At 37.4% G+C, this 66,588-nt stretch overlaps 4 protein-coding genes and 2 pseudogenes across 8 annotated transcripts in view; 1 reads left to right on the forward strand and 5 right to left on the reverse strand.

Annotated features, from left to right (window-relative positions):
* LOC148690425 (TMV resistance protein N-like) overlaps positions 1–305 on the reverse strand; it is a 6,040-nt gene extending 5,735 nt beyond the window's left edge. For both annotated transcript variants that reach the window (XM_088686022.1, XM_088686021.1), the window contains exon 1: positions 1–305. This exon is cut by the window's left edge and continues 149 nt beyond it. The gene's annotated coding sequence lies outside the window, so the exon portion shown is untranslated.
* A 1,856-nt stretch (positions 306–2,161) lies between these two features.
* On the reverse strand, positions 2,162–4,488 carry LOC148690426 (replication protein A 70 kDa DNA-binding subunit E-like; annotated as a pseudogene).
* A 13,291-nt stretch (positions 4,489–17,779) lies between these two features.
* On the reverse strand, positions 17,780–18,313 carry LOC148690427 (uncharacterized). Its single transcript, XM_088684908.1, has one exon. The coding sequence runs from the start codon at positions 18,311–18,313 to the stop codon at positions 17,780–17,782; it is 534 nt and encodes a 177-aa protein (XP_088541034.1).
* Positions 18,314–32,921: 14,608 nt separating this feature from the next.
* LOC148690428 (uncharacterized) lies at positions 32,922–34,186 on the reverse strand (the record flags this gene model as incomplete). Its single annotated transcript, XM_088684909.1, has 1 exon — positions 32,922–34,186. A coding segment is annotated over exon 1 (1,062 nt), but the record flags the coding sequence as incomplete, so codon positions are not given.
* A 3,412-nt stretch (positions 34,187–37,598) lies between these two features.
* On the forward strand, positions 37,599–44,042 carry LOC148690429 (28 kDa ribonucleoprotein, chloroplastic-like; annotated as a pseudogene). The gene is made up of 8 exons (XR_015956115.1): positions 37,599–37,611; positions 38,289–38,679; positions 38,820–38,882; positions 40,340–40,628; positions 40,788–40,983; positions 42,891–43,053; positions 43,207–43,936; positions 44,021–44,042. The product of XR_015956115.1 is annotated as a 28 kDa ribonucleoprotein, chloroplastic-like (transcript).
* Positions 44,043–44,452: 410 nt separating this feature from the next.
* Positions 44,453–49,586, reverse strand: LOC148690430 (disease resistance protein RUN1-like). Of its 3 annotated transcripts, XM_088686019.1 has the most exons (5): positions 49,239–49,586; positions 48,002–48,631; positions 46,755–47,843; positions 46,360–46,623; positions 44,453–46,275 (listed from the first exon to the last, which is right to left on the reverse strand). In XM_088686019.1, exons 3-5 carry the CDS (start codon positions 47,802–47,804, stop codon positions 44,830–44,832), a joined length of 2,760 nt encoding a protein of 919 aa, XP_088542145.1. In that variant the 5' UTR covers positions 47,805–47,843; positions 48,002–48,631; positions 49,239–49,586; the 3' UTR covers positions 44,453–44,829. The 3 variants fall into 3 exon arrangements, with proteins under 3 accessions (XP_088542145.1, XP_088542144.1, XP_088542146.1); XM_088686020.1 differs by lacking the exons at positions 48,002–48,631; positions 49,239–49,586 and having other exon boundaries at positions 45,443–45,586; positions 45,817–46,275; positions 46,755–47,734; XM_088686018.1 differs by lacking the exons at positions 48,002–48,631; positions 49,239–49,586 and having other exon boundaries at positions 46,755–47,730.
* Positions 49,587–66,588: the final 17,002 nt, after the last annotated feature.

Raw genomic sequence — 66,588 nt, forward strand, 5'->3', positions numbered from 1 at the left:
TCTCCAGGAAGGAATTGAAATCATCATAAACCACGTTGGAATACTTTAATCAAATAGAGTCGAGAGCTTCGCCAGCAACCTACTGCGTTCTGACTTTAATGCTAACTATTCACTTGGAACTCCCCCCCGCACATAATGTCATTTTGTAATCCTCCTTATAAACGCATTTTAAAAGCCTGTGGTGGAAGAAAGACTTGCAATATTAATCAATATCTCCAGGAAGGAATTGAAATCATCATAAACCACGTTGGAGTACTTTAATCAAATAGAGTCGAGAGCTTCGCCAGCAACCTACTGCGTTCTGACTTCAATGCTAACTATTCACTTGGAACTCCCCCCCGCACATAATGTCATTTTGTAATCCTCCTTATAAACGCATTTTAAAAGCCTGTGGTGGAAGCTTCCTCTCACGCTGTAGGTATCTTCCTGGCGAAACTTGAAATAGTAATTAACTAGAAAATTTGCCCGCGCGATGCTGCGGGACTTGAATACATGATGTTGAGCTGTATGATGAAGATATATTTTATCTGAATAAATTTAACACAATGAAGAATGAAGAGAGGGATAGATGAGTGAATGGGGTTGATAAGATATTTAGTTTTGTTTTTATATACATTCAACTTAACTGATGGTGAAAAGACATTGATCAATTAACAGAACGAAACTGAACGTTTTGGTTCCTTAATAAACAGAAGTAACATGTAGTTTACACAAATGTCGGCCCTGTAGTAAAGGTGGCAAAATAGATGTCATGTAGGTTAGGCACATGTTTGAGCAGTTGACAAAACATATAAAAACTGTTTTGTTCTTATTCTAGCATCATAGTTTTGAAGCACAAACGCGCAAAGTAAAATCTATGCAAGATGTTTGTTTCCTTAAGAAACAGGATTAACATGTTGTCCACACATATTTTGCCATTACATTTAAGATGGCAAAATATTAAGATGGCAAAATATGTCTTGTAGGTTGGTTATCTGTTTCAGTAGTTACCAAAAAAAAAAAATAAAGTGTTTCGTTGTTGTTGAAGCAGCCAAGTCCTTCAGCTAAACTGTTGAAAGGCAAAAAGATGTAGAAAGCGCTGCTGCAGTCGATCACGGAGATTGTGGTGTTAACTTTTTCTGAGAGTGGACATCTTCCGCACTATAACAAAGAATATAAATCATAGTTTAACAAACGCTACCATGATGTTTGTTATGTAGGTGTTTGCTGGAAAAACAAATTGTAATTTACCTATCTTTTGTTTTTTTGGTTTGAGATTTTGTTCTGAGTGTGGCTATCGGCACTTTGTCTGCTGGTTCAATTTTGGGGACAACCAGATTGTGGAATTCTTTAGCAATTCTAGCAGAATTGGTTGTGTCTGTTTGGTTGCCGCGAGGTTTTTTGCTGTGAATGAAGGTACAAATTTATAAGGTTAGAGAACATCTAGGGAAGGGAGAATGGGACCAGTGAAAGCGACAACTTTGGAAACCCAGCCTCGTGTAAATCCCATTTCTCCCTTGCGGCAAGAAGTAAAGAAACATGGAAATTAGTCTCATTCCTGCTGTGTTAGAATTATTGATACAGTGAATGCAGCACGACCTTCCAGTGTTTAAATTATTGATACAGGTACAAAAACAACAAAAAATTATGTGCAATAGAATCAAGTGTTGAAAAAGCAAAGAAGAAGTAGATGTTCATTATGAAACCTATAGTAAGAAAAAACAGAAAGCTCAAATATGTTGGCTTGGTTTGCAATAGTATAGCTGGTAAGAATGCAAGTGGAAGAATTGTTCTGAAGAGAAATATATAATCAAAAGCAACTAAAAGTAAGCTATTGGAAGAAATTTAGAAACTCACAAACACCAGCACTAAGTCAGACGCAAGCTCAACACAATTTAAATAATATAAATTGAAAAATATATATACACATACATATATATATATATATATATGCTCTTGAATTGAGAACTTCATCAAAAGAAGACTGAAATATCGTTGAACATTGTTTTGGCTAATCAAAGTTAAAACATAACAAACCAATAAATAAATAAAAAGAGTTAAATGGAATCCCATGGTCAATGGGGTATCAAATTGTAAACACTATAAGTCTAAAATTATAGTATACCTAAGAGAAGCATGGTTTGGAAGATTTACACATGAGATTTTAAAGCAAGAGAAAACTTTACCTGTCGGATTTGTCCGCTTCATTAGGAAACAACGCTCTTTTTGAAGTCTTTGTGGGTGCAACTAACTGGGGTTGTTGATCTGGTCGGTGAGAAGGCATCAATGGGCTGGGGGTCACTTGAGTCATAATATGTATTCCTACGGTAGGAGTAGGTGTTTTTGGTGTGACTAAGGCAATTGCAGGGCTCGAAAGCGGTTGATCTTGGAGTAGTCCATGAACTATGAAGTCTGTCTTTCCGAAGTCAGTGTTTTGATTTCCAAAAGAGAGCTGAAATTGTTTTGTCACGCCGACCAAATTTTTTAGAGTTGGTGGAAGTATGGAAGGATCCTCATGTCCATCCTCTATCACCAGAGTGTGGCAAGAAACACGAAGTATTTTTTCGGCATGTCTTCCTATCATGAGGAAGTTGTGCTGATTTGTGTTATCTTCCACAATAAGATCTATTTTGAACCTAGGTAAGATGAGGATATTTGGTTGTTAGGCAAACAATACTGCTAATAGCAATCTTGTGGGTAATGTACCAAATGCAATAGAACCACCGTAATGCAGGGTATGCATGTATAAAATGGATAGAAAGACAAATTATTTAGAATTAATTTACCTCACATCAACATATTGTGCGGAATGAGAAGTGTATGTTTGAAAGTTTTGAGTTAACGAATCATGGAACAACATTATAACCTGATTTTAGCTGCTAGCTCTATAAAGTAGAAGCACAAATGGAAATGATGGTTCCCAAAGTTTGTAAGGCATAGTTTAACAATTAATATGATGTTCAAAAGTTGTGCACTGGAAGTTTAATTCCAAACTAATGAACATGTGTAAATATGAATAAGCACGACTAAAACACATAAAATAAGGATGAATGCAACCGAATGACATAGAAAATAGATTGTTGTAGGCTACAATTCTTAAGTGGAACAAATTTAAAAGGATATTTGACGATGGTCCTATTTAGAATCACAGCTGTTAAGCAGAAAGTGATAACCAAAGAAGAATTTTCGAAATGATTGTTGAATGAATTTTTTATAGCAAGGCCTGGGATGCACACCATAGGGGCATCCTTTGTATGGATGAAGGATCATTTATGTATTATGTAATCCTTGGGGAGACGACTTATTTGTCATAATCGCAAGATAATAAAAAAGGATTCAGCAACGTAATATAAGCATCATATGTAAAATAGGTGTAAAAGTATATTACCATGGTTCGAGTAATTTGTTTATGAACCCATGTTCATTGCACTCAAACGATTCAGAGTTTTTCTTGACAACTTTATGGCAAGAGGGGCATGATTTGTACCACCAGCCCTTAGTCAAATCGAATTCAACAATAGTTGCTTGGCATATGAAACTTGCATTCTGTTATGGAAGCATGAGGTTTTGAAATTAACTTTGCAAACATGGAGTATAAACAGATACAGAAGCAAAGCAAGACATGGTCAAGTTAGATGCAGCACGAAAATCTATTAGTAAAAAGAGGTGATTTCGGTGAATAGGTTGGTGATGACAAACTAACCTTGTGCAAGGCAGGATCAAGTAAAAGCAATTCGTCAATTGTTTTTGACTCAGTAGTAGCACTGATTGCACGGCCCGTATACATCTCAGCTGAGGTGGGCAGGATTTGAAGAGGTGATCTGCTATGCTTAAACCTGTTTTGTGCATGTTTAGGGTGAGAAAGATTAATCGAAGAAATATAAACGAAAAAGTTATTAAAGAAGGGTTGTCGATTTACTTGTGTTTGTATTCAGAGAGTTGTGGAATATTGTTTTACTTTCAGGCTTGTGAAAGCACAAAATATGGGTGGCAAAAGTGCTTGTATTCCATTGGTCTCAAAACCTGTTGCAGTCTCTCCCCATAAGGTTATTCTCACTGTTTCGTCTCTGTAAGTAATACAAAAGATGATGGTTTGGTAGATGTCATAATTAGGGTGGAATATAAATAATATATAGAGTTAATGTAAGTAATACAAAAGATGATGGTTTGGTAGATGTCATAATTAGGGTGGAATATAAATAATATATAGAGTTTAACGTAAATAGAAATTACCTAATGTTTTGCAGGTTTAGATTTCTCTTCTTTGCAACTCTTGTGTTCTGGATTGTGATTTCTTCAGTTGGCTGCACAGCCGTTAGGCAACCAAACACATCTACATATAATATTTAATGGGAGGAATGAGTGGATACTGAAAGCAACAAAAACATATAAATGATCAACTTAGATGTTTGAGCGGCACTTGAAACTAAATTTGTTACCTGTAAGCTCAATATCGTTGTCGATTCTCTGATGAAGTTGATTAAGCTCAATTAAATTGAACCAGTGCATTGGAAGTTCTTGACTTGTTTTGTGAATAGGAACAATTGTGGTTTTCCTATTCAATTCAATGATGGCTGCATGAGGGACAACCTTGCTCGATCTCTTGTTGTGAATGACACGAAATTTGTTGATTTCATATGCATTGCCGACACTTAGATGGTCCAAAAAAAATTGGATGTCTCGACCATTGATGGTTCCGTGAACCTCATCTCTCTTTTAGAAGGAGAATTTTAAGATTAGACATAATACTAAATGAGTGGGATAACAGTTAATGCATGTAGTTTAAGAATCACGTAAACAGGCAATATAGTCTAGTTTAGGCTACTTAGATAGCATTTAAGATCATATGCAAGATAACAATGGAGATTATTCAAAGAATCAAATCGGTAGTAGTTGAAGCAACCTTGCAAAATCACATTTAGTTTGATTTGTATAGGTTAAAAAACAATGGAGAAAAATTAAGGAAAAGAAGAATTGATAGTTCATACTTAGTTTTGTTTCTAGAGTCATAAAAGCTTCCTCAAACAGAACAAAATATAATATTTGTAGTGAAATCCAAAGATAGGAAAAGTGTGCATGGTACACTGTGAAATTTTTTTTTTTTTTTTGAACAAAATTTATTGAAAGCCATGCCATCATATGGAGAAAATAGGTTTTTCATTTGTTGTTTATTTGCATGAACTTGTTAACCCAGTATAAATTTAATGTTAAGCCCAAGATTATATCTAGTAAAACAATTAATCAGACAAATGGTAATTATGTAAGCGATGCATAATTGGGTAGCAAAGTGTATAAATTAGTTTCTTCGTGGAATTTAGTCTATGTTTGATTACAAAGTTTGTTGTACTGAGAACATGGCATGCACATTTGGATACGTAAAAATGCTAGCATTCAACGATAAGTAAAAAGGTGTAAAAATCTCACATCCTTATCAACGAAGACGCAATCAAGACTTATAGGTTGAGGATTATCTCCGATGCTTTTCGTGACCCATATTCTGCATACCCTGATGTGGAGTTTGTTTGCTGGCTGGTATGGCGTCAGAAAACGAATTGCTTGCTCCTCCATTAATCTAGATATATAAACAATTTAGGAACAAATTAAATTCAAAATTGAATAACGTGATTTAACAAAGAAGTAGTGAAGTCATGTTTACAAAAATAAACAAACGGACAAAATAATAATACAAAATTATACCTTCTTGTAAATGTTTTAAAACATCTTTATAAACTATGTTTTTTGTATAACCGTAGGGCATGTCGCTATTGTGAGCAATAACGATTTTGAGACCCTTTTTTGAGGTGACTCTGGATAGCGCAACATATAGTTGTCCATGTGAAAAAACAGTTTGCGATAGATATAGGCCAACAATTTTTAAGGATTGTCCTTGGCTTTTGTTGATTGTCATCGCATAACAAATTTTAAGAGGGAATTGTCGCCTTCGTAGAGTAAAGGGATATTTATGCTGAGATGATTCAGTAATTATCCTGGGGATATAAACTTTTTCACCAATGTTGCTTCCTGTTATGATTGTTGCTTGTATAATTATGTCGTTCAATTGCATCACAACCAATCGTGTTCCATTACACAATCCATTGCTTTGGTTTAAATTTCTAACAGAAGCAATGTGACGATGAAACAACTATGTTAACCATATGAAATGAGCGGTGAACCAAAACCCATTCAAGCAAGAGGTCTTCAGAGTCGCTAACACTTTGTTAAAATAATAGTAAAAACATAATCCTAATCTTTTTAGATTAGAATGAAGAATAGAGACAGTTGATTTGTAATTGTTTCCTTAAATAGTGTGGTTTGTCAGTGCAGAGTGGAAAATTAATGATTAAAGTGAACGATGATTGCAAAAAAATGGTGATAAAGGAAAGCAGCATAAATATCGAATAACGACGTTACCATGATCCAAAAAAGCATGCATTGACGATTGAACATGTAAACCGAGAAAAGAGTAAAAATAAAAAATAAAAAGTTAAAGGTTCTTTAAAGGGACAAAAATCTAACCGTTGTAGAGACGAAAGTGTAGCTGTGAATGAATGCCACCAAAGAATAATGCAGGACTCCAACGATAAAAACAAAACCTAGAGAAATACGAAGACAAAATATAAACACATATATATTCAGAGAGAAGCCAAAGACAGAACAAACATCGAACTATAAAAACTAATGCACGGCTCAACGACATTAATATAAGACATGCATCTATAAATTTGACAGAAACAAACAAATTATTTAGGTCTGACTCACTTTAGACCAGTAGATAGTGCAAGATGAAAAGTGTATATTTAAGAGTCTAAGCCCTTAATTTCCAACAATAAATATATTTTAACAGTCGAAGACGGAGTTGCATCTCACGTAGTTAATCAACAACATATATAGAAACATTTGTGATGGATGCTAAAGGACATGCATCATTTGAGAGTTCGAAGATTAAAGCTTGCATTCAGTATATGTTAGATCCTATAAACGTTGGAAAACTTTTTCATTAAATATGTTTAGGGAAACATAGAAATCTATGATGCGATTCCATTGTTCCGTTTCACAAAGTTCGTAGGTTGGACTCTTATTAAACGGTGAGCTTGATACAAATTATTAATGATAGAAATACTCCAGGATGTTTGGAGTTTAAGCACCACCACTTAAACATGTCAACAATATTCCAGGATGTTTTGAGTTTAAGCACCACCACTTAAACATGTCAACACGTCGATAAGTTGACTGGAACAATTTTATTTATAAGAAATAAAAATTGAAAAGAATCATGAAAAATCTGTGATGGTGGAAAAAATGGATTGAAATCACTCCAAGGTAAGTAAACATAAGAAACATTTTATCATGGTCATAATTCAACTTGAAATTCCTGTCTAACGTGATGAACAACTTTGTATCCATAGCTGAAGACCCTAAAAATGTAAACCCCTAATCCATACTTTTAAATTGACACCCTCTAATAAAATCGTATCCAACTTTATGAATCACTCTGAAGTAGTTAAAAACCATTAAGTTGAGAAGTCATTAAAGATCCAAACACTAAAATCATTGTAGAGGAACAGTGAGGCGACCAATGTCGGCTGTTTTCACGGTTATCAACACAACTACGAAACCATGAGCATTAATCTTGCCACCTAGGCAAACCTCACCATCTCTAAACCCACCCTCTGCACACCGCAGGGACCCTTTCTATTTACAATTGTTGCATTGTTTGCATAATACGATGCCTTCCATATTCAAATAGTTGCATACCAACTGAGAATAATAATATAAATTCGTCGCTCACCCCTTTTTCCCCATTTGAAAAACCACCCGAAAAACCACATTAATTACCATAGTTTTTAAGAATTCAGATATGGCTGCAAAGAATGAACTAACACAGCATAAACATCCATAGAAACATATGTTTTGGAGTAACCATTTAAAAATTGTTGAGGGACCAACGAAAATTTTCAAAGTTAAAATGAGAACAGAATCTTCATAAAAACAACTAAAGTTGCAATTTAAAAACAAACAGATAATATCAAAACATTAATAGAAGAACTGTTTTATTAGTGTATAACCAACAAAGAAGCATGAGTCAAATGATCCTATCAAGAAAAAGAGAAATGGAAAAAATATATAAGTAGAGAAACATATTCCCAACATGCCAACACTTCATCCTTAAAACGGTAAAAGGGTTAATTGTTTACATTATTGATGTTATGACCAAACAAAAGAGGTTTACATGGCGTTTATCTTATCTAACACCCGTCTAGTCTCTATACATTGAAAACCCAGAAGGATGTTACGGTGGAGGCAAGAAAGAGCAACAAAATTCCAATTTTGTAGCAACAACCAAACTTGTAGATCCCACCGAAAACACCCCCAAAAAAATGTTAAACTTCTTCATTCAACGGAAGTTGTTCTTTCGGCGAATTACTACGATTTTCAGGTGAATGGATAGTGTGGACGACCAATTTGTTTCGGTTTGCACCCTTACCATAAACATGCAAACCCATCCTTGTTTTTTCTATTTTGACTTCTTCCTTTGTACTGGGTCCTGGGGCAGTTTCTCTATATATCTGTATCGTTCTTCGAATCTTGTTATTGTTTCGAGCCTCAATCAGTTCCTTTAAATTTTTAACCAAAACTCCTCCTAGAATTTGTTGTTCGCTTCGATCAATCTCTTTGACCATTTTATCTACCCTGAATCACAAATTAAATATAGCGTCAATACTTATGTTTTTTAGAAAAATCTGTTTAGCTTGTAGGTCTTAGAATAACACAGTAAAAGAATTTAAAAGTTTAAATATGGAAGTTGTGATTTTTTTTTTTTGGAAATATGTCTGGTTTGTTGAGAGATTGGAATTGTTAACATCACTTATTAAAGCACTTCGGGGAGGATGAGACAGTAGACTACCAGATAAACCTAACGAAAAGACCAACCAACCAAAGTAACTAACCTTCAAAGAACGGTTTGGTAAAGTGAGAACGTAACAAAGAAAGGAAGCAACCAAAAGAAAACATATAAAATGCCTAACAACATTTGATAAACAATTAAAAACACTGGGTTAGATAAGAATCACAGAGACACCAAGAGACTTTCACACAATAACAAAATTGCATAGACAAAATTTAAACCAAAAAAAAAAGAAAGAACTATCGGACCTTTGGAGAAACAAAGGTTACAAAGAACGTTTGATAAACAATTAAAAACACTGGGTTAGATAAGAATCACAGAGACATCAAGAGACTTTCACACAATAACAGAATTGCATAGACAAAATTTAAACGAAAAAAAAGAACTGTCGGACCTTTGGAGTATCAGAGGTTACAAAGATAACGAAGAATGAGAAACAAAGCTTAGAGCAAACGTTTAATATGAGGTGAAAATACCTAACAGTTATGTTAAAGATTATAAAATCGCACTATCTGAAATGGAAAGCATGGGGAAACAATGTATTGAAGTTCAGAGCATACCAAAGGCTTGATTGAAACGTAATGGTTCAGAACCCCTTGATTAAAGGCAGCAGCAAGAGCAGATTATGATTGAACAATGTGAGCACAATCTAAACTGCGAAAAAGCAGTGAGACTGAGATTAAGAATTTGAAGTGCAAACAAACAGTTACAATAAAAGTAACTTAAATTGTGATTGTATAACTACTAAGAATTTTCTCTATGATCTTTCATATTTCCCCTTAGTTGTTTGTAGTAATGCTTTATTTTGTCATAACTCCACACTGAACGTAAAATGCACTATGGTTCCATGAGAAAAAGTATCTAATAGTATCAGAAACTTACCAGTTAACCATATAATAATCTAATGTGATCCTAAAATGATGTAGTCGTGGACAAAAGTAAAATTTCATCACAGAACACATAAACATAGGTCAATGGAGATGCTTCCTATAAATTTGCTTTGTACATGGCTTTAATTACTTGAAACCGATAAAATCTTTAACGGAGACAAAGGCATGTATTTATTGTGCTATAAATAGCTTGTAGTTTGTTATTTGGGAGAGTTTTTTTGGAAAGTTTTTTTGTTCACAACTCCAAGTTCATTTGCTACAGTACCCCCTGTTTCCCCAATTCTAAAAATAACCTTACAAACAATATCAAGCAGCACTATTTAAGAATCTAAAAACAGCCCAAACTAACTATACAGACAGGACAGACACCAAAACATGAAGATATGCAACACAAAAGCTGTAATTAGATCCCAATCACAAAATGCCAAGACAAAATTCCGAATCCAACTATCCGTATACTAACAGCCCATCCAAGCAAATACAGTTCTAATGGGGTTTACAACAAATAAACCAATTATCCAATTCGAACGGCGTTTTGAACAAATACACCAGCCATTCAATTGGAACGGGGTTTGTTACAAATACATGGTCAGTTATCTTAAGCTTTACATAAATAGAGATATACAGATACGTGCACAATGTAGAAAGAAGCCCAGTTCCATTCTACGGTAAAACGACCAAATGGATGCTTAGTTATCTCAACCTTGACATAAATGGACAGATATGCACACTAAATAGAAAGAAACTCAGTTCCAATATAAGCTCAAACGACAAAAATTGAATTATATATTTAAAATATAAGCATGAAAGCTTCACAAATATAAATAAAAAAAGGTAGATAGCTGAATAGGCTTTGAACAAACATCATGGCGTATAATTATTACCTCAAAACGGCATGGAACCAACCTCTTCCTCAAACGATCAAAATTCTTGTAATCTGCAAAGAAAGTAGACCCGTTAGCGACTTAGACACTTTCAAATTGAAAGAGGAAAGGTAAAGAATTTTAGCTAAATGAGCAAAGACAGAAAAAAAAAAAAAAACAAAAAACAAAAAACAAAATTTAGAGATATTTTGAATCGAGCACAACTAATTTGGTTCAACGAAGAATACCATATCTTAAGGCCAAGGTTATATGTAATCTTCCACATCAAGTAGATTTAGCAAGCAAACGATTTGGATGACTAATAACTCCTACTCTCAAGCCTTTGGTACCACTAAAGAACCGTATATTTAATGCAAGTAGCTTCAAAGAGTATAGGTGTGTATTGGTAGTGACCATAAGAAAAGCTGTAATTAAAATGGTGTAATCTAGTTTCATTCCTTCCCACAAAGCTCTCAGGTTGGACCCTCATGAAACGTTGAGTTTGATAAAATTTATTAACAATATAAAAAGTCGAGCATGCTTTCAGTTTAAGCACCACCACTTAAACATGTTAACACATCTATAACTCTAATCAAATTGCAAAACCAACACATGAGTGTTTCTTGGTTCAAACATAGAAGCACCAGAGTGAAAGGTTTTTATATGCATTATGAGACAAAAGTAATTGCAGCAGCAAAACCCAGAGCTTTCAATTTAAGCACCACCCTCCAATGCCAACACAAAACACACACAAACAGGACATGATTAACATGAAAATGAAGCTGAAATGAAAGTAAAGTTGAGCCTAAGCTGAAATGGATTAAAAGGATGATTTTTGCAGGAGAAGAACAACATTGTTACCATTCAAATACAAACATATAAGAGAATGACATATGTTTGAACTCTTCGTCCAGTGTTGAAATAGATTTGGATGACTAAGAACTCCTACTGTCAACCCTTTGGTACCACTAAAGAACTGTATATTTATTTGCAGATGATCAATTGAAACACCCCACAGATCAATTAATTCAAATCATAGTTAAATACTAATAGTGGCTTTAAAGAATGTAGGCTTGGTTTTAAAATAAAATAAATAAATAAATAAAGCCAGGAAATTAGTCTTACTCTTCTCAAATTGATGTTTCACACTTTTAGTTGCATGCCAAAAAACCAGGACATGTGTATGCTGGTGTTCTCAAATCCAAATAATACGAAATGATTCTCTCCAAGGTAGAAAAAGGACACTATATACTGTATCAACAAAAAAATAGAAGGAAAAAGTTTTCAAGAATAAGGAGATGATAACGAAAGGGTTAGGATATACCTGCTGCTATGAATTACAGATTCCAGTGGATGAGGTTCTTTGTTTCTCAAAAACTTGCAGGTGGTTAAGCTGCAAGGATACATGACATGGCAAAAAATTAGAGGGAAAAAGAGTTTGTATCCAAACACAGTAAGGAGAATTATATTAGAAATTAGTTTGTATAAAAGTTAACAAAACTTAACAAAATTTTTAAATGGATTGAGAAATACCTCAGTAATGGTCTCTTTGGTGGCTGTTGTGTGAATGAGGGGTTTGATGTGTATGCTTTTGCTGGATCTACATGCATATGAAAAATAAAATTTATAAGTGCATCCCAAAAATACAGAAGCAACCAAGAAATGGAAAAACAACCTAGGAACATAGAGATATTCGAATGATGTGAAGTGGACAAGGAACCTGAAGGTGATTTGGTGAGAAGAAAATAGTAGGAAAGTATGAAGAAACACACAAATGAGCAGAGTGTAACCCCATTATTTATAAAGACAGAAAGCTAAACAGCCTAAACTCCCTAATTAAAAAACAATAAAGTTAAAAAAGAGACTGAATTATGTTTACACATAAGCAAAGGAAAAAAAATTTATGAAAGACACAAATATCAATATAGTGCAGTCCCCTAATTTAGAAAGACTAAGAGTAAACTGTAATAGTTAACTAAACAATTTAAAAATATCTATGACAGCTATAATGAAGGGAAAATTAGCCATGACAATTTAACAGTGTAGCCCCCTAATTTACAAAGACAAAGAGCAAGCTGTAAACTTAACTAAACAACTTTAAAATATGTATGACAGCTTTAATGAAGGAAAAATGAGCTATCACAATTTTAATAAAGGGAATGGCAAATCAAACAGTCAACAGCAAATTGAAAACAATAAACTGTGTAAACTTAGATATGTTTTACGAAATTTTTTTTATTTATTTGTTAAGCTTTCATGTTGCTGTAAATTCAGGTGTTTTCTCTCTGTGTTGGTGTACTTAAACTTGTCAAATGTTGGTTAATCTTATGGAATATTTGATATACTTCACAGCTTACTGCCTATGTGCAATGGAGCAGCACAAATTTATCTACATTATGGTTGTTAGGACAATGGATTAGGTTGTAGGATAAATTTGGACATATAGCTAATCCTAGAGGTGATCTAAAAAACCTGCTAAAGACTAAGAGCAAGCCCTAATAGTTAAGTAAAGAATATAAAATATCTATGATAGCATTAATGAGAGAAAAAATATCTATGACAATTTTAATAAATGAAATGGCTAATCAAACAGTAAACAACAATTAAAAACAATAAACTGAAAAAGAGTTAAATCCTAAGGTGGGCTAAACAATCTATAAAGATCTATGACAATTTTAATGGAGGAACAAAGTATCCCTAACAATTCTAAAATAGAAAAAGGATCAATCACACAAAAAGTAATCAAGAAAAAAACAAATTAAATCAGTGGAAGATCCTAATTGACAAAAACAGAGACATAATCTAGCACCCAATTGAACAATTTATAGACATCCGTTAGAATTTGAATGAAAGAACAAAATATAAAAGAAAATTTTAACAACTCAAATGGCAATTAGGCACCAAACAACGAAAAGAAAAGCAGTGCAATACCTTTGGAATCAAGGGAGAAAAATGAAAACCCAGACGCTGCCATTCGTCCCTGAGGCATCCCCTCCTCACCGACTTTGTGCGTAACCCGTCAACCCTAAAGAATACACACACCCATGCTTTCCGCTCTGTATCTCTCTCCATGTCCATCTCTCTCTCTAAACTGGGAGAAAATCCCATAGATCCTAGCAGAGGAGCTAGCAAAATCTTTCTCTCACACAGTCCAAATCCGTAGCTCTCATCCGTCTCCAATCTGTCAGGCCCTGTGTCTCCCTCCTCTATAGTCGCTCTGTCCCCTCTCTTTGCTAGCCACAGCGACACCCAATTGTCTCCGAGTCAAAAATGAGAGCCATTGTCTCTCTCAAATTCGTCAACCGTGATGTCCCCTTCCCCTCTCTCCCCGAGTCAAAGGTGAAATGCAGGCCTTGTGTCTCCCTGCTCTGTAGCCGCTCTGTCCCCCTCTCTCTCCGCTCGACACAGCGACACCCAGCTGTCTCCGAGTCAAAAATGGGAGTCATCGTCTCTCTCCAATCTGTCAGCCGTGATATCCCCCTCCCCTCTCTCCTCGAGTCAAAAGCTGTGAACAGTTGAAAATCAATTCTTAAGCCTGAGTGGCAATCCTGTAAATAAACTGAAATGTGGTCCAAAACACTATTCATATGAATAGTGCGATTTCCCCTCCACTTTAGACTAAAGTAATTTAAAAGCATTGATAATTAGGTGTATTGAGGATGGAAGACCGATGACGGACGTGTGGACGTAAAGGGTAAAACGGTCATTTTCCAACCGGGAAGCTTCTTCTCAATAAATTTTTCAGTATGATCGGTTCACGGAATGATACACTACGTGTCACTATACAAATGAGGGAATATGTGTGTTAAAAAGTTAATAACTTAAAAAATAAGATTTCCCACCATTTATATAAAAACACGTAGTGTACTCTCCGTGTTCCGGTTACAATGAAAAATTTCTCCCTCCTTTCACGCTGCAAGAAACACTTGAATACTTAATTCAAAAGCATTGATAATTAGGCGTATTGGAATTGTTGGGTTGAACTAAGAAAGACTTGCAATTCTAAGCTGCAGGCAATAAATGAATACTTAATTCAAGCCAGCGCACTTCAATACGTCGTTAATTTACAAGTCGACCACTCGAGGTCGAACACGTCTTAATCCATGTGAGCCAATTCATTTTCTTACCACATTCATGGTCCAAAGGAGTTTTACAAAGTTAACAAAATTAGTGCTTATGATGAAGCAAGAATAGACTTTTCAAAGTTTAAATCTTGAGTGGAAAATGTGGAGAAGGTCATAGCAAAAGTCAAACGCATATTAATTTCAAATTAATGAGTTTGAATGAAATTATCTCTACTAATTAGTAAAACACTCATTATCAACCAAAATCTTATGAAATTATCAATTTAACTCTCTAATTAAAACAGAACATGAATAAGAAATATAGAGCAGAAATGTAATTTCACACAACCAAATTTTGCTGTTTTTTTTTCAAAGCCTCACCTAATTAAAAATAAAAATTAAAAATTAAAAATAAAAAAAAGTCCCACTCCCACATCCTCTATCACTATCTTCCTCTCTCCTTCTATTTCAAAAACAAAAATAAAAAAATTTCTCACACAATTTTTGTGTGCCCATATGCTAGTAATAGATAAATAAAACCTTTTGGGTCATTTATTAGGCCATCTTCAATGGAGAGGGTTAGAGGTCGATTTACTTAAAAGCTTATATCCAATCGATAGTTGGGCTATAATTCTAAGGAACACACCAAACCATTATTTCACCAAAGGTGTATCAGGCTGACAAAATGTAACTCCATCTTAGCCTTTTTTTAGGATCTAACTATTCAGTTTGAATAATTGATACGGCTAAATTTGAAACCATCCAAAGGTAATTTAATTAAATTAACCATTAAATTTCAAGTATAAACTTAAAATTAATAAATTGTTGAGGGTTGGAGATAGTATATGTGACACTTCCCGACCAAAATCAAGGCATACTGGCCGTCACGTGAGAGTGACGTAGCCATGTACACAGTGTGGAAGCAAAAGATAATAAGAAAAATACGAATAAATAAAAAACCGAACTACTAAATAAACTAGTTAAAGTAACACACTAGTGCGAGACTAAGTGTGATAAACATAATCAGAGCACAGAAAGCCTAAGTGCAGTCCAGAAGAACGAATACTAATTACACAACACCCAAAGATGATCTTACATTTGTGATGTTCTGTCAGAACCACCGTCAACTCCTCGTGAACCACCAAAGCTGCTTCTAACTAGAACCTAGAGGGGCACAAAATAGAAAGTATGAGTGGATAAAAACAAAGCTTTTCAAAATCATTTCATTAGCAAAAGTTCTAACCCCTCGCCGTAAAACCTGTATAGTTTCCCAGACAATAGAATATACACATATATAGAAAACATGTTCAAAAGTATGCCATGTCGAATGCCTCCACATAAATTGTAAGTAACCCAGGTAATGTCAATCAATGCAAGTAACATGTCAGCTGAAGTCATTTAACGTACGGTTGAATCTAGAGCTCAAATCCCCAACTCACTAACTACACCTGCACATGAGTTGGAACCACCTAAACTGGTCTGTATGACAGGACTGGGTGTAAATAAATATGCTCAAGTGCTACAATCACGTGAAGACTGGGTGAATAATCGCAGATCACCTACGAGTCGGAACCACCTATAGTGGTCTATATGATAGGATTGTGCACCTAACTTGGATCCAAGATGAGCATGTGGTACGAGAGGTGAAGATCACGTGAAGGACTGTGCCCCACTCTGGGCGGGAGCACCCGGGGGTGCAGGTTATGAGCTCTCTATGTATCTCACATAACCACTAATTCACAATTATAAACCATAAACTTACCTGGCACTTACCTTTGCATCCGCAACACTAAACATACATATATGCAACTACTAATGCATAAATAAATAGGCAAACGCTATGCATGGCATTTAAAACATATAAACACTCTATTTCATTTTCTGGGAAAAACCACAAGTATATAGGTATATACGGAAAACCAAAAGCCCACTCACTGATATGTGGAAAGGTCATAATCCCCTTGCCTTGAGTGACTGTGCTCGTCCTCAGGATGGGTCTCACCTATATGCGAAATAACTATAAAAACGTCAATTTAAAGCACATAATCAAAACTAGGTAATAACTTATCATACATGCTCAAATGGGATGTTTGGATATACTAACGTGATATACTCAACCTCATAAACAACCCCATATTTTTAAAATAATTTTCTAACCACCCATGCGCCTCCACACACCGGCCAAGGCATAGACAGACGCGCCGGCCACGCGCGGGCACATGCCTGGTACACGTGTGGTAACCCTAACGGCGTTAGGGAATATTCCGTCCAAAAATGGAATATACGGTTATATATACCCAATGTCGTTAGTATATTCCGTCAAAGTTGACGGAATATTCCTTGTCTTCTCCGGTGAGTCTCGCCGGCCGCCGCCGTCTGCAACTCAAATTCTCGCCAGAAACTGGAAAATTTTAAAAACTTCATATCTTCTTTATTTCTCAACCAAATTCCATGAAATTGGTACCAAAATGAAGCTTACAACAAGTAGAACAAAACTTTCAAGCCTGAAATTCACGGAATCTCGCCGGAGAAACCTCGCAAAATCCAGCCAACCTTAGAACTTGCTATCCCTACATCCAAAATCCTTCAAACTTGTTCCCCGAGCTTCGTGAGAGTATTCTAAAGCTCCCTAAGACCTTAAAATCCATTGAAACCTTCGTAATGATTAGTGCATGAAAATTGGGTTCTCGGGTTCTAGGGTTTTCGAGGGTTTCAAGCTCTAAAAATGGTATGGATGAACTCAGGAGCTTGCAAGGAGTTCGAATCTTACCTTTTAGACGTCGATCCATGAGTGAAAGGTTGGTTTTGAAGTTCATCCGTACACTTGCAAAGGAAATGGAAGAAAATCCGAGAGAAAGAAGAGAGAGGGAGTCACGGGAGTGTGTGGTATGGGTGTGTGTGTCCTGTAAAGTCAACCACCAAAAACAACTAAACAACACACCAAAATGGCAAATATCCACCAAGGGAAAAATCATCATTTCACACGTACGGTACAAATAATTCGGGATGGGCTGTCACAACCTACCCTCTTAAAAAAAATTTCGTCCCAAAATTTATAACAACAACTCAAACAAACCACTAGTAATCATAGAACAACCGAGGATACAAATCTCTCATCTGATATTTCGTCTCCCAAGTAGCCTCCTCCGCGGAGTGATTCCTCCATAAAACTTTCACTAATCTTACCGTCTTGTTCCTCAGAACCTTTTCTTTCCAATCCAGAATCGTTACTGGTTCCTCGTCATATGTCAAATCCGAATTTATTTCCAATAGTTGAGGAGGTATCACATGCAACGGATCCGCAACGTAATGACGAAGCATGGACACATGAAAAACATTATGCACTTTAGCCAGCTCAGAAGGCAACTCAATCCTGTAAGCCGCTTCACCAACTCGCTCGGTAATCAAATATGGTCCGATATACCTAGGACTTAACTTACCTTTCTTTCCGAACTGTACTACACCTCTCCACGGTGAATGCTTCAGAAACACCCAATCACCAACTTTATACACCCTGTCAGTGGCATGCCTGTCCGCTAAGCTCTTTCGTCGATCCTGGGCCGTCTTTAGGTTAGACTTAATTACCTGAACATTCTGAGTAGTCTCATCCATAATCTCAGGGCCCACCAAAACTCTTTCTCCGACCTCTGACCAACATAAGGGTGTACGACAAGATTTACCATATAGTGCCTCAAATGGTGACATGCCTAAACTCGAATGAAAGATGTTGTTGTAGGCAAATTCCATTAAATCTAACCGCTTATGCCAAGCATTGCCAAACTGCAACACCGAAGATTTCAACATATCCTCCAACGTCTGAATGGTCATTTCTGATTGTCCATCTGTATGAGGATGATATGTCGTACTGTAGAGTAATCTCGTACCCAAAGTTTCCTGAAAAGCCACCCAAAATTTAGAAGTAAATCTTGGGTCACGATCCGAAACAATACTCACTGGAACACCATGGTACTTCACAATCTTCGATATGAATAATTCAGCTAATCGGCTTAAAGAATACTTTTCCCTCACTGGAATAAAATGCGCTGACTTAGTAAGCCGATCAACTATCACCTAAATGCCGTCAAAACCATTATGTGTATGCGGAAGCTTGTACACAAAATCCATAATAATATTTTCCCATTTCCACTCTGGAACGGGAAGCAGCTGCAACAACCCAAACGGCTTCTTCCATTCAGCTTTAACCTATTGGCAAATGGCACACCTACTCGCATACTCAGCTATCTCTCTTTTCATACTCGGCCAATAATAGAATGGTCGAATGGTATGGTACATTTTAGTACCTCATGGATGCATCGCATAAGCTGAGATATGCGCTTCATCAAGAATTGCTTTCTTTAATTCCAAATTATTCGGCACAAACATTCTACTCTCCTGCATAAGTATGCCATGCGATTCTCGAACTCTGAAGTCTTTCTTTTTCCCCTGATTCTTTGCTTGAATTATTTCCTGGGTCTCTTCATCAACCATCTGGGCTTCAAGTACACGATCAATTAAAATCAGCCTAACTTGAAAATTAGCAAGTAAGGCTACCTCCTGATCTTCTACCTCTAACCTCACTCCAGTTGATCTCAAGTCTGCCAGAAGAGGAACACGACTAGTGTACAACGCATTAATACGGCCTTGAGATTTTCTGCTAAGTGCATCAGCTACCACATTCGCACGACCAGGGTGATAATCAATCGTGCAATCATAATCACTAAGCAGTTCCAACCATCTCTGCTGGCAAAGATTAAGGTCTCTCTGAGTGAAAAAATATTGAAGACTCTTATGATCCGTAAAGATCTTACATTTTTCCTCATAAAGATAATGTCCCCACATCTCGGTCTGGCGGTAATCCAGGTAAATCATCAGGGAAAACATTAGGAAAATGCCTAACTACCCTTACGTCCTCCATGCTACTAGGAGCAACATCGTTCAACATTACATGAGCTAAGTATCCCTGGCAACCTTTTGATAACAACCTTTTTGCTCGCACAGCAGAAATAACACCATGTCTCACCCCACTCTGCTCACCCACAAAAATAACCACAGGTAATCCAGGACAATGGAAGGTAACTGTTTTCCCGTAGCAATCAATATTGGCACGATTAAAATGCAACCAATCCGTGCCCAAAATCACATCAAAATCAACAATATCTAACGGGATAAGGTTAACTGGCATAACTACATCCTCCACCATCACTGGACATCCTGGATACACACAATCAACATAACATCTCTTCCCTCTAGGCATAGCAAACTCTAAATCATACCCTAGAGGTGTAGGGTGAGGTTGTGTCACTTAAGCAAATGTATGAGAAATAACAGAATGTGTCGTACCACAATCAATCAATACTCTAGCAAAATAACCAAGGATATTTAACGTACCTATGATCAAGTCTGGATTATTCTGAGCATCCTGCATAGATATATTATGGATGCGCTCTTGGGTCTGCTATCGTCCACCACGACCTGTACTAGTCTGACCACCTTGACACTGCACATTACGCCCCTGACTAGGTTGACCAGACTGCCTTGAAGATCCCGCACTACTAGTAGCAATCTCTCCCTGCTAAGGCTGTCCTCTTTAGTACCACTGAGATCCACCCGCTAGAATGGGAGGATACGACATATAACCTTCGGAGTACTGAGGATACCCACTCTGAGAATAAGAATCATGGGGATACGGTCTTGGAGCATAAGGAACATCATCACCCTGATAATAGTAGGCACCATCACGACCTATCTGACCACAACTACCAGGCCCTGGGACCTGCTGGATCGGCGTTGGTAGTGGTAAGAAAGACTGCTGGGGCCTCTGCTGATTCTGGGGACAATTTGCAGCTCTATGTCCCATCTGCCCACAAGTGAAACAACCATTGCTGCCTCTCCTGCACTTTCCAAAATGTCAACTGTTACACCTGAGGCACAACGGAGCTCTTCCTCTACTAGTATCGCCCTGTCTTTGGCCTCTAGGACCCCTAGAAAATCTACCACCTCTTCCTTGACCAGTGGCACTAAAACCTCCGCTGGAAGAACTAGAACTAGCTCCACTCCGCTTCAAACTTTGGGTTTTGCGAGGTCCTTGAGATGCTTGACCTTTGCCTTTATCGTCTTTCCTCTGATTGCCATTTTTTTTTCTTCTTCACTATCGTTAGGCATATTCTCAGAATCCTCAATCTCAACAAAATCTCATAGAAATCCTAATAAGAGTCGCAAGGAGTAGTGATCGCCATAGAACGCCACTTCTTCTTAGTACCCAATCTGAAATGGTGAAGCATCTTTACTGGATTGGCAGCAACCTCCGGATAATAACGAGATAAATCAGTGAACCTCCTATAATATTCATTCGCCATCAACTTCCCTTGCCTCAACTCGGTAAATTCTTGCTTATTACGATCAATGTACTCAGGAGGCACAAATCTTTTCCTAAACAACTGCTTAAACACTTCCCAGTCAGCCATTTCCTCTAGGGTCAAACGACGAACCTCCTGTCCCCACCAGGATGACGATTCCTTACCTAAGAACTGTGAAGTCGTCTCTACCCACTTTTCAATACGAAGATTCCCCTGATTATGCAACACTCGAAAAGTCTTTTCAATATGCTCCAGCCACCGCTCAGCGCCCTCAAAACCCTCATCGCCCTCAAACTTATCCAGCTTTAAATTATACATGGTCTCTAGAGGAGTCCTCTAGAGAGGGTGGATCGCAGACTGAATAGCGGTAGCAATAGCTTCCCCCAATTGAGCTACATCGGGGAAACTAGGCTCAGTAGAGCGATGTGGTTCCCTATGAGGCGGCATAGTTCTGACGGAAGACACCAAAACAATTAGAAACTTATGCTCTGATACCAAACTGACACACCCCGACCGAAATCAAGGCGTGTTGGCCGTTACGTGAGAGTGACGTAGCCATGTGCATAGTACGGAAGCAAAAGATAATAATAAAAGTACGAATAAATAAAAAACCAAACTACTAAATAAACTAGTTAAAGTAACACACTAGTGCAAGACTAAGTGTGATAAACATAATTAGAGCACAGAAAGCCTAAGTGCAGTCCAGAAAAACGAATACTACTTACACAACACCCAAAGGTGATCCTACATTTGTGATGTTCTGTCAGAACCACCGTCAAGTCCTCGTGAACCACCAAAACTGCTTCTAACTAGAACCTAAAGGGGCGCAAAACAGAAAGTGTGAATGGGCAAAAACAAAGCTTTTCAAAATCATTTCATTAGCAAAAGTTCTAACCCCTCGCCGTAAAACCTGTATAGTTTCCTAGAAAATAAAATATACACATATATAGAAAACATGTTCAAAAATATGCCATGTCGAATGTCTCCACATAAATTGTAAGTAACCCAGGTAATGTCAATCAATGCAAGTAACATGTTAGCCAGAGTCACCTAACGTGACCTGTATGACTGAATCTAGAGCTCAAATCCCCAACCCACTAACTATACCTGCACACGAGTCGGAACCACCTAAAGTGGTCTGTATGACAGGACTGGGTGTAAATAAATATGCTCAAGTGCTACGATCACATGAAGACTGGGCGAATAATCGCGGGTCACCTATGAGTCGAACCACCTATAGTGGTCTGTACGATAGAACTGTACACCTAACTTGGTTCCAAGATGAACGTGTGGTGTGGGAGATGAACATCACGTGAAGGACTGTGTCCTACTCTGGGCAGGAGCACTAACACCAGGGGTGCAGGTTATGAGCTCTCTATGCATCTCACATAACCATTAATTCATAATCATAAACCATAAACTTACCTGGCACTTACCTGTGCGTCCGCAGCACTAAACATACATATATGTAACTACTAATCCATAAATAAATAGGCAAACGCTATGCATGGCATTTAAAACATATAAACACTCTATTTCATTTTCTGGGAAAAACCACAAGTATATAGGTATAAATGGAAAACCAAAAGCCCACAGACTGATATGTGGAAGGGTCGTAACCCCTTTGCCTCGAGTAACTGCGCTCGTCCTCAGGATGGGTCTTACCTATATGCGAAACAATTATAAAAACATCAATTTAAAGCACATAACCAAAACTAGGTAATAACTTCTCATACAATGCTCAAATGGGATGTTTGGATATACCAATGTGATCTACTCAACCTCACGAACGACTCCATATTTTAAAAATAATTTTCTAACCACCCACGCGCCGCCACGTGCCGGCCAAGGCATGGCCAGATGCACCGGCCACGCACGGGCACGTGCCTGGTACACGTGTGGTAACCCTAACAGCGTTAGGGAATATTTCGTCCAAAAATGGAATATACCGTTACATATACCTGACGCCGTTTGTATATTCCGTCGAAGTTGACGGAATATTCCTTGTCTTCTCCAGTAAGTCTTGCCAGCCGCCGCCGTCTGCAACTCGAATTCTCATCGAAAACTAGAAAATTTTCAAAACTTCATATCTTCTTCATTTCTCAACCAAATTCCATGAACTTGGTACCAAAATGAAGCTTACAACAAGTAGAACAAAACCTTACCACTTTCAAGCCCTGAAATTCACGGAATCTCACCGGAGAAACCTCGCAAAATCCTGCCAACCTTAGAACTTGCTATCCCGACGTCCAAAATCCTTCAAACTTGTTCCCCGAGCTTCGTGAGAGTATTCTAAAGCTCCCTAAGACCTTAAAATCCACTGAAACCTTCACAATGATTAGTGCATGAAAATTGGGTTCTCGGGTTCTAGGGTTTTCGAGGGTTTCAAGTTCTAAAAATGGTATGGATGAACTCAGGAGCTTGCAAAGAGTTCGAATCTTACCTTCTAGACGTCGATCCATGCGTGAAAGGTTGGTTTTGAAGTTCGTCCGTACACTTGCAAAGGAAACGGAAGAAAATCCGAGAGAAAGAAGAAAGAGGGAGTCACGGGAGTGTGTGGTATGGGTGTGTGTGTCATGTAGAGTCAACCACCAAAAACAACTAAACAACACACCAAAATGGCAAATACCCACCAAGGGCAAAATCGTCATTTCACACCTACACCTACAGTACAAATAATTTGGGACGGGCTGTCACAATATGAGCATGGTCTGGCACTGTTCATTTAAAAACAATTATTTGCACGACTATATTTCTGAACAAGGTTATATTATGCCATTTCAGTTAGGGGTGGCCTTAAAGGTCCTGCACCAACTGATAGACATGAAATTATTACATTTGTTACCATTATATTTGGATTTATTAGTGCCTCATTGAGATTAATTGGAGCTAAATTACTTTAGTTTTATAATTTATAAGGATTAGAATGTGTATTGATAAAAGTGGAATTTAACATTGTCTTAACACATTCTTGACATTAAAGTCTTTCTATTCACATCGGCTTTATTTATTTAATTAATTATTATTTTATTTTAAGTTCAAGAACAATGGGTTGTGACCAAGAGCTGGTGCTGACGTGGGCTTTGTTATTAATTTACAGATGAGGAACCGACAATTAAGTGGTGAAAGTGGATGCAATTTTCTTAATCCCACCTTTTGCGTTTTAATCAAGTGAAAGCAGAAAGAAAGATGGCAAATTATTTTACACATTCTATTCCCAGTTCGTGTGGTTTTGAGTAGAGGGCGATGAATTAGGCATTCTTGAGTTTCGATCAGATTGGAACTAGTTATGATCACTCTAGTTTTATAATTGTTTAATCCATGGATTTCAGATTGATGATTAATTTTCATTCACCAGTTGAATTGCAATTTTGATATTTGGTTCTTTATGCTTCGCTGTAGCCTAGGATTTTGATATTAAAATTACTTGCATATGAATTTATTTCTGACCATAATTTGGATAGATACTTTGAGAATGAGAATCATGAGCTTATATTTTGATCTGACCATAGATGAATATTGGTTTGTGTGGCTTCCTAATAAATTAGTTATTTGTTTGATATGACCAAGGTGATGAGTAGTTAATTTGTTACTCATTGTGCTTAATTGAATTTCCGCTTATTTGTGTATACCGGACCATGTATATATAGGCAGTAGTAATAGCTGAGTGTTTTCTTACATTTGTCCCTTACCATGGTAAAATTCACATCTCTTTGGGAAATTATTGACATGGGTACCTGACCACGTACATATATACAGAAGTTATTTTTGTTAATCTAATAATTCATGAATTGACATTGGATATTAGGGTATGACACAATTAGTGGTGAAATCAAAGCCTTAATGTTTTCTTTCATTTGTTTTCAATCATATTTCTGCTTAATCATTGTTTAGGTTTAATTTTTCTTCGATACTATTCCAATTTTTATTTCAATTCATTAAGTAATAGTTATAGACTTAATTGGGTAATTCAAACCTAGTGGATTCGATCTCATATTATTTACATATTTCTTTTTTTTTGTCGAATATTATTTACATAGTTATATTACAACTGATTCATGCACTAGCAAGTAAATTTGGTTTGAACTAATTTATTGGGAAATATTATTAGCACTTCAAAAATCTTATTCTACACCCCTAACAAGTGTAATTTTCTTACTATTTATAGAAAATTTGGAATTCAAAATGAGATATTTGATTTCAAATTGATTCAAATTTTTTTAACAAATTTGAAAATTGGTTTAAAATAAAATAAAATCTGAAAAATCATAGCAAAGAGATGAGAAGAGTCTTTGCTGTAAACTTCATGGTGGATTTCCAAGCTCACAAAAATGACGCGGCAGTTCTCAAAGTTCGCAAAAATACCGTCACACAAAAGTTTCATGATCAAGAAGTTGGCCAAGAAGATGAGGCGGAACAAGCACATCCCTCACTCGAACCGAATGAGGGAGGACAACACAATCAAGTACAATGGAAAAAGCATTGGTTCTGTGCCAAGCTCGGATTTTGAGGTGCTTTGCTCCCAAATTTTCAATGAAAATTTAGCATATTCCAGTTATATTTGATTTATGAGCTTTAGTCTCTGATTCAGACCTCAGAATTAGAGAGAGGGAGAGGAGAAGAGAGTGGTGCAAGTACGCAGTGGCGAAGCCACGTAAGGACGAGGAGTGGTGGCCGCTAATCCCCTTGCCGAAAAACCTGACTGGTTCATCCTCTCTGGCATTTGGTTCTGCTGCGCGTAGCAGCATATTGCCTTTTTTTTTTTTTTTTTTTTAACATCCAGGCCAAAACGACGTCGTTTTGGTCCTGGTAAAAAAGAAAAAAAAATTAAAAAAACTAAAACAAAACGGTGCGTTTCGTATGTTTGAAAAAAATATATATATACATGTGTGTGTGTGTGTGTGTGTGTGTGTGTGTGTAGGGGTGTCCCCCATTCCCTCGGTCGTTTCCGTGTGTCAGAGTCAGTATGCCCATTTTCTTTCAACCTTTCCCAATTCCCATCCAATTAGACACAGAGTGCAAAGCTGCCCGGCCCCCAAAATCCCAAACCTTCAAATTTTTAATTCCTGTTTCCGTTGGTTTTGCTGCCGTCAATAGCCAGGCTCCACTCCAGCAGTTGAGTCGCCGGCTTCCAGCCTTCAAAGGTCAAATTTTTAATCCTTAAATTTATAATCCTAACTCTAATTAATTATTTAATACGAATTTTGTTTAATTGATATAGAATCATATGGTAATGCATTAATATGGTTATTGATTACTGATTATTGATATGATTCTATCATTATTTATATGAAATTATGAAATTAATTTTTAGAGTGAAAATTAAAATTTGAATTCTTGGTTATTGATTAATTAATTGAATTATTACATAATGTATACAATTATTCATATGACTTGTATTTGCTTTTATTCATAATGAGCATATCACGCGACGTTTTCGTGATATGAAACCTCACCGACAACAATTGTAATTTGTTTGTATTGATAAATTATGGAAGACATTACTATATAAAAGGATTTGGTTGTTGCTATTCTTTTGAACCTTCCAATCTTTTAACTTCGCTCATCCCTCGGTCAATTCCTGGCTTCACCACTGCAAGTAGGGTTAGCAGAGGGAGAGAATTGATGAGAGAGATAATATATAATCTTATATATAAAGCCGGCAGGCTTTTAAATAGTGGTTTTTGGGGATAATAAATAATATTATCTATTACATTCAAGTAGTCAACAGCACATCTATTATGATTCTATATCCACCATCTGTCCATTTTGTCTGCAATCCCAATAGAAGTACAAGAATTACCACAACTTCAACTATTGTCTAGTGATCTTATTTCTCCGGTAAGGGGCCTATCTCATTCGGGAATGCACAATTATGTGCCGTAATATTCCAATGGATTAAATTTCGATGTGGGCAAATTTCGGTAGCATCTCCTTACAGTTCTTCAAGTGCACGCCGTAAATACAAAATATCCACCGTGTACTCGAAGAACATTAGGAAATGTTACCAAAATTTTCACCATCGAAACCTAATCCGTGAATTGCAAACTACAACACATAACTATGCATTCCCAAAATGTCCAAAAAATGAGACAATTCAAGAATTAATTTGACCACAGTCATACTTTCGCATCCATGCACGAAATCCAACTAATTCTCAAACGGAAAACTAAGCTTTTCTTGAAAAAAGTGTACGAAGTTAAATAGTATTAACTTCATACAACACAAAACAATTTTGTACTTGATGTACAAAAATATGTGCATACAAATAAATTAAATCACAATAATTACTGAAACTAAATAAAATAGACACAAAATATTAATACTTCTAAACTATAATGTTGATGGCCTTAGTTTTTACTTGTTTATACTAATTATATCATAAGTTTTTACTTGTTTATACTAATTATATCATAAAATATACATATTCTAGTTAGTTACACTCGAGTAATTTTGGTGGTGGAGATAAATGTAGTGTTAGAATATGTACACAGGTGCACCTTCGTCGCACAATGTTGGGAAAAAAGCGGTAAAACATTCTTGGTTTGATGCCAAAATCTTTTTGCCACCTAGAAACCTGCGTATTGCTGACCCTTAGTGAACATCCCATATGTCATTTTTTTCCATAAGGCAGATTCTCTGCCCCCCTCCCCCAACTTCCCGTGCCCTTCTATTTGTGTGGTCATGGTTAAGCTGGGTCAATATTTTATATTACTATTCTTTTTTGTCTTATTATCTCTATAAAAAAAATAATATAAAATGTTGACGTGGTTTAACCGTGATCACACAAAATAAGAGGTCACGGGAGGATATAGAAAGTGGAAGAGCAGAGAATCTGCCTCCCCCGATTTTACAAAGAAGTTGCTTTTGCAGGGGAAGTAGACAACCTTTTTCGGCATTACTTTTAACATCAGCTATAAATATTTGGAATTCAAACGCATGAGAGATCCTCTAGTATACCTCTTGCAATAGTTGTCTTACCAATAGCGCCCATCCCCCATATCCCAATAAAGCAACCATCATTCACCGTTGTATCTGAACAAATCAATAATTGGTTTCGACCTTGACTCGATTGCAACAAAGTCGCCCACATGACATAATAATGTTGGGCGCAACTTTTTCCGTACCACTTGAACAATATCTTTGACAAGCTTTGTTCAGACCTATGGAAAAGAATAGAGTTAGATATGTAAGTTCCAAAATGTTTTCACTATTTTTTGCATTGAGTCAAGCCAAAACACAATAATCGACACCTATATATCATGAGCATTGTATAATAGTTATCGAACTACAGATGGAATGCGTTTATTTGCATTTATAGCCATGACCATTGTAATTTGTGATATAATTGGCTCTATTTCTATTCCTCAAACATAAGTCACCCTAGGGGGGTGTGTGTGTGCGCCATTAAATAAGGAGGACACGGTTGCGAGAAAAATAAAAACGTTACCAGTCCTTTGAACCCCATCCAGAGAAATTTGCCACTTTCATTAAAGCCTTTCTCCAACTTTCCACCTCCTTTTCGTCAACCCCAGGTTTGTTTCCCTGTTTAATGAACGCTTCTGCAAAACTTCCTGTCCGCTTTCGTACATCAGAGGGATCAACATTATAAAAAATTGGTAGCACTGCTTCTCTTGCTTCCATGTTTTCAAGAATATGTACAAGTTCATCCAAGCACCATCTTGACGACGCATAATTTTCTGAGATAATAATGATTGCAAATCTTGATTGTTCAATTGCAGTAACAAGTCCGGGAGAAATAGATTACCCTTTTTGAAGTGTAGGGTCATCCCTAAAAGCTATTATTCCAGGACTTTCCAATGCAGTGTATAAGTGGTCTGTGAATCCCCTTCTAGTGTCTTCACCTCTAAAACTAAAAAATACATCATATTTCCATTGAGGAGTTGAAGTAGGGAAAAGTATACGAGTTCCTCCCATGCTCATCGCCACAGTACTCGCGAAAGGATTCATCATCATTTTAAGACTTGGCTCTGGGATGTATAGTAGACGAGAAGTTTTCTTCTGTTTTGTGGTTTCTCTACTGCATAGAAAACACAAAATATGAATGAAGCTTTACAAATACACTATGAAGTGGCAAACATCCGTTGTTTTCTATCTTTTTATTGCTGATTGAGTCTTGGCTTCATCTTGTTCAGAATACACTAGACCACATACAGACAGATTAATGTAAACGGTAGCATTTTGGTTATTGCCAATTCTAAACTGCAAAGGATATATATATTCCTTAAGAACATTTATGAACATGTTAGACACTAGTGCCTCTTTAACAGTACAAAATCAAAAACAAAATTTATCAATTATAAACGAAAGAGCAAAAACTAGCTAGGATTTGTATTGAATTTTTGAATGTCTATATTTTGTATTATGTAAAACCAATGTACAAGGGAAGCACATATAAATGAGCTTTGGAAGAAAGGAAAAGAAAAACAAAAGCCGAAAGAAAGGGAGGACAAGCATAAAACATGGAGCATAAAACATGGAAAAGTAAAGGTGAGGAAAACATGGAAAAGTAAAGGTGAGGAAAACATGGAAAAGTAAAGATCTTCCAATACTCCCCCTCAAGCTGGATCAAAGGGATTAATTGATCCAAGCTTGAACAAAAGACGTTGAAAATCAGCAGAGGGTAATCCTTTTGTGAAAATATCCGCAAGTTGATCATGACTGCGCGTGTAGTGAGTGTCGATCACCTTGGATTGAACTTGATTTCTGACGTAGTGACAATCAACTTCAATATGTTTAGTTTGCTCATGGAAAACAGGATTCGATGCAATGTGCATCGCGGCCTGATTATCACAGTGTAGGGACATGGGTTGTTGATGAGGAAAACCTAAAGTCAACAGAAGGCTTTTGAGCCAAATAAGTTCACAAGCAGTGGACGCCATAGCACGATACTCTGCCTCTGCACTAGAGCGTGCAACAACACTTTGTTTCTTGCTTTTCCAGGTAACTAGGTTGCCTCCCACAAACGTACAAAACCCAGTGGTAGACTTGCGATCGAGAGAATTGCCTGCCCAGTCAGCATCGGTATAGCCTGAGATTTGAGTGTGACTATTGTTGCGCATAAGAATTCCTCTACCAATGGAACCCTTAAGATAACGTAGCACACGATGAACAATCTTCAAATGATCCATGCTTGGAGAGTGCATAAACTGGCTAACAATGCTGACAACATATGATATATCAGGACGTGTGATAGTCAGATAAATGAGTTTGCCAACCATTCTTTGATAGTAACTTAAATTGGGAACTGGATCACCGTGAGTTTTTAGCTTCAAGTTGCTATCCAAGGGGGTACGAGCAGGCTTGCAATCTGTCATTTTTGCTTCGTGAAGAAGATCCATGACATACTTGCGTTGGTTGAGGAAGAAACCCTTGTGAGAGTGTGCCATCTCGATGCCCAGAAAGTATTTGAGAGTGCCAAGATCCTTGATAGCAAACTTGTTGTTGAGATACTGTTTAAGAGCAATAATCTCTGACATATTATCACCTGTCACAATTAGATCATCAACATAAATGAGCACAACTAGTTTACCCACTAAGCTGGAACGAACAAATAGGGAAGAATCCGCAATACTTCGACAAAAACCAACCCTTTCCAGAACATGACTGAGCTTGGCATACCATGCACGTGGACTTTGCTTGAGACCATAAATGGATTTATGGAGTTTGCACACCATTTCTGGATTGTTTGATTGAGGATGACCTGGGGGTAGCTTCATGTAAACCTCTTCTTCAAGTTCACCATGCAGGAAAGCATTTTTAACATCCATTTGAAAGAGAGGCCATGCATTGTTAATTGCAACCGACAACAATACTCTAACAGTGTTCATTTTTGCCACCGGAGCAAATGTCTCTTTATAATCGACGCCATAGGTTTGTGTAAAACCTCGAGCAACCAAGTGAGCCTTATTCCTTTCGATTGTGCCATCTGAATGAAACTTAGTTTTGTACACCCAACGACTCCCCACTGCCTTCTTTCCTTTTGGAAGTTTCACTATAGTCCATGTGTTATTTTCATGGAGGGCTTGAAGCTCCTCTGCCATAGCATTTCTCCACTCACTGTGAAGATTGGCTTCTTGAAAACTTTGAGGTTCTCGAGCTTCATTAATGGCACTTAGGAATGTAGCAAAAGAAGATGAGACTTTGCTATAATCAATAACATCAGTCACGGGATACCTGGCAGTGTAGGTCACATAATCATGCAACTTGGATGGAAGTTTCCTCTCTCGTGCAGGATTGCGACGAACTGTAGGAGATTGAACTACAGGTATTTGAACAACATCATGGTTGGAAGGATCACTGGAGGGTGCAGTGTGAATCTCTGATGAGGAAGGGTTTTCATCTTCAAGATGTTCCACCGAGTGAAGGTTAACATCATCCGGCACATGATCACTAGGAGTGCATGTTGCATCTTCTCCGTTTGGATATGGAAAAGGAAATAAGTCCATCAAATGCTCCCCCTATCTAGAGTAATCCAGTGATTGTGAGAAGTAAGGAACATGTTCTTCAAATTTAACATCCCTTGAAACAACCATTTTTCTAGTTGTTGAATTATAGCACTTGTAACCTTTTTGGGTAGATGAATAACCTAGAAAGACACATTTGGCAGCCCTTGGGTCTAGCTTGTCACGATTTTGAGTTTGAATGTGAACAAAGCATGTACACCCAAAGACTCTCAAATGGGAAAAGTTGATCTTTCTATTTTTCAAGACCTCATAAGGTGATTTAAAATTCAACACTTTACTAGGCAATCTATTGATGAGATATGCCACAGTAAGGACTCCTTGAGACCAAAACTTTTTAGGCACATTCATGTGAAACATAAGAGCTCTAGTCTTCTCAAGTAGATCTCTATTCTTCCTCTCGGCCACCCCATTTTGTTGAGGTGTTCCAACACAGCTTGTTTGGTGTAATATACCATGCGTGCTCAAGTAGTGTGACATGTTATGAGACATATATTCTGTGCCGTTATCTGATCGTAAAATATGAATTTTTGAAGCAAATTGGGTGGCCACAAGTCTATGAAAATCTTGAAAAACTTCCATCACTTCACTTTTAAATTTCAAAAGATACAACCAAGTAATCCTTGTGAAATCATCCACAAAAGTTACAAAATATTTGTATCCATCAAAAGACTCTATAGTTGGTCCCCAAACATCGGAATGCACAATTTCAAAAGGGTTACTAGCCCTAGACAAAGAGGAAGTAAATGGTAATCTAGTAAACTTAGAAAAATGACAAACATCACAAGGACTTGTAACTTTGCACATATTTGGGAACAAGGTGGATAGAACTTTTTCAGAAGGATGTGCTAGGCGTTGGTGCCAAAGTTGTTGTTCTTGAGCTAAGCTTGAAGTGACTTGAAAAACCTTGGGAACTTGAATATGCTTGGAAAGATAGTAGAGACCATTTAAGAAAAATCCTTCACCAATCGTCTTCTTGGTGACTACATCCTGAAAGATCACATTTTTGGGAGAGAAAATGGCAAGACAATTTAATGAGTTTGTGATCTTGCTAACAGATAAAAGTTGAAAAGGGAATGAGGGAACATAAAGAGCCTCAGACTCGACATCACTTGAGATCAAATGTATTTTTCCTTTTCCCACAACCATAGCATTTTTTCCATTGGCAACTGACACTTGGGATGGAATAGAAAATTTTTCAAATTTATGCAAGTTTGTAGACTTGTTAGTCATATGATCAGTGGCTCCAGAATCTATAATCCAATAATCATGCACATTACCAATGTTGAGAGCAGTTGAGAAGGAGTGTAAGATACCTGGGATGTCCCTTTGTACCACGCCTTCATTTCCAGCCAGGAAGCCAGCAAACTGTCCTAGTAATGCAGTTTGATTGTTGTCACACTGATTTAGTGGTCCTTCACTATCTCCAAGACCTTGTTTCTTGTGAAGAAACATAGCAAACTCGTTGATCAGTGCAGCTGGATTAGTGGTGAACTTCAGTGCTCCATCAGAAGAAGTTGTGGCAACATGATTTGCCTTGTAAGAAGGGTTGTACGAGCCTTTTGAGACACCTTTGTTATCCCTAGGAAACTTTGGTTTTAACTCTGGATGAAGAATCCAGCATCGATCTTTTGAGTGCCCACCAGCATCACAATGGCTACATTTTAAGCCAGTTTTCTTTCCTTTGTAGCCTCTCTCCTCACCAAGTTTTTGGTTAGAGAAGTAAGCCCTAGCTTCTGGTATATTTGCCTTCATGTCCAAGGTCATGACTTTCCTTCGAACCTCTTCTCTTTGAATTGTGGCACACACACTTGAAAAAGAAGGTAGGTCGGGATTCATGAGGATATGACTTCGAAGATCTTCGAATTCAGGACTCAGGCTTGCTAGGAGTTGGAATATTTTGTCTTCCTCGGCTCTTTTAGTTAGCACAGCAGCGTCGATGGTGTGTGGTCGATACACATTCAGCTCGTTCCACATAGTGGTCAGCTTTCCAAGATGTTGCACAAATGGCTTACCTTCCTGTTGCAAACCAGCAATGTCCTTCTTTAACTGAAACACTCTAGCCGCATTGTTCTGATTTCCATACATTTCCTTGAGATTTTTCCAAAGAGTCATGGAGGATTCAGCATAGCTAAAAATTTCTGCAATCTTACGATCCATGGAATTGAGTAGCCACGACATGACCAACTGGTCTTTGCATAGCCAAGCATCATACTCCGGTGAGGTAGTCTCAGGCATTGGAATAGCACCATTAACATAACCAAGCTTTGATCGTCCTCCCAGAGCAAGAGAAACTGCTCTCTCCCATGGAAGATAGTTAAACTCATTTAGCAAGACAGAACTAAGACGTTGATTTGGGTTGATATCAATATCTGAGTGTGGTGATGGTGGAGTAGCATGAAAGCCGTCTCCTTCCAAATTTACTAAGCTTTCTTCAGCCATGATTGAAGGACAAGAAGCTCACAAATCTCTCAAGAGAACATCACAGAGACAGGCCGGTTAGGGTCACTGCTCTGATACCATATTGAATTTTTGAATGTCTATATTTTGTATTATGTAAAACCAATGTACAAGGGAAGCACATATAAATGAGCTTTGGAAGAAAGGAAAAGAAAAACAAAAGCCGAAAGAAAGGGAGGACAAGCATAAAACATGGAAAAGTAAAGGTGAGGAAAACATGGAAAAGTAAAGGTGAGGAAAACATGGAAAAGTAAAGATCTTCCAATAATTTGGAAAAGTAAAGAAACTTGTCGTGTGAGAGCGAGGTTTTGGGAGTTAATTGTACTGACCGCTGAGGTACAACCACTGAGCTAACTATGTTTTGTTGCTTAAAACAAATGGGTAGCAGTTGAGTTCTCTGGGACTTAATGAGAGACATAAAAACAGAAGGAACTTACTCGGTTTCTTATTGCAAGTCATCGAATTTATAGTGCACTAGACAGGGTTTGAACAAGTAGGAGACCATTAGAGTCTTCCTATTCAGTGTATTCACATTGGCTTCATTTGTTTAATTGATTATTATTTTATTAATCTCACCTTTGGAGTTTTAGTCAAGTGAAAGCAGAACGAAAGATGGAAAATTACTTTACAAATTATATTTCCAGTTCGTGTGGTTTTGAGTAGAGGGAAATGACTTGGCCATTCTTGACTTTTGATCAGATTGGAATTAGTTATGATTACTCTAGTTTTATAATTGTTCAATCCATAGATTTCAAGTTGATGATTAATTTTCATTCACCAGTTGAATTTCAATTTTTATATTTGGTTCTTTGTGCTTGACCATATCCTAGGATTTTGATATTGAAATCACTTGCATATGAATTTATTTTTAACCACGAATTGGATTCTATAAATGCTTTGAGAATGAGAATCATGAACTTATTTCTTTTATCCGACCATAGACGAATATTGGTTTGTGTGGCTTCGTAGTAAATTAGCTATTTGTTTGACGTGACCAAGTTGATGAGTAGTTAATTTGTTTCTCACTATGCTTAATTGGATTTCCGCTTGTGTGTGTATACCGGACTATGGGTTTATAGATAGTAGGAATAGTTGAGTTTAAGCCTAACCATGGTAAAACTCACATCTCTTTGGGAAATTATTGACATGTGTACTGACCACGTACATATATACAAAAGTTATTTTTGTTAATCTGATAATTCATGAATTGACAATTGGATATTAGGGTACGACAATTAGTGGTGGAATCAAAGCATTAGTGTGTTTTCTTACATTTGTTTTCAACCATATATTTATGCTTAATCATTGTTTAGGTTTAATTTTTCTTCAATAAAAATCCAATCTTTATTTCAATTAGTTAAGTAATAGTTATAGACTCAATTGGTAATTCAACCCAATGGATTTGATCTCATATTTACATATTTCTACTACAACTGATTTGTGCACTTGTGAGTAAATTTGGTTTGAATTAATCTATTTATTAGGTTGGTTTAAATTCACATCCAACCATATTTTTGCATTATATCACACGCTTTCCATTCTACATTGGGTAAAATTTATCTTTTTAATTATTTTTTGTTATTTGCTTTAATTTCATGTTTACCCAGCACTTCAATTCAGCAATTTAAAGTCTATATCAATATTTTAATTTTGTAATTCAGATTTATTTTCTACCTCGTACTTCAAATTTATTCTAGATTATTTTAGTTTACATTTGAGTTCCTTTTCAAATCAATCCCCACAACTAGTTTGTTCGGATTGTTACGATTCATCGTACACACTCACCTACCACACCCCGATAACCAGATCCACTACACATTCATCATATCTATCAGGTGCAAGTATCTCGACCGTACTGATTTCTTGCCCATCACAAAAACATTTGAATTCACATATCAAGTCACAAGATCCATCAAAGTCCTTGCACATAAGGCATGTGGATCTACGACCGAGACACGTTCCTTCATCAGTATGCACAATGGTTTTGAAAGAGGTCAAACAAAGCGCAAATTACATTTTACTCGATCAGCCTCCATGCTGCGAGTTAGCATGCTTGCAACAAAAACTTGAAGGCCCAAGAGATTTCGAAATCCTCAGCTTTGCAGTCGAGATTGATTTTGAGACTAACATATATTGGCACGCCTGGTGAGACCAGACACACCATCGTTATATGTCGAAAGATATAAAAATTTGTCTTTCATGAACGTCGAAGAAATTTACTATTAAGGTTAAAGGTGGGTTCAGTTCATTAAGTTCGATTTTTTTGTCAAAACCAAAAACCAAATGGAAATTATTTTTCGGTTTGGTTTGATTATGTTTTCTTCAGTTTTGGTTTGGTTCAGTTTGGTTTCAGTTAAGTTTAGATTTTTTTAACAAAGTGGAAAATTGGTTTAAAAAAATGAAAAATCACAGCGAGGATGGGAGAAGTCTGTGGTGTAAAACTTCGCGGCGGTTCTCCAAGTTCACAAAAATATGGTCGCACAAGAATTTTATGATCAAGAAACTGGCCAAGTAGATGAGGCAGGATTGGCACATCCCTCAATGGATCCATACGAGGGAGAGATTTTTCAATGTGACCAGTACACGGGATGATACACCACGTGTCACTATATAAATGGTGACATATGTGTGCTAAAGTTAATAACTTCAAAAATAAAATTTCCCACCACTCCTATTAAAACACGTGATGTACCATTTATGTTTCTGTCACAACTAAATTTTTTTTCCGTATGAGGGCCGACAACACAATCATGTACAATGCATAACGTAAGCACTGACATGGTGCCAAACTCAGATTATGAGGTGTTCTGGTAATTTTTTTTTTTTTTTGGTCAATAGTGCTTTGGTATTTAGATGTGAGCCTTTATGAAAAAGGTTTATTAACTCTCCACTTATTATTGAATACACTCCACATAAAAGTTTATTGTGAAATGGCTTATATACCTAATATAAAATGACTATTTAGGCCTAATAAAATAAAATAAATAAGAAATAATTTTCTAAATACACCCCAAGTTAATTTAGACTTGTATTCTAAGATTGCTTTTCTTCAAGCTCTCAAAGTTACTCATGTCCTTCATTGTAGAACAAGACCCTAACTACTAAAAGCACAAAACGTGGAAAAAGATTATTTTTCATCCTCGTTCTGCAGATCTTTAATTTGCTTGATTCTCTGATAAGAGAATTTTGGAATTGGAGAAAGAAAAAGGAAACTGGTCAGTTTAAAGCCATCAATACATTTTTTTACTTTGCAGGTGCAACCTAGAAGAACAAACTGATATAACAAAATACAATGTGTTCACAAATTTGGCTTTGACCATGATAGAACGCCAAATAGTTGTGCATGTGAATTCATATATATTTGGATAGAGAATGAACAATACAATCTTATAGGCAATCCAATTATCAAAGAATAGATCGGCGGAAGGTATGGGCTATTTAACCCCACCGGATGACAATGTTATAAATGGAATAGAGAATAGGGGAAATTTTTTGTTTCATACTTGACTCCAGTTCTTTTGCTTGTTCATCGCCTTCTGTTCGTTCTTCGTATTGATGTGGGGTTTAAGTAGAGCATGTGGGGTATATATATAACATATGGGGTGTGAGGGTAACATTAAGAAACATGTGAGGTGTATTAAGATAAATTCTGATTTAAAAAGTACATGTAGGATGTAGTCAATAAAACGTGAGGTGTGAATAAAACAATCCTTATTGCAATAGATCATAAAGGCCCTGTTTGGTAGATCGGATAGGATTAGTTATACGGACTCGGATGTTTGGCGTTCACTCGTACTAAATAAGCGCCGGATTAATTTAACCGGTCGGATAGGATAACACGGTATACACCCGCTTAATAAAACCAACCAAAACACCTGGATTATTTAGTCGGGGAAGAAGAATATGGGAGAGAAAGCAAGGCAGTTTGGGGGGTGTGGCGGAGAGAGCTGGGGAACAATTATTTGGGATTCTTCTGCAGTCAGGGAAGAAGAAGGGAGAGAGAGGGAGGGTGTTTGGGGGGTGCGGAGAGATCTGGGAACAAAAAAATGATTTCACTTTTTCTAAATTTTTTTTTTTTAAGTTTGATTCCTCTTATCTAGTATAATACCAAACACAGTATAAATAATACGGTCACTAGTCTGATACTGCACCAAACACCTGACTAATTTAGTCAGTACTATCCGGTGACTATTTATCCTATCCGACAAAAATAGTCAGTACAGTCCGAGCTGCCAAACGAGGCCAAAGTTTATTAATTTTGGGTTTAAGCACATGGCCTTTGTAAAGAAAACTTGGAAAACTACGTTGTTTTAAGCCATTTCGACCACCCTTTCTCTTTCCCCACGGAACAACTCCTCCCTCTCACACCTCTCCAAAATCCACCACACCTCTTCAAGTACACTCCGACCACCCTTTCTCTCTCCACCTCTCCTCCCCCCTCTCTCTCCCCCAAACCCACTCTCGTTCCACCTCCTTCAGGGCCAAAAAGCTCGGAAATTTCGTCCTTCAACTCTCCGCCGCCGCCCAAGAACAAGCTCTCGACGAAACCCCAGTCCTCGGGGCGGAGCCCATAGAGTTCTCCAACACAAGACTGCTCGCCCATAATGTTCCTTGGCATTGCACCCTGGAAGACATCCGTACTGTGTTCGAGAAGTACGGCACCGTCGACGACATTGAGGTTGTCATTTTTCTCCATTTTTCTCTGGTTTGAAGGAGGATTATATTTGTTGGGTATTAATAATTTGTTATTTTATTTGATGGCTTTTGAATGTTCTTGTGTGATTTTTTTTATTTTTTATTTTTTGGTGGCGGTGTAAGCTTGCCATGTATTACAATGGGTTTGAGGAGGCTCGTACGGCTCTGGATAATCTCGAATCGTCTGTAAGCATATCGGGTTCTGTTATCTTATGTGAATGCTCGTGTTGTTGTAAGTTTAGTTTTATACTTGGTTTGGTCAGTGAGAAAGACTACTAGTTGGGAAAGTGAAATGAATTTTGGGAATTTTATAGTTTTTCGCCGTGGGAGAGGTAGTGTTCTACTTTTCTACTTGACTACTGCTTTGTGTTTGTTTCGTTCGTATGGAAATTCGTTGCTGTCTAAAAATATAAGAAGAGAATTTTAGTTCTTTGTTTAATGTATATTAGTGTGTACTTTTCCTGTGTCTGTACTTTGGAGCTGAATTTATTGGTGAAATTCTCTAGTATGAGTATCCCCTTGACTTTAAGTTTAACCTCTGTTCCGTATTAGGCCTTTTATCTGGGAATGCAATTATTCATTTGATTGGAGGTGGCACATGATTACTAATTTAAGAGCCTAATTTGTTATCGTATTCCTAGAAGGGAGGTCTATTGTTCCATCTCTTCATTTGTAGATGATAAAAGTCATTCATTCAGTCACCGAGAGAGCATAAATGGCAATCTCTTAGAGGCGTCTGACACCTCTAGAAACCAGTTAACTTATCATCATTGTCATGAATTCATGCCAAGACATCTATATGCCCTCATCCTTTCTTATGGCACCATTATTTAGCACCATACCCTATCACACGCTCACTTCTTTACCTTCTTCGACCTCTTCTATTGGTTTGTGATCTTCTTACTTTTGTTGGACGTGCCTTCAATTTGTGTTCAACATGCAGAGCTACTCCAGCATCAAGTAACAAGGGATTGAGCTGGAACTATGGTATACTGTACTTCTACTGTGCACATTTTAGTTTTTACTAGTTGTGAAGGTTGTGAAGGTTTCCTCATCCACTGGGTTCGTTCCTCTTCTTGTACCGATACTTTTTGGTTGTAGGAGAGTCCCAGAGTGGCAAATTTTGAAAACAGGAGAAAGCAAGAGAGGATTTAACATGAAGTTTTAAGGAGATGAGAAGAGATATATGTTTGAATGGAGTGATAGGGTGGTGAAGACTAGAAGATGTTTTAGGGAAAGGGAGAAGGAAGAAGTCAATGGAGGTAGTGCTGCCACCGTTTTCTCAATATTTGAGAATTAGATCATTTCTATTCCCTTGAATAAGTTTTCCATATGCCACTGAGTGAGTACTTCCCTTAGTGATATTGAAGGACCAATCATACAGAGTATAGTTTAAAGGGTTAAGTGTCTCATTTTGAAGTTCAAGAATCAATGTAGCACTTGGGTTAACTAGTAAATTTTTTCCAAGTTGATACGTTGGCCTTTTCACTTTGCAAATGTGTTAGCTAAAGAAAGCAAATGTTTTACAAATTAATTTTGTATATCTTCCAGTATATTTTAAGCAACTGAATGTATGATGCTTATGTGGCTTCCTTCCCATATTGTCTAGTAAATGATTCTCTCTTATGTGGAATGCCTTACAGGAAATGGAGGGTCGTGTCATAAAGATGGTCTATGCCAGGCCGAAAAAGACGAAGATTCCTCCCCCTTTCTTCACAACCCAAGCCAATAACTTTCAATTTGTATGTGGAAAATTTGTCGTATGAAGCAAGGTCTAAAGATCTCAAGGGGCTCTTTAATTCAGAGGATTATAATGTTGTTACAGCAGAAATTGTATTCCAAAATAACCCGAGAAGGTCCGCAGGATATAGATTTGTGGGCTTCAAAACCAAGATTGAGGCTGAGGCAGCTCTTTCTGCTCCTCACGGGAAGGTAATTTTCTGTTTAATGATTGTTCTGAATCCATTAAAATAATGTGTTCAAATCAAGTCTAGGGCATGAAAAGTTAAAATTCTCAACTGCATTCTATACAGACTTTCAGTTACCTATATTAAAATGAAGATTTCCCCTTGGAAACTTTTTTTCCTGCAGCTGCTTATGGGAAGACGAATTTGTGTGGCACGTAGTAAACAATTTGTTAAAGTACCAAAAACAGAAAGTTCAGAATTGGGTGATAAATGTACCAAATTGAATTCAAGTGTCAAGGAAGCGAACACAGTTGTCAATGATACAAACTGAATTTGGCTGGCATGGTGAAATTTCTGCATTATCTTCACATCATATTTGTGTACGTATGTCCTCTCTTTAAATCATGTTCCGCTTGTTTGAAACTAATGTAGCTAGTTATGTTGTATGCCCTTTTAATTATTGTTTAGCTTAAAATTTGTTAGTTGGACAATTAGGTCTTTGGGTGACTTGGAGCATTAGTTGCTTTACTAGAATATGCATTCGGTTCCCAATTTCTGCTGTAACTTCTGCATTCTTTAAACTACCTCAAATTAGATATCGACTGTAAATTGCTAATGTTTTCATCCGGAAGTTTAATTACATTGGTTGAAAGTAAAGTCCGTTATTTTTACATGGCCCATTGGCCCAATTTTGAATGGAAGTCGTGGCATTTAGTCTTTCTCAATAGCGAGTTGTTATTGGCACTCCAAACTTCCTCTATTTAGAAAGAAAGATACACTTGTGAGGAGTGCACAATGAAATTTTTGGATTGCCAATAACAGTTTCCTTCTCAATGCCGTTAAGTTATTTAATCGACATATGTCTGTTTTCATAGCAACTTAGCATATCTATCTTTGGATTCCAAACTATAACCACCCCGACTGGGAAGCTGTGAGATGTTCTGAACTTGTCGATAACGATTCAGGAAAAGTGTAGTTAAGAAATACAGGTTTCCTTGATTTCTTAGAAGAAATTGCTTGCTAGAGAGTGGTAGACAAACTTGCTGCATAAGGCTGAATGAGTTTTTGAACTTCGTACATTTACCTAGAGAGTGGGAGTGAATTTTTGGCAGCTAACTTCTGCACTTAGTTTTATTCAAGCATTTTTGTTAAGCAAATATTGTGCTTTGGAATATCATCTTAGTGCTTTAAAAATATCTCGACCTGCCTCTCGTTTGTAGGAACATATGTGTATGCTCACTCGTACTTTCCCTGCATACTCGGTGAGATTCTCACCGTCTTTTGGGGGCGGATAACATTCATTGGATTCCGTCACTCTAGTACTTGTACAAGGTTGCTGGAAGGCTAGAGGCTGGTTATGCACGTAGGCTACAAGTTTGGACAGATTGAGCTATTTGTACTATAAATTAAACATTTTAGTGTCTTGATATGTACCTTGTCACCCAATAGTTCAAAACTTTAGGTTAAATGTTCATTTTTGAGATCTTTGTTTCTTATATATGTTACATGTAGTCTTCATTTTAAAGAAATCAATGGTAAAAGCTAATCAAGTTTCTATTGTTTTCTTTGTTTGAATTCACAACATAAGAAACTACAAACTTGAACCATATGCTGACATTGAGAAAAGAAGTATCACTAGACTCATGCGGTTGACCGCCCAAAAAAACCACTAACCTGTAAAAAGAAACTTTGTAATCTTTGCCTACATTGTTAGTGTGAATAATGTTTCTTCAACTGAAATGAAAAACACAACCGAAAAGGAACTGAATGCTTTTGACGTTGAGAATTTACCTAAGCATTAGGTATACGCATTATGGCATTGGACATTGTTCTCGTTTGTTTTGGAACATTTTTATTTTTTATTTGTTATTATTAAGGGGAGTGGGAGGAATCGAATCTATTACAATATTTAGAGGAGGGGGGAGTTTTGAACCTGGGACACATGGATGAACCCAACACCCTATCCATTAGAATATTGGATCACATGCTTGGAACTTGCCCACTTCTAGTCTATTTCTTACAGCATTCTGAAAGTATAATTGGATATTCCTTGCATCCACCTCATAGAGTGGATCTATCTACCCATTATGAAGAATGTAATTTTACTATACAAGTTCCATAATCAGAACCATTCAATTTCTTATCTTTATTTGAAGATCATTCCTACAAAAAAACTATTCGAAATGGAGATTGTTTAGTCATTCGATGTATGGAACAAATAGGTTGTAACAATCCAACTCTACTTTTATACGATTTTATGAAGACTAATAAAAGTTTTTATGTGAAGGTTGATTCATCTGCTGAAGACACAACACAGCCATTGAAGAGAAACTACTAAATTCTGCTTTGGCAACATTGATCAATAAAGATGAAGCCGTGTCTACACATGCTTTTCTGGAGTTCAACAAAGGAAACGAATCATGTGGAAGGTTGCTAAAAATGTGGAACTGGTGAGTTTATTCGCAATTCTTCATTCTGTTTTTTTTTTTTTTTTTTTTTTTTTTTTTTTTGTCAAATGGTGAATTAGAATCTACCATTGTGCAAGGTCTACTTTTAGGGTTGCTCCTATCTGAATATGAACTTCTGGTTTCTGAATGTGGTAGCTTGAGCCGTTGTCTAAAAAAGTTCTACCACTAGTTGCTGAGGTAAAGACACTTGAGAAGGATAAGGAACATCTTGAAGAAAGTTAAGGTTCCACCTTAAAACCAATTGGCAATATGGGGAGCAGCCTATCCTCTTATAAACTCATGCAAGGTCCCTACTTCCATCAATGTGGGACTCATTCTCAACACGCCCCCTCACGTGTGGCGAATTTTCGAGCCTAGCACGTGGACAACACAACGGGGTGACGTGGAGCACATGTGACCATTTGGCTTCACACGTAGGACAACCTGCTCTGATACCATGAAGAAAGTTGAGGTTCCACCATAAAACCAATTGACAATATGAGGAGTAGCCCAACCTCTTATAAGTCATCCTTCCTCCTATTAATGTGAGACTCATTCTCAACACATCTGAGGATCAATCTTCGTACGGCTGAAGAGGAGGTAAGGAGTGCAGAAAATTTTCAACCTTTGCTTCTTTCCGTGATCTGTCCTCTCTCGATTTTTCCTGGAATACTCTGTATTGTATAATGATATCCCATACTTGTGATGTGTATACATCAAAATATCGTAGAATGATTTCTCATATTTATGATGTGTGCAGGTCAAATTGCTTTTTGAAGAAAACGAAGTCCCAGATGTGGAGAACAAAAAATTACTGAGGCTGTACCAGAAGGAAAGAAACCATTCTGCTTCTGGTGGAAAACACACTGACAGTGCATCAGCGAAGGTGAGTCAAGGGGCAATTAACAGCTTTAATTTGTTTGTTCTATTGTTGGTCTGCTCTAACATATGTATTGTTTCTCCGTTGCAGTCAAATAAGCGCAAATCAAGCTCTAAGTTAAGCAGCCTGATTCAAGGGAAGATTCATTTCAGTGAACAAGAAGCAGCAAGACAGCCCCTATCACCCTTGTGCTCTAACTCCCCACTATAGAACCTATAAGTAGTAGTAAATTTTTTTTCAAAGAGTCCCATTTGTACCTTGTGTATACAGGATACCTTATGATGGGGGTTAAGATCAGAGTTCGGAATGACTAACAAGTTTGATTGTAAGAATCATTTGCTAAGTCCTTTAGTAAATGGTTGGGGATTTTTCTTTTGAAGGGCGATGCCAAGTTCTCGTCTTTACAACTTCGGTAACTTGTAGGGATGCATTAGTTGCAGTTATGAAATTGTTTTGCGTTTATGATGAATATCTCTGATCATGTATTTGTATATTACAATTGTCTGGTTGCATGGTGCAATATGCGTGAATATATTTCTTCATAAATTTGTTCACAAAAGGTGTACTTGCGACAAAGTTCTCAACCCGTTCTTGTCCGGTAAACTCAGATACAAAATTGAACCGAAGGATAAAAGTTACTAAAACCACAAAACTAAAGCAATAAAACTAATAAACTAATGAATGGCCATCTCTTTCCTTTTCACTTTCTTATGGTTTGTTTCCAAGGCCCAGAGAGACAACTCACAGGATACAGCATTTCTAAGGATTATGTTTTTCAGAAGATTTTGTGGAGATCTGAAAGTTTCCTAGCTAGTTCACAAGTATCTAAGTTGTACATTGCATTGGGAAGTTTTGAAGGCATATATAATCATTTCCGAGATGGTGCTGGTTGAACTTAACTAGTGTTGTTTTGATCTTTTTGGATGAGGTTCTTCGTCGTCAGTACAACCACTTCGACTTTGTATTCGACTAGGTCCTGCCCCATCATCAAAGTGTTTATGCTTTGCAACCTCATCTGATTCTGATACTGATACAGCTGCTGCTTTATCGAAGTCGCCATCAGGGATGTCCACGACCTCCTCACAAATGCGAACGTTGCTTTGACTCGGAAATGTTTGCTTAAGAACCACCTCCACATCTTCCTCGTATACTAAACGGACTGCACACTTCTCCACTTCCACTCTTTTCCGGAGGGATGGAAATGAAAATTCGAGTTGAGTGTAGATATTCTGCCATTCATTGACAAAGTGTTTATGTCGTGAAAGAAAACATAACCAAAGGTGGCCAGAATTACCAGCTGCTTGAATTGATCCCAACCAACAGCTCAAAAATACCTTCTCTTCCAACAGTTTTCCATTGACACTCAGTTCGCAAAGAATAAAATCAGGACGTGGCTCTCCAAAGACAGCACAGAGAGCAAATCCCATCCACTTGTCCGTTAACCAACCTGAATACAGCTCCACATTTACTGAATCTCCCACACTTTTATGATTGAACCACTTGGGGATTTCATTCCCGGGAACAACAAAATCACGTTGAGATCCAGTAAATTTAGTGAGAAGTTTATCCAAGTCTACAGAAGATGTTTCCAGTGAATTACAGTTGTAAGCTTCAACGGAAGACATACTGGATGGAAGGTCTGGCAATGCTTTAAGCCTGTGGCAGTTGCCCACAGCAAGAGATTCAAGTTTAGAAAGTTGACCGATGCTCTTGGGTAGGCTAACAAATGGATTTCCACTTAGATATAAAAATTTTAATGAAGACATGCAGCCTAGATCATTGGGGATATCTCCTTCCAAAAGATTGCAGTGACATAGATCTAGTTCTGTTAAAGAATGCAAACCCAATAAAGAAGGCAACCACAAAGACGTGGGATTTGGACTTACTTTTAGTGATTGTCGCGGCCAGAAAGGGAAGAGCGTAATATTCCATGGCTTAGATGACGGGACTTTACATCCACGGAAAGATAATACTTTAAGATTTTTGAAACAACCGATGGAGGCAGGTGGTTCTCTTATTGCAGTTCCACCCACATCAAGCTCTTCCAAACCCTCAATATGGCCCAAGTCTTCTGGCAATTTCTCAAGCTTTGAGCAACCACAAACATTAAGAATCTTGAGAGATTTCAAGCCACAAACACTCTTTGGAAGACGCACAAGGTTTTTGCAATCTTTCAAGTTCATCAATGTAAGTCTTCCAAGCATCCCGGCAGATGAGTCAACCTCATACAGTTGTATACACCCTTCAAGAATCAGACGCTCAAGAAACGGAATACCTCTGAAGTCTGGGGTCTGGACAAGGCTCAGAGAGTGACTGAGATCAATCGTTTTTAAACTGCTTATAGGCTGTCAAGCAAAAACATAGAAAAATTAGCTTCTGTGAAGCAAAAACCTCTCATGAAAATAAAAGTCCAAGAAGCGAAAAGATACCTTTATATGTTTAAAGCGACTGTGATGCAGATTAAGTTCTAATAAGTCCTCTGGACTGAAAGACGATGGCAAAGATTTTAATGGAAATTCGGGCCATTCGAGAATCCGTAAACTATTGGGAAGATAATCAAGCCCATTAGAGAGCACCACATTATTTAGCTTGAGGTACCTCAATTTGTTCATCATTAAAAAGGACCTAGCATTGGCAGTCACCAATTCTAGCTCAAATGGGTGCACCATTATACCTTCTATTGTTTCTTGTCCCTAAGCAAGCAAGAATAAACAATGGTTAAACTCACAACATAAACAAAGCGTTAATCAGTAGAGCAACATGTTATATGAATATATAGTTGATAACAATTAAATTCAATCTTTTACTAAAATCGAACTCATACTGTATTTTTTCTCAGGACTTGATCGACGTCTTCTCTACGCCACAATCTGCTACGCCTTCCTGGATCATCAGGAGACTCTCGGCGGACGATTTCTCGACCCATTTCTTGGAGTAAATCATGCATCGACATAATGCCATCTGAAATAGTTAATAGAGATTTCTCAACAAGCACAGCCAATCCAATTTCTGCATAAAACCCACAAGCATCCAGTGTTTCTCTAACTCGATTTTTGTCCTTCAAGTTAAAGAAACATGAAATGTCTAGAAAAATTCTCTGCTCATCGTGCTCTAGATCATCATAACTTATTTTAAGAGTCTCCAAAACATCTGAATTACAAACTTCTCTTAGTTTATCCAACGCACTTGTCCACGCACTTAGATCTCTTCCATGCAAAAAAGACCCCAAGACTTTAACTGCTAACGGAAGACCCTTGGCATAATTCACAACATGATTACACATACCTACATAACTTTGTTCAGGATAATCTCTCTTAAAAGCTTTCCAACTAAAAAGCAGAAGAGCTTCATCGTCACTTAGTCCCTGGACCTCAAATGTTCTGTCCACTCCATGTGTGATCAACAAATGTTCATCTCTAGTTGTAATTAGAACTACACTTCCGGAACCAAACCACCCTCGGTTTCCAGCTAAATGTTCTAACTGGTCCAAATGGTTCACATCATCAAGAATTAGGAGAACCTTTTTGTGATGCAGAAACCTCTTTATCATTTTGATCCCTTCACTAACGCTCCATATGTAATCAATTTCCATACCAATCTTAGAAAGAAGTTGCTTTTGTAGATGAAGTATACCAGTTTTTGCAATATTATCTCTAACATTGTCAAGAAAGATACTGAACTCAAATTCATGAGAGATTCTCTCATAAACAACTCTAGCAATTGTGGTCTTGCCAATCCCACCCATCCCCCATATGCCAATAAAACAAACATCATCCACCCTTTCACTTAAAAAAAATTGATTGGTTTCAATCTTGATTCCATTCCAACTAGACCCTCCACATGACTTGATAGTGTAGGGCGCAATTTTTTCCATACCAGTTCAACAATATCTTTTATGAGCTTTGATTCGTACCTATTACAAAGAATAGATTAGATATGTTAATCATGTTGTTCGTGTATATTAGTTATATTGAAAAAGAAGCAAAATGTAAATATGGTTTTAATGCTCTAATTGCGGAACAGATATTGCATTATATACGTAGCATTGAAAGGCTAGCTAGTGGTGCATACCAGTCCTTCGAATCCCATCCAGATAAATTTGCCACTGTCGTTAAAGCATCTCTCCAACTTTGCACCTTCATTAAATCATTCTTAAGATTTTCTTCATGCTTGGTGAAGGCTTCTGCAAAACTTCCTTTCTGCTTTCTTACATCAGATGGATCAACTTCGTAGAATATTGGAAGCACTGTCTTTCTTGCTTCCATGCATTCAAGAATCTTTAAAAGTTCGTCCAAGCACCATGTTGACGATGCATAATTCTTTGAAAGAACAATCAGTGCAAACCTTGATTCTTGAATTGCACTAAATAATTCTGGAGAAATAGATTTCCCTTTTTGAAGTTCAGGATCATCCTTGAAAGTTAGTATTCCATGACGTTCCAATGCGCTGTATAAGTGGTCCGTAAAACCCTTTCGGGTGTCATCACCTCTAAAACTCAGAAAGACGTCATATTTCCATTGAGTTGGAAAAGGGAAAGATGTAGAAGTTATTTCCATTGTCATCGTGACAGGACTCTCTACCTTGTAGCTTTTTTCTGGCAATTAATTGGAGAGGTCTCAGAGGATATAAGAATAACCCGAAGCTTTTTATCAATATTTGAAGTCTAGGCATTGGAACGGTAGAAAATCCAGTTTCCCCCTTCTGCATATAAACAGAAAAGATTAATGACTTCCTTATGAACCAATTATTGGTCTTCAGTTCCTGACCAAAAATAAAAACAAAACAAAAAAATATTTGTTTGAGGACTGTAGAGTTTGTTGTATTGTTTTCAATCATTTTTAGTTTTTATGCCTGTTCGTGTCTCTCATTCATCTTGTTCTGGAATCTTACAGTCACACGCACGCACATTTTTTTTTTGGAGAAGGAACGACACACACACACACACTCATTTATACATCTTACTTATTTGGTTATTGCCATTCTTCTAAAACTAGAAAGAATATCCTGATCAAGAGTGGTGTATTAAATTATTAATTTATTTATTTGTTGTTTGAATATGATTAATTTCTTGAAGACAGTATATAATTAACATTGAGTTGGAGCACATTCATGTATTTTGAAGAGAAATACATGATCATTCTAATTAGGTGCCTAAATTAGTTAGTGCAGTGCCTCTATATATACAACATCAAAACAGAGATTTCATTAATTTAAAAACGAAAGAGCAAAATCTGTATGGAGAAATGTAATATAAGTGACAAAGAAACAAAAATTAAGTGATGGAGATCAAAACTAGTTGAAGCTTAACCTGGTTTCCTGGAAATTATTTGCAGTTGGGCAAGTTTCAATTCCCATCCTTCTTCAGTCTTCAGATATGTAAATTAGCAGCTGATGAGTAAATTATAACAGTCCATGTATTCATACCATTGGTCTCTAAGGAGGAACCATACACTGAACTAATAATTCTGTGATTTGTGCTCAAAAGACCTAAAGACAAAGGGTAGATGAAGGGTCAAGCTGCAGTTATCTTCCTTTCAAAAGCTTACAATTATCAGAAAATTCAAACGTGTCGACTATTGAAGGTGTGTTGCAAAATTCAAAAGGTCTCCGAAAGACTACATGCACCACATTGAATATGGACCATTAACTCCCCATCCATACTTTAACAGCAATGCAACAATTCAATCTCTTTCCTGGCCTAACAGTCCTACCTACCAAGGTGCAACTGGGATTAGAAATTTTAATCCGAACTCAAAATTTTTATTTCGAATTTGACTATTTTTTATTTTGAAAAAATTAAATGGCAATTAGAATGTACTTATCTCATCCAAAATTTTTCAATTTAGTATTATAAAAAAAAAAAAAACCATGCATATTTTTATGAGAGCTTTAATGAAAAAAAAATTGAGTTAAGTTTATTTTAATAAAAAAAATTGAGTAATTTTATTTAATAAAGATGACTTCTTGTGGTCTATTTTAACCGATAGGGAGAGAGAGGGCCGGCAGCAGAGAGAGATGTGTTTGTAGGAATGTAGGAAAATGTGTGTTATCCCTCCTACGTAGGCCCTTATTTATAGTAATAAGGGAGAGAAGAAATCCTTCATCCCCAAGGAATACAACTCATAATAGTAAATGATAACTATAATCAAATCTAATATAGGATTTATACAATCACACTTTAATAGGAAGTTGACAACACTACCCCTTGAGTGTGTACATACTCAAGGTAGATTCGACATCATGTAGAAGTTGAGGAAGTCGACTCGTCAGCACTGATTCTAGGAACACGCTATTCTCAATAAGGTAGGAACTTGCATAAGGAAGTAAGTTTCACAAAAACCCTAAGGCTATGACAAAAACTCGAGTAGGGACAAAATCAATTGTCTAAGTTAAAATGCGTGAGCAATGCAAAGCCAAATGAAATGTCTACAGGACGTCATCAGGGATATGATCAGCCTAAGGTGGGTGCCTCGTTAAAACCTAGTTAGGTAGCAAAAACCCAGTAGGAAAAATGTTTTAGTCGTAGGGAAAAAGAGTACAATAAGATGAAACAAGTATACTTCAGGATACTCCCCCTGAGTTTGACACAATTCCAAAGAGAAATAGCAATGTTACAACTCAAAAAGTTTACACATACCAATTCCTTGAACAAGCTTTTGAAACATCATCTTCGGCAGTGATTTGGTGAAGAGATCGGCCATATTGTCTTGTGAACGATTTACGTGACTTCAATCTTTTGATGCTCTTGTTGTTGATGTGAGAAGAAGAACTTTGGAACAATGTGCTTGGTGTTGTCTTCTTTGATGTAACCCTTCTTGAGCTATTTGATGCATGTTGTGTTGTCTTCATAGATCATCGTAGGAACATCAACAACGGGGTAAAGATCGCAGGAGCTTCGATTATGGCCCACTACTGTTCTTAACCAAAAGCATTCTCGAGTTGCTTCATGTAAGGCGAGAATTTTAGCATGGTTAGGCAAAGTGGCAACTAAGGTATGTTTAGTTGACCTCCAAGAGATTTTGGTGCCTTCAACGGTAAAGATATAATCCTTTTGAGAACGCGCCTTGTGCAGATCAGATAAGTATCACGTATCGACATTACCTACAAGGCGAGAATCGACTCGAGAAGCAGAGGGTGTGGCATCACTTGAGGATCCGTAGGGATAGAACAAGCCCAAATATATAGTACCCTTAAGGTAACGGAAGATGTCTTTAACGCTAGTCCAATGTCTGCATGTTAGGGCATTATTGTATCTTGCCAAAAGATTAACAGCGAAGAAGATGTTAGGTCTAGTGCATTGAGCTAAATACAATAAAGCACCTCTTGCATTGAGATAAGGAACTTTAGACTCCAAAATCTCTTTATCATCCTCATTCGGACGAAAGGGATCTCGTTTTGCATCTAGCGATCGAACAACCATAGCAGTCGTAGGCTTCACTTTATCCTTGTTAAAGCGGTGCGATACCTTCTGGGTGTAGTTTGATTGATGTACTAAGATTTCATCCGAATGGTGCTCTGTCTCGAGACCGAGATAGTATCGAGTCTTTCCTAGATATTTCATCTCAAATTCCAACTTCTGGTGCATGGTAGTTCTCACGAGCTATTCAGGAGTTCCAATGAGATTCATGTGATCGATATATATTGCAACAATCGTAAAACTGGAATGTGACTTCTTAATGAACACACAAGGGCGTAGTTTGTTGTTCACTTATCCCTGACTAGTCATATACTCACTCAGACGGTTATACCACATTCTTTCAGATTGCTTCAAACCATAAAGTGAATGCCTCGCCGAGTTGAGAGCGTGTTCCGGGGCTTATAAATATTTGATCTAGTCAATGTAAGTCATTCGAGAACTTTCATATAAATTTCCGTATCAAGATCCTTATAGAGATACCCAATTACTACGTCCATCAGCTGCATACTCAGTTGTTCGGAAATTACCAAACTGATAAGGTAGCTAAAAGTAATCACACCCAGAATGGGTGAATATGTTTCGTAATAGTCAATTCCAGGGCATTGTGAGAAGCCTTGTGCAACAAGACGAGCTTTGTAATGCATAATTTCATTCTTCTCATTACGTTTCCGAACGAAAATCCACTTGTAGCCAACGGGCTTCACATGTGGAGGAGTAAGAGTTATAGGTCCAAACACTTTACGTTTCGCAAGCGAATCGAGTTCGACTTGGATTGCTTGTTTCCAGTTTGACCAATTAGTTCTACATCGACATTCATCAATAGAATGCGATTCAATGTCATCGCTCAACATGATCTCAGTAGCTACTACATATGCTAATGCATCATCGACAATCATCTTATTTCTACACCACACATCATTAAGCTAGCATAATAGACCGAAATTTCACAATTCTCGGGAGGAGGATTCGTCTCTTCAAGGATGCTTCTATAATCTAGAATTTCCTCGTAAGTTGGATATAATGAGTAAGTGACAGTCGGATTCACGGTAGATTCTTCATAAACCTATGTAGTGGGTTTCCTCTTCCGTGGGTGTGAATCCTTTGAACCAAGCGGTATGCCACGCTTATGTGTAGGGGCAGATGATTAGCTAGCCGCTAATGTACGTTGATCAGCCAAAGTGGTGTCCTGGGCCTCTAGGAGGGAAGTCTGTCGTACATTTGGTACATCCATCTTTGCAGGCACATTTTGAAGGAAAAATTTTGTCCTAGCTAAGAACATGCATGAACATTTGAATACATAGGCATACTAATAACACTTTAAAGTAGGCATGCATTCAAAAACAATTCATAAAACCCATGACTTTCAAAGCCTAGTATATGGTGAACCATAAGACTCTTTAACAATATTAAAGAGAATAAGAATTTAGAGATTCTTTACCCTTGAAGCTCATCCTTGATTACACAAGGGATTCACCCAAGTGGAGGGCCTTCAAGTCACCTCCTTGCTCCTTGGATCTTCCTTGTGATTTCCTCCCTTTTAGTGCTCCTTTTTCTTCTTTGAGGATTTGAGGATTTGTTCTCCAAAACACCAAAAGTTTGGTGTCTCTAAGTCTCCACACCAAAGATGTTGTGTGAAGATGAAATGGATGACTTAGGGAAGAAAGATTGCTAGATGTTCTTCCCCTAAGGTGGCCGGCCTCTATGTAGAAAAATGAGAGAATAGGTTTCACCCAAATTCAATTAGAAAACCCCTAGGATGAAATGGTTATAAAGATGTCTTTATACCACCTCACAATGGAGTGGCAAACTTGCAATTAAGCCAAGTTCACTACCCTCCACCCTTATGGCCGGCCATATGTTGTTATTGGGCTTAATTGCCCATTTTGTTTTAGTTGTCATACAACTTAAACATAATGGGCCTTGTGGACCAAAACGTTTTTGCGCCCCAAAGCCCAAAACTAACTTAAACGCCTAATACGAACGTTTCGTATAATTAATTAACTATTTAATTAATCTTGACCATTCTTCAATTAAACCATTTAATTGCTTATCCATTTCATATAATTTCTTCACTTATATCCTTACTCGGTGTACGATCCATTAGGTTCCAATTAGCGAGGTAGTGGGCGATGTTACTCTTAACGATCGATTGTGAATTGAAACCACATTTCAATTCTCCCTTAAAATTAGTGTTTGCTAATCTTTAGGGCTTCCACAAACCATGGGTGACGCCTAGCAGCATGTCATGGTTACCCAAGCTAAGTAGAAGTGGTTGGAGAACCTATCCAGTTACAACTTCAATGCAATACGGTCCTTCTCTAATACAATACTCTTAATCACATTGTTTAAGTGATAGTTTGTTTCATGTCTACTATCCAATGTGATACTTCTCTATATGATTCAATTGAATAAGATTTGGAACATCTTCCTTAGTCATATTCATATGCTTTGGCCAAAGACTCTCGAATCATATCTTAGAGTATTCTCCTTCCATCATGGAAGGTTAGAGATCCCTTGTTGTACATTCATATGCCTACATGACTAGCTAGCTTGACCCCAACAATGCCGTGGACACTCCAATGGAATGCCGTTGACATAATCAAAGATCAAGGACCTAACCATTAGACATCAATGATGCCTCAGGTCAAAGGACTACTTTGCATATTGCAACTATTGAGTTCTCACATGACATGTATGTTCGAACTCTCGTTTGATCGTTGTTCAGTGTACTCGATTACTCTTTCGAGCACCTATGTGTTTGCCTTAGTGTCCAACACCAAATGACTTGAGACTAGTTCATACTCACGCTTGAGTCGACATAACACATACTAACCTTAGCGGATTGTCAATGCCCAATTGGCAATCCTATGGCTAGGAACGTTTTAGGAATGAACATAAGAGAAAGGTCTCGTTAATTTAACTAACTTAAATCACTTGTCTCTTAGATCAAATACATTCCTTGGATTCCCTTATTGCTTAAACACAAGATACTATAAATAGTGATTAACAATAAGCTTTGCCCTCTATTAAACATATAAAAGTTTAACACAATAAGTATTCCAAAAAGCTATTACATCAAATGAGTGGCTTTGTGGGCATACTTCCAACAATCTCCCACTTGCACTCAAAGCCATCTTCCCATGTATCTAATACCCATCTTTTCCATATGACGGTCAAGCTGGATTTGAGACATTGGCTTTGTCAGTGGATCTGCTATGTTATCGGCTGAAGCAACTTTGAGGATGTTGATTTTCCCCTCGGCAGCATATCTTCTAATGATATTAAAGCGCCTGTCAAAGTGCTTGTTCTTTTGATGTGCCCTGGGTTCCTTGGCTTGAGCTATCGCCCCACTATTATCACAGTACAAAGTTATTGGTGATGTAATGGTTGGAACCACTCCAAGTTCAGTAATGAACTTTTTCATCCAGAATGCTTCTTTGCCGGCTTCAGCTGCAGCGACATATTCAGCCTCTGTCGTGGAATCGGCAATTACACTTTGTTTCTTGCTTTTCCAGCTGACAGCCCCACCATTCAGAGTGAATACATATCCGGAGTTGGAACTTCTATCATCGACGTCAGATTGGAAATCTGCGTCTGTATAGCCTTCCACTCGCAACTCTGTCGCTCCTCCATAAACGAGGAACATGTCCTTAGTTCTTCTTAAGTACTTAAGGACCGTCTTGACAGCTGCCCAGTGTTCTGATCCTGGGTTAGATTGATATCGACTAGTAATGCTCACAGCATATGCGATATCAGGCCTTGTGCATATCATGGCATACATAAGACTTCCTATGGCGGAAGCATAAGGAATCATATTCATATGCCGTATCTCTTCAGGAGTCTTAGGTCCCATGGACTTAGAAAGATGAATTCCATGTCCTACAGGAAGAATACCTTTCTTAGATTGCTCCATCTGGAACCTACTTAGCACCTTATCAATGTACATAGATTGGGATAATCCAATTAATTTTCTGGATCTATCACGATAGAGCTTTATCCCAAGTACATAAGATGCATCTCCTAAATCTTTCATGTGGAAGGTTTTGGACAACCACACTTTTACAGAAGAAAGTACTGCAGTGTCATTCCCGAATAGTAATATGTCATCTACATATAACACTAGGAATACAACTGCTTCCCCAACGACTTTTTGATAAACACAATTGTCGTCTTCGTTTTGAGTAAAACCAAACGATTTGATTTCAGTATCAAAACGAATGTTCCAGCTCCTGGAGGCTTGCTTAAGTCCATAAATGGACCTTTGAAGCTTGCATACCTTAGTCTTTTCAGACTTGGACACGAAACCTTCGGGTTGAGCCATATAAAGCTCTTCCTCTAGGTAGCCGTTCAGAAAGGCTGTCTTCACGTCCATTTGCCAGATTTCATAATCATGGTACGCAGCTATAGCAAGCAAAATCCGAATGGACTTAATCATGGCTACAGGAGAAAAGGTTTCTTCATAGTCAATCCCTTCTCTTTGCCTGTAACCCTTGGCTACTAGTCTAGCCTTATAAGTCTCCACGTTCCCATCAACGCCTATTTTCCTCTTGAAGATCCATTTGTTTCCAACATGTACTATACCTTCTGGAGGGTCTACAAGAGTCCAGACTCGATTTTGATACATGGAATCCATCTCGGATTTCATGACCTCTTGCCATCTCTTTGAATCAATGTCGGACATTGCTTCAGTGTAGTCTCTAGGGTCTTCCTTTGTGTCATTGTCACCTAGAAGGTACAATTCCCCAAAGTCTTTGTCTAAGCCATACCTCCTAGGTGGCTTATTAACCCGTTCAGATCTACGTAGAGCTAGGGGTTCAGGAACAGGGTTGTCAACATGTCGTGTGCTTGTTTGTGGTTCATCATTAATCTCATTAATTTCCATCTTTTTACTTATAGTTCCTTTGAGAACAAATTCGTCCTCTAGAAACTTAGCAGTTCTGGCGACAAAGACTTTCTGGTCGTCAGGATGGTAGAACTCATATCCCATAGTTTCTCTAGGATATCCCACAAAATAGCACCTTACTGATCTCGCTTCAAGCTTAGTAGCTTCAAGCTTCTTGACATATGCTTCACAACCCCAAATCTTAATGTGATTAAGACTTGGCTTTCTTCCATGCCATATCTCATAGGGCGTTTGTGAAACTGATTTGGAAGGTACTCTATTAAGCAAGTAAGCTGCTGTATATAGAGCGTATCCCCAGAATGTTACTGGCAGATCAGCGGAACTCATCATAGAACGAACCATGTTCATCAAGGTTCGATTTCTCCTTTCAGAAACTCCATTAAGTTGTGGAGTTCCCGGTGGAGTCCACTGTGATATTATTCCACACTCTTTGAGATAATCTAGGAATTCATTACTCAGATATTCACCCCCTCGATCTGATCTTAGGATCTTTATCTGTTTCCCAGTTTGCTTCTCAACTTCATTCTTGAATTCTTTGAACCTTTCAAAGGATTCTGACTTGTACTTCATAAGATACACATAGCCAAACCGAGAGTGATCGTCGGTGAATGTGATATAGTAGGAGAAGTCTCCTCTCGACGTAGTAGACATAGGTCCACATACGTCAGTGTGGATTAACCCTAGAATTTCAGTGGCACGCTCTCCTTTCCCAGTGAATGGAGATTTGGTCATCTTCCCTTTCAAGCAACATTCACAAGTACCCATCTGGTCATTACCTAACGGGCGGAAATATCCGTCTTTTGACATTTTGCGAATCTTATCAAGGTTCACATGTCCAAGTTTAAGATGCCACATCCTTTCTTGGTTAACTTCTTCTCTAGCCCTTTTGGGTTTTGAGGTATTCCCGCTTTCAATACAGTGCATCCCACTATTCGTCTCTAGGTGAAAAAGTCCCTCTATCATATTACCATGAGAGATAATACGACCGTTCAAGTATAAAGTGCAACTCATTTTGTCAAACAATACTGAGTGCCCATCTCGTAAAAGCTTAGAGATAGAAATCAAATTCTTTATACATGAAGGAAAATATAAACAATTTTTAAGTTCCAGGACTTCCCCAGAGGGTAGGTTAAGCATGTAGGTGCCTATTGCTTTTGCAGAGATTTTAGCGCCGTTCCCAACTCGCACAACCATCTCCCCATTGCGTAGTGTCTTGCTCCCTACTAGTCCCTGCATCGTATTACAGATATGTTGACTAGCGCCTGAATCAAATATCCAGGAATTGGAGCTCACTGTAAAAGCACTTTCTATGACCGAAATAGTCTCTTCAAAAGTTCGTGTCATAAGGCTCGCAATGCGCACCCTGTATTTCTTCTTCCAACGTTCATCCTTTCCACAATGAAAGCATGTTCCTTTGGATTTCTTTGCCTTCTTCTTATGTAACCTCTTCCTTGTTTTTGCATTCTCACTCCCACTGTCCTTTTTGAAACATTTTTCAAATTTACAGCACATGTCAATCATCTCGTTAAAAGTATGATCGAATCTATTCACTTTATAGTTTACAATAAACTTAGTGAAATCATCCGAGAGATATGCAAGGAAAAAGTCTTAGGCCATTTTGTCAAGTATAATGGTGGGTAGTATTTTAGGCATGTCGTTAACTACATAACATAACAGAAATCGTATTAGATTGTTGATTAACTACTTGATTGGGTCTTGAATCAAATAGTACCACCCGCTATTTTTGGCAAATTCCATATCCCTCAATAGAATCCGAGAGTTATGTTGAACTCTTAGCGGGGTATGGGAGACTCACCATTACCAAGCCCACCTCACGATGATACGATGTTGGTTAGCAAAAATAATGATGAGAGAATAACGCTTTACTCATTTACAACGTTTGTAATTACCCATCTTGTTTGGCCTCTAGAGAATGTTGCCTCACGATGATACGATGTTGGCACCATTGCACTTAGTTAAGTTATTCCCACCATGCTTAGTTCGTGTAGGGGTTCAAGAATAACCTCACGATGATACGATGTTGGCTATCCTCGTTGCCTACACTTACCTCATCATATGTTTATGGACTCCTCCTGAGTGTAAGCATGCACTTTGTACTCCCCCATGATAGGGTGAAGCCGGTGTACAAGTCACAAACGATTGGAGCCCACCACGGTGGAAGGCCTACGAAGAGATGTTCAAAGCATCTCTCGCTTATCAACTTAATATCCATTTTATTTGAGGGAGTAGTGTTGGGCTACATCAAAAACATTTTAATCATATTAAAAGAACATGGGCCTATCACAACTATTGGTCCAAGTTAATATGAATTAGTAGCATATAATACTCCCACTGTTTCGTTGAAACAAGCGAGACTATATGGAACTACTAACGAACCATTGCATCCTCATATGGACTATATAGTCGTTTTAGGTTTTAGGATGATTATGAACCGTTTGATTTGATCCAACACGAGCCTTGTGTTGGACCTTGGGTTTAAGGTAGATAGTTGTTGATTTTAGTTACGCGTTTAATCCAATTAAACCGTTATTTCCTATTGGGCGTTGGACCCAACTATTCCAATTTGCATACATATAAACAAAGAGGAATACATGAAATAATAAGAAGGGCTTATGCCCTTTTACAACACAAATAATGGGCTTATGCCCTTTACAACAAATTGAAGGACTTATGCCCAATACAACAACTTGAATTAATCAAATTACATTCAAATCTACATTACTTAAAACCCAAGCATTCATAATGTAAATCGGCCAATCACATAGCTCAATTATCGAGGCCTTTGGTTCATAATCACCCTTTTCTTAATTAACTAAATTAACTAAGAAAGCAACTTTAAACAATTGGTTTTTGGATCCATAGAATTGATTTAAATGGAACTAAATATAATGAAAATCCAATTCTCATTAAAGAGACAAAACAATTTTTGTTCTCATTTTATTTGGGCCATTTTGCAAAAACACAAACTTTTGGGTCAAAATACAAATACACAAAAGTATCAAAACTTTATTTAATTGCACAAAAGCACCCCACTAGAGGGGTGGCCGGCCAAGGATAGTTGTTATAGAGATTTTTGATAAAAAGAATTTTGTAAGTGGATTTTGGTGGGTGAGATTAAAGATGGTGGGGATGGTTTGAAAAGAAAATATATCTTTGATATAATTAAAACCATTTAATCATTTCTTACCAACAATCATCATCCATCAACTAATATTCAAAAATATATCTTTGACATAATTAAAGCCATTTAATCATTTCTCACCAATAATCATCACCCATCAACTAATAATCAAAACTTTATGTAAAACATAAAACTTTTGAATCAAAACTTCAAAACTTTTTGTTCTTGATAAGAACTTCAAGAAATATGAAGAACATACATGAAAACTCATAATAGCTCCATGGATGTTTTCTTTCACCAAAAACTCAAATTTTCACAACTCAAAAGAGGGTTAATATCCTAGGGTACTTAGGGGTTCCAAAAAGCACTTTAAAACCATTTTAACAAGCCTAACATGAACCCAAAAAATCACCCTTTGGATTTGGCCGAAAATCCCAAAACACTTGGCACCAATTTTTAGTTCCATTATTCATGCTTTAATGAAATACATCTACAACATTTGAGATGCTAAATTTTCAAGTAAAATTTATATTCAAAGCAAGAACAAAGCTTGTAACATTTACAACACTTAAATCACAAAATATGAAAAATCACAAAACCCAAAAGGATCCACCATAAACTAGGCCTAGGCTCTTGATACCACTTGAAGGAAAAATTTTGTCCTAGCTAAGAACATGCATGAACATTTGAATACATAGGCATACTAATAACACTTTAAAGTAGGCATGCATTCAAAAACAATTCATAAAACCCATGACTTTCAAAGCCTAGTATATGGTGAACCATAAGACTCTTTAACAATATTAAAGAGAATAAGAATTTAGAGATTCTTTACCCTTGAAGCTCATCCTTGATTACACAAGGGATTCACCCAAGTGGAGGGCCTTCAAGTCACCTCCTTGCTCCTTGGATCTTCCTTGTGATTTCCTCCCTTTTAGTGCTCCTTTTTCTTCTTTGAGGATTTGAGGATTTGTTCTCCAAAACACCAAAAGTTTGGTGTCTCTAAGTCTCCACACCAAAGATGTTGTGTGAAGATGAAATGGATGACTTAGGGAAGAAAGATTGCTAGATGTTCTTCCCCTAAGGTGGCCGGCCTCTATGTAGAAAAATGAGAGAATAGGTTTCACCCAAATTCAATTAGAAAACCCCTAGGATGAAATGGTTATAAAGATGTCTTTATACCACCTCACAATGGAGTGGCAAACTTGCAATTAAGCCAAGTTCACTACCCTCCACCCTTATGGCCGGCCATATGTTGTTATTGGGCTTAATTGCCCATTTTGTTTTAGTTGTCATACAACTTAAACATAATGGGCCTTGTGGACCAAAACGTTTTTGCGCCCCAAAGCCCAAAACTAACTTAAACGCCTAATACGAACGTTTCGTATAATTAATTAACTATTTAATTAATCTTGACCATTCTTCAATTAAACCATTTAATTGCTTATCCATTTCATATAATTTCTTCACTTATATCCTTACTCGGTGTACGATCCATTAGGTTCCAATTAGCGAGGTAGTGGGCGATGTTACTCTTAACGATCGATTGTGAATTGAAACCACATTTCAATTCTCCCTTAAAATTAGTGTTTGCTAATCTTTAGGGCTTCCACAAACCATGGGTGACGCCTAGCAGCATGTCATGGTTACCCAAGCTAAGTAGAAGTGGTTGGAGAACCTATCCAGTTACAACTTCAATGCAATACGGTCCTTCTCTAATACAATACTCTTAATCACATTGTTTAAGTGATAGTTTGTTTCATGTCTACTATCCAATGTGATACTTCTCTATATGATTCAATTGAATAAGATTTGGAACATCTTCCTTAGTCATATTCATATGCTTTGGCCAAAGACTCTCGAATCATATCTTAGAGTATTCTCCTTCCATCATGGAAGGTTAGAGATCCCTTGTTGTACATTCATATGCCTACATGACTAGATAGCTTGACCCCAACAATGCCGTGGACACTCCAATGGAATGCCGTTGACATAATCAAAGATCAAGGACCTAACCATTAGACATCAATGATGCCTCAGGTCAAAGGACTACTTTGCATATTGCAACTATTGAGTTCTCACATGACATGTATGTTCGAACTCTCGTTTGATCGTTGTTCAGTGTACTCGATTACTCTTTCGAGCACCTATGTGTTTGCCTTAGTGTCCAACACCAAATGACTTGAGACTAGTTCATACTCACGCTTGAGTCGACATAACACATACTAACCTTAGCGGATTGTCAATGCCCAATTGGCAATCCTATGGCTAGGAACGTTTTAGGAATGAACATAAGAGAAAGGTCTCGTTAATTTAACTAACTTAAATCACTTGTCTCTTAGATCAAATACATTCCTTGGATTCCCTTATTGCTTAAACACAAGATACTATAAATAGTGATTAACAATAAGCTTTGCCCTCTATTAAACATATAAAAGTTTAACACAATAAGTATTCCAAAAAGCTATTACATCAAATGAGTGGCTTTGTGGGCATACTTCCAACACATTTGCATCCTAAATATGTGATATTGTCACTCTTGTTAGATCAGTGAAAGCATCTAGCATGCTCTGAGCTATACTCTGGAGATCTAATATGTGCTGCACTTTAGTTTCAAACTGAGCGGTGTGGGGATCTAAATGAGACAAAGTGAAAGTTGTTCACGATAATTCGCATTGCTCTTCAGGAACGTTAACGTTCTTATCTCCCCCTAATGACGAGAAGATTGTCTCATAGAAGTGACAATCCGCGAAATGAGCGGTAAACAGATCACCTGTAAAAGGTTCTAAGTAACGAATAATCGAATGAGAATCATATTCGACATAAATTCCCATCTTTTGCTGAGGCCCTATTTTTGTACGCTAGGGGGGCGAAATCTGCACAGCCAAAAACATGGAAATGAGATATGTCAGGTTCATATCCGGTAACCAATTGAAATATATGGTTCGATCACAACATGCCTCAGGTGAACCAACATGGCTGTGTGCAATATTGCATAGCCCCAAGCAATAATTGGGAGCTTGATACGTATGACCAATGATCGAGCAATCATTTGTAAGAGCTTAATGAATGCCTCTGCTAGGCCGTTCTAGGTGTGAACATAGGGTACAAGATGTTCAACTTCAACCCTAACCAACATGCAATAGTCATCAAAAGTTTTAAATGTGAATTCTCCAGCATTATCCAATTGAATGGATTTGATCAGATATTCAAGGTGGTGAGCTCTAAGCTTGATAACCTAAGCAAAAAGTTTGGAGAATGTAGCATTCCTTGTGGACAACAAGCACACATGTGACCAACGTGTGGAAGCATAAACCAAAACCATAAAATATCTAAATGGTTTGCATGGAGGGTGAAGGTCCACAAAATATCTCCCTGAATCCTTTGTAGAAAAATGGGAGGATTTGAACAAATCTTGTCATAAGAAGGCTTAACGATAAATTTCTCATTGAACATGTTTGACATGTGATTCCCTGAATCGAACCTAAACTTTGGGTTAGTGGATGCTTGTGTGATGATTTGAGCATACAACACATCGCTATTCGTCTAGAATGTCCCAAACTATCATGCCAAAATGTAATTTCGTGTGCAGTCCCAAAGGTAGAGCCGGCCACATAGTGCCATTCTATGGGTCGTTTGGTCGTAGTATACATACCACTCGAGATACGCTCCATCTTCTCTAGAATACGCTTCTGGCCATATTCGTAGTAAGTTATGCACATAAATTCAACTCTGTTTTCTACACAGGTTTCAACGTGGTAATTGTTATCTCTAATGTCCTTGAAACTCAACAACGTTCTTCCGGAATGTCACTACTACAATATATGCTATCACCGGCGGAGGACAAACCGACGAGAAATCAAATTTCTGTCGAAAATTTGGCACAAATCCGACATTAAACAATGTAATGTCGCTTTTCAATAGCGACACTATTGCTAGCGTCGCGAAAGGGCTTCAGTGTCGCTTTTTGAGCTTAATCCGACACTACACAGTGTCGCTTTAAAGCGACACTAACCTTAACGTCGGTTTAAAGCGACGCATACTTACACGTGCATCAGCTATTTAATTATAAAGTATGCAGTCTACTGTCGCTTTAAAGCGACATTATATTAAAATAAAAATAAATAAAATATTCCTTAAACCGACGTTAGATAACAATTAAATAAATAAAATATAAAATCTAGTAACGGTCTTAACCGACACTATATTTGTTAATAATAATAAAAATAGATGGACAACTGCATGCAATTTCAATTAATTCCAACTAAAGTAAATTATATAATCAAAATTATAAATTTTAAGATCTAAATAAATAACAAAAACAATAATGCCAAACTGTACATCTAACATTTCACATAAAATCCAAAAAGTCGTCCGTCGTAACAAACATTAAATCCGACATTACAAACATAACATAAAAAAACAAAAAGATAGACCAATTATACTGTCGTATTTAACCGACAAGAAAAAGAACCAATTAAACTACCCAACCGAATCTGCGCCTGAACGTCGTCCAGATCCTTCTGCTTGAGAACCTTCTGCTTGAGATCCTCCTCCTTGAGATCCTCCTCCTTGAGATCCTCCATCTGATCCAAAAATCCTCGACAAGTCCACATCAAATCCAACACCTGCAAGCATTCCAGAAAACCCCCCAACTGGAACTTCAGGAAAAGATCCACTAGGAGCAGCCATCTCAGGTCGATATACTGGCACTTGACAAAGTGGATGCTGCATGTATGGCATGGGCGGCTGCTGCATGTATGGCATGGGCTGCACAGGCATCGGATACACAGGATATGGAGGTTGCTGATTATGGCCAGCATACGGATATGCAGGGGGAGGCTGACTTTGGCCCGACTGTTGAGGAGGTTGACTGTGGCCTGATTGTTGGGTTCCCGGGCTATACGGTGGTTGTGGCTGAAATCTTTGAAAAAACCATGCAAACAACTGATTTTGCTTGTTCTCTAGTTCCGAAATCCGTTTATTATTATTTTCGTCCCTCATTTTCAACTCATTATTTTGAGTCATCAGCAACGCCATTGAACTCTTAGATGATCTCCTGGAGGAAATTGATGTAGAAGATGAAGAAGATGCATAAGACACCATATCAGGAGTCACACCATGACCGTATCCTCTGACTCTATTATACCTCTCAGGACCCATAGTATCAACATAAACTTGGGTCCTAAGATCTTCATTATCGTCTTGGCCCGACTCAATCAATGTTTGCAGGTTGCTCTCCATTGTTGACTTGCATTACAATTTTTAAAAACAAAAATTCAATCGTAAAACAGAAATATAAGCTATAGATAATAAATACTAATAAAATCAAATACTAACACGAAAAAATCAATTACCCCTGTATGCTCCGATGTTTCATCAATCCATGTTTTATCTTTTCGTGTATGACATTCACGAAAAAAGGTTACAGGATCTGCTTCTTTCCCATGCTTCTTCCGCTTTATCAAAAATAAAATTTCACACAAACAAATTAAGCAAACCTCATACTAAAAATAAATATAATTATTTAAAATTCATCATCTCTTCAAAATGTACAATCCATACATATTCTTCCCGCACTCTTGCAAAGGATTTTGTACCAGTAGTATGGTTCATTGATTTTAATCCCCGATTAATCTTATTTTTTACAGCAACCTCCTGAAAAAAAAACGAACGAAAAAAAAAAAGACTATATTAGGCAACTTTAAAGTTATAACGAAATAAATCGTGTAAGGTTTACCTTTGTTTTGTCTCTATTCCAATATGCCAACAAATCATCCCACTGGGCAGGAATCACATCAGGAGGAGGCTCGCTGCGCACCTCTTCTGCTCTTTTAGTATAATACTTTTTTTTTAACTTATTTCTAAACTCTTTGTGCGCATGCTCTGCAATCTTAAGCGTCATATGATGGATCAAAGGCATTTTTACTATATCTGCATCTTCAAAAAAAATATTTCCCTACATACATAAAAACAAAAAACAAAAAAAATCACGCTAGTCAAATATTAATACAATCATTGACCTATTATTCTATTTTCAACTAAAAATAAAAACATCTATATATACCTTTATTCTATTCCAGAAAGCTTCCTTATCTTCTTCCGTAACCTTACGCCAATCTTTCTCCAACGGAAGATTTCTATAGTCCCTAACCTCCGCTGCTACATGTTTTGAAAAAGCACTAGCATTATCACTAATGCATTTTCCGGACGAATCAAACGAACAAAGCTGTTTCGTCCATTTAGGAATTGAGGGTCCACGCCTCCGTTGAGATGTACCTTGTTAATACAAACACACAATTAAAAACCAGGAAACAAATGTATATTTTCAGTTTAGCAATAATAATAGTTCAAACACACACACACAAAAATAAAAATAAAAACTGAGATTAATAACAATTAAAAAAAGAACCAGCATCACCCTCGTACTCTTCCAAGTGACGTTCTTCAGAACGTTGATCTTCACGAGAACTATCCATAGCAAAATTTAATGGAAGGAGAAGGAATATGGCTGAAATGGGGGAAAGAGACGAGAGACAGAACTGGAAGGAATATGGCTGAAGTGGGGGATAGAGATGAGAGACAGAAGTGGGGATAGAGATGGGGAAGTGGGGGATAGAGACGAGAGACAGAGATAGGAAATCAAGAAGATTAAATGTGGATAATTGCATAGCGTCGAAATATGAACACTTTGCGTCGGTTAAAACCGACACAACGTCTGACTTTGACAGCAAGCCTACACAGACCTGACATACTTTGGGCAGAAAGCTACAGACCTGACATACTTTGGGCTTGACATACTTTGGGCAGAAAGCCTGACATAATTTTCAGACCATTGCGTCGGTTAAAACCGACGTTATGTGGCATAGTGTCGAAATAAGGAAGCATTGCGTCGAAATAAGGACCCATTGCGTCGAAATAAGGACCCATTGTGTCGCTTAAAACCGACACTATGTCTTATAGCTTTTGACTGAGGACAGTACCGTCTGACTGAACCATCATTATAGGCTGACATACTATGTCAGTACCGTCGAAATTAGGCCACATTGCGTCGGTTAAAACCGACGTTAGACTGACAGATTTTTATAACATCGAAATAAGAACAAGTTTGTGTCGAAATAAGATAAAATTTGCGTCGAAAAAAGAACAAATTTGTGTAGTGTCTCTGACAGAAAATCCATTGTAGCAGATACTCT

This window comes from Pyrus communis, chromosome 15, assembly GCF_041283825.1.
Source record: "Pyrus communis isolate YQ-2024b chromosome 15, ASM4128382v1, whole genome shotgun sequence".
Classification (NCBI taxonomy): Eukaryota; Viridiplantae; Streptophyta; class Magnoliopsida; order Rosales; family Rosaceae; genus Pyrus; species Pyrus communis.

Coding starts and splice junctions, on each gene's coding strand:
- LOC148690430 (XM_088686019.1), bottom strand. CDS start 47,804: ATGGAAAAAATTGCGCCCTACACTATCAAGTCATGTGGAGGGTCTAGT. Junction 46,624..46,754: donor AAGTCCTGAGAAAAAATACA/GTATGAGTTCGA, acceptor TTGCTTGCTTAG/GGACAAGAAACAATAGAAGG. Junction 46,276..46,359: donor GTCGCTTTAAACATATAAAG/GTATCTTTTCGC, acceptor TTTGCTTGACAG/CCTATAAGCAGTTTAAAAAC.
- LOC148690427 (XM_088684908.1), bottom strand. CDS start 18,313: ATGGATGAGACTACTCAGAATGTTCAGGTAATTAAGTCTAACCTAAAG.